We start from the raw sequence: 70,741 nt of genomic DNA, 5'->3' as shown, positions 1-70,741 counted from the left end.
CTTGCAGCGTAAGATCCATCTGTACCCAGCATGCAATTTCAAGTAGATTTTTCAAGAATGCTTAGAGTTCACATACGATATTATTATGGATTAATTTGTGCTTCATCATTTTGTAGAAAACATGTTGCAATATAATTTCAGACTTTTGATGTACCAAGAGAGGCGAAAAGAATCCCGGGTAAAAATACCTTAGGTACTGCTATAGTTGTTACGAAGACAAATACATTATTCGATTTATCAAGCCAATTCTTTCGAGTTAATAAAGATCTAATCTTTAATGAAACTAACAAGGGAAGAAGACACAAAATTCAAGTTATGGATAATTTGGTGATTATCTATTTATTAAAATGTTTTATCTCGACGGGAATAACTGCATGTCATGTATTGTTTGCATTGTAGTCGGAGTATACAACTACTCCAAAGTAAAAGGGATAAAGGTGTCAAAACATTTTGTACCATAACCTTGCTCTGATTGCTGAAACCCTAATATCTAAACCAGATATGAAGACGAGGAAATTCGGCAAAGAAGAGAAGGAAATAAAGTTGTAGGGAAGAAAATTGATTATTGATTCTCCTTGGTAGAAAATGTTGGCGTCATGCGTTCCTTCGTATTACCTGGAGATTAATCTTCCAATGCAGGTCAGTTTCAAAACAATGTCATTCAATTGTTTCAAATATAATTTTCATCACTCGTTGGATGAAAATTAATAATTTCAATCACGCACAAAAATTATTTATGTACTAATCAATCTCTCTGTAAACGATTATGTTGCAACTTCATCACGAAATATTTTACTCATAATTCTTCATATCTGTTGTGTTTTTTTTTTTAGATTTTAATACTTGAAAATACATCCAGATAAGTTATACTTTAGCAGCTTCAAACAATAGTTTAGTTTTATTGATGCATGAGCATTTTATATTTTTTTAGGAATGTTTTTTAATCTAGGAATGTCCTACAAAATAGGGACGTTTTGATAGTTGTTTCCATATTTACTTTAGAGTTTCTTTGTTTAGATTTATCTTTCTAGTATAAATAGGTGACTAGGTATTCTTTAGAGGGTAGACTTTATTATGATATTTTATTAAACTTTAATCTAAGGATTATAGAAGAGTAATGGTTTTTAACCTAGACTCAATTATCTAACGTTCTATTGTTATCAATCCTATGTTCTACTCGTTTATCTTTGTTATATTGCCCTAGGTTAGTGTTCTGATTTCTAGTTCTGCATTAATTGGCGCTAGAACAAAACACACCAACAAACCCTAGTTTCTACAATGGTAGGTAGGAATAGAGGTGGTGGTAGAGGTGATGGAAACACTGATGTTCTTGAGTTACGAACCTTGGTTGAGGACATGTTGCAACAACAACAGGGACGCGCGGAAGCCCTTATGGAGATACCGGAAGGCCGACGCAAACCTTTAGATTCCCCGGAAGGAGTTTTTGAAGAATATGAACACAAAAAACTCGATGAGAATCGTCGTTATGTTGTTCATGAGAATCCAATATTCTCACAACGCAACCCTTGTTTTCCACCGGAAGGAGGATCAGAGGATGATGAATACACGTTTAATGGAAATCCTTTTCATCACCGTGTTGTTCATGAATCACATCACGGAAGCTCATGAAACAAGTTAATCAAATCCCTTGACTTGAACACCAGATGGGTGAAAGTTGAAGTAGATGATATGGCTGGAAGAAAACATGCTGAAGATTTCCTAGATTGGGAAGCTATCATAGAGAATTACTTCGAATGGAAGCCTATGGTGAAGCTCGTAAAGTGTTGTTCGTGAAGTAAAAATTTAAGGGGTCAGCTCTACAATGATGGAAACGGCTACAAGAACGACGTATGAGGTAAGGAAAGAAGAAAATCAACACTTGGGATCACATGAAACAGAAGTTGCACAAACAATTTCTGCCACCAGATTACATGGTGATGATGCATAAGAAGTTTCAGTTGCGCCAACGTGACTTTAGTAAGAGCACAAAGGTAACCAGAACATCAACAACAGCTGCTCGGATTACAAGTGGACTGTGCGAGAAACGAGTCAGTTGCACTGAAGATGTTACTGATGAAAACATGTTGGGGGAGCTGGAATATGATGAACTTATCAGCGAAGAGCTGGAATATGATGAATTTGTCGGTGAAGAGCTGAAATATGATGATTTTGTCAGTGGAGAGCCAACATATGATGAACTTGAGAGTGATGACAAAGTCGTGGTTGATTGGGATTTGCCACCAGTATACGACTGTGTTAGTTACTCTGAAGTTGAAGAAGAAGTTTTGTTTACTTCTGCTGGTATTGTTACTTTTTCTCAAGAAGAAAATCCAGAAGAGGAAGTTTTGCTTGCCGAAGGTCCTGTTGATACTCTTATTAGCGAAGAGACAAGAATCGTAACTATTCCAGTAAACCGAACTCATTTAGTTTACAAGAATCAAGATACATATGTGGTAGATGATCGCAGTTTGAAATCTCAAGTTCTATATACAGTACAAACTTTATGTATTGTTGACGATCTTGAATTGTGTAGATGGTGGATTTTTGACAAAGGCTAAAATCGTAAAACCATAATTGTAGTACCCTGATCCAGCAATCAAATGAGTATTGAGGCTCATGTCTCTTATTGAAGCATGAAAGCTCGTGCCGTGAAATATCTGACTGAGAATACCGTCTCTCAGAGTATATGTAGATGCGTAGTCTCTCAGCTGAGGCAACAACACATCTCATGAATACTGATCGATTTCAGTAATTACTTCTATATAGAATCGAAAGATTGGACGGCTCCTAGACAGCTTGCCTGCTAGTATAGAGCAATAACGTCTTCAGGGTGCAACAAGGTTTTCCCTGACTATATAAAGGAGATATGACGTTTCGACAAGCTCATATTTCTCAGTTCTCATATAATTAATGCTTCTAGACAGCATGCCTGCTAGTATAGAGCCATCAATTAATTATCTCTAATCGTTAACTGAATATTCAGCAATATTCTACGATTCTTCGTAATATTTCGTCACTTCAATTCGTGGTTCTTCCCAGCAAAATTCCAAGGGTTAGTGATAAATATTCAACGTGCGGGCATCTGAGCAGCTCTTGAGTAAGCCCCAACCAAAATGGTGCAAGTGTACTCAGCAATAATGTACAAACGAGCATCTTAATGCACAAACGAGCATTCCAAAACACGAAGGAAAGATGGACCTATGCAAAATAGGAAGAAAATAATAAATAATAAAATATTAATCGAGGCGCTGAGAGACTGGGCCCACCGGCCGGCCGGTCGTGCCATGGCCAGTCCCACGCCCAATTTTATATTTTATCATATTTTTATTATTTTCCCTGATCTCATGAAAATCCCTTCATTTGAGCAAATCTCCTTCGTCTCAAGGAAACTCCCCAGTCTCATGGTGTTTCCTCGTATCAAAGAAATAATAATAAATTAGGAAAGATATCATGGGACCGGACTCACTAGCCGGTAATCCATGCCCTAGCCGTGGCCGGTCCCACACCTCATGACTCCTTATTATTTTATTATTATTTCCCTCATCCCATGAAAATTCCTTGAATTCATGAAATTTCCCTCAAGTCATGAAAATAATGTAAAAATTAGGGAAACTCGTGGGACCGGGCCCTAGCCAGCCCCACACGCCCCTTATTTTATTATTATTATTTTTTATGTTTCCATCATCTTAAGGAAACTCCCTGATTTCAATAAATTCCTTGGTTTCAACAAACTTCTTGATTTTATGATATTTCCCTAAAATCATGAAAAATATAATAAAATTGGGAAAAGTGCCTTGGGACGGGCTCTTTAGCCGGCCAACCATGCCTTGGCCATAGCCGACCCCACACTTCATGACTCCCTATTTTATTATTATTATTTCCATAATCTCATGGAAATTCCTTAACTTCAGGAAATTCCCCAGTTTCATGATATTTCCCTCACATGAGGGAAAATACATAAAACTACATAAAATTGGGAAAGGTGCAGCGGGACCGATCTTGCTAGCTGGCGGGTCCCACACCTTGCAATTCCCTACTTTATTAATTATTTTTCATCATCTCATGAAGATTCTCCAGTTTCAGCAAAACTCTGAATCCTTCATATTTTCTCAAAATGTTGCTCAAACGCGCACCAGAAAATATCGAAACTCTCAGGAATGAGACACAGACATTATGGTGACACGGGCATGTCTCCTTGACCGACCAAGGCTGGCCCTGAGGCTTGCAAAGAGCCGGTCCCAGGCGTTTTAACAATTTTGATCTAATTTGCTCAATTGCTCATATTGAGTCCAAACTCTTCCTAAAAAACTTGGAGTTTTCTCAAACAACCATAAGCTAGTCCCATGATCACCAAGGGCCGGTCTCATGCCCCCTTGGTCGGTCCCTCATCTTTCCATAATCAGGTTTTACTACCTGACGCTCACACGAGCACTATTTTGATAAATGATTAAACCAGCATTTAATCTTTTTTTCACCAACTGGTGTTCAGGAGACTTTGGTATTTTGCTCACTTGAACATCTGAGAGCTACACGGTCGATTCATCATCCCATGTAGCCGGTCCCTCATTCATATCATGAACGGTTTTCAATAAATCACCATTCATCAATTAATCATCAATTCAGCAATTGATCAAAATTAGGGTTTAGAATCCAGAGCTCTGCAAAAAACATAAATCTGAGCAGATTAAAACACTAACAAATTTACGTTGATCCCGTGGTCAACACTTTAATAATTATGCTCGGCTCATATGCCAGCATCTTAAATCAACATTTTCTCAGACGAGCAACATTTGGTAAAATAAGCAACATCTGCTCACACCAAAGAATATTGGTTCAATTATTAATATTCAACAATTCATCAAATGAGCAACATATGCTCAGATGAGCAATATTTGCTCAGATCAAGGGATATTGGTTCAACTATCAATATTCAACGACTCAGAACAATATTTTTCATTTTAGCTATCAACATTTATTCGACAATGTACTTTTGTCTCAGCAGGCATGTTTAATTCATGAGTCTCAGAACAACTGCAAATCACGTTCGACTCAGCAATACAAGGACTCATCATCCCATAAAGTCAACAACTAACTCCACGAGATGTCAATCATGTCACATAGAGGGATATTAACTAGGGTTTTGGTCTGGCGGTCTACGCCACGTATGTTCATGCAAACGATAAGAATGTGAGAAAGTCGTGCAATCAGTTGAAGGAGTTAGCAAAGTAGTGGATGGAAAATCAACCAAGTCTCCGCACGATGAGCAACTGGTTTTGACACGATTTCCCACTTCCCCACTCTTTGACTTCAACAACTGTCACACTTCATGGGATCAAGGTGTTCAAAATTCCAGCAATATAAATAAGTCTCTGAATTCTGATTGAAACAGACAATAATTTCTCGACAAGTTCACACATACAATCTTTCGTCTACACGAACTCATCGTCTGACCAATCACTCTCAACTGAGTAAAATTCAATCATCCAGAAATTTCTTACGCATAATACACAACACACCTAAAATCTCGATCACCATTGATCTCACACGTTTCTCAGCTTCCCTCCTACAGATCATCCCATCCTCTCTTGTGACCTAATTGACTCTGAAACGACCATTGTCTTGGTTTAGGCCGGAGTCCTATAGATTGATCTCTCGAACTTAAAGCACTCGCTTCTTGCAGTGCATCTGTGTGAGGTTAATCATTTGCTCGGTTCAAGGAGTCTCCTCCGCACGGTCATCTCCTCAATTCCGTAAAAACCAGCAAATCGTTTTCCCCCATCTACAGATTGCCTGCCACAGTGGGAGATTAATCTCTCCGTTGCAATCTCAAACTTTCACAAGATGGTTGGTCTTAGGACTAATTCAACTACTCCAAACCCAATCCAGAATTCTTCAAATGGCAACGCTCCTCCTTCTAACGCTACATCTGACAACACGGAAGGTGGAGAAATCCCGACCCTGACTGAGTTGGCACGAGTCTTGGATATCCACACCAGAAACATGGATCTGATGAAAAATACAATGAGCCACATACTCGATTTTCTCGTCAAACTAACATCCGAGTTAGGCAGTATCTCCGCTTTAGAAGTCCCAGCATTGGGGACTGACTCGTCACATGGTAACCCTCAAACCAACAGTTTCACTACTTATGAGAAGCCGGTGGACCAGGAGGTTGCACAGTTGGTCGAAATCTTGTGTGATCTCTTACACTTTTCCAGAGAACAGCGTACAGATACGTTTGCCGCACTCAAACGGATATCATATGATATGCAAGTAGCTTCGTTGTCTCCAGTAGTCGAGGAAATGTCCATGATGTCTGAACACTCGATCAACAATATCACCTTTGGAGAAGAAGACCGCATGGCATATGAAGGCCATAACTGAGCCTTGTATGCGACATGTTTTATCAAAGCCTCTGAATTCAAGAGGGCTCTCGTTGATACAGGCGCTTCTACAAATATTATTACCATGAAGACCCTCAAAGAAGCCAAATTCCCACAGAGTAAAATTGTTCGCCATCCCATCTTGATGACGGGCTTTGAAGGAATTCAGATCCACACATATGGATATGCATACGCAGACCTGAGGGTAGGGCCTATTCAATCGGAGGCAAAATTTCACGTGATCGAGCAAGAGCATGATTACCACATGATACTTGGAAGACCGTGGCTTCATGATAATAAAGTGGTTCCTTCAACATACCATCAATGCATGAAGGCTCTGCTCAATAACAAAATTATTCGTATTGCGGCTTCATCATCTCCTTATGCTCCGGTCTATGATGCTGAATTCCTTGAATCTCAGATGGACATCCCTGAACCTCCCACGAAGATCTACAGTACTCCACTCCCCAATTGGGAATTCATTGAGAAAGCTGCTGACAAACCATCATCCTCAGAGCGGAGGGGAGGATCATTTACCGACGACGCAAGGATTAGCAATTAATAGGGGAAAAAAATGAAAAGTCTCCCCGCCCTGAAGAATCATGTCAGAATGAACAATCACCTGATGAAGAGATTCAAGACGCTCCACGAAAATTGCAAGATGGTACTGATTCCACTACTGATGACCTCGAAACGATCAACATCGGGACGGAGGATGACCCAAGGCCAATCTTAGTTAGTTTTGCACTATCACCAGAAGAGCGGGTGGGACTGATAAGTCTGTTAAAAGAATATCAGAATATCTTTGCTTGGACATACGAGGAGATTCCTGGTCTCGACGAAAAATTGGTCACTCATCATTTGCACATCACTCCTGGCTCCACGGCTGTCAAGCAGTCGCCTAGGTAGTTTAGACACAAAGTTGAGGAGCAAATTAAGGTCGAAATTCAGAAACTACTGGCAGCAGGATTTATCATACCCATTCAGCATCCAACATGGCTGGCTAATGTTGTTCCTGTCAAGAAGAAAAATGGTCAAATCAGATGCTGTGTTGATTTCAGGAATCTGAATAAATGTTGTCCGAAGGATGATTTTCCCCTACCCAATATTGATTTGCTCGTTGATGCAACCAGTGGTCACGGCATGTTCTCATTCATGGATGGTTACATCGGATACAACCAGATTAAGATGTATGAACATGACGCCAACACGACCGCCTTCCGTACTCCTATTGGGAACTTTCACTACACTGTGATTCCCTTTGGATTAAAGAATGCCGGTGCTACCTATCAACGAGCCATGACTGCCATATTCCACGACATGATGCACAAGCAAGTGGAAGACTACGTCGATGATGTGGTGGTGAAGTTGAAGACTCGAGAATCCCACCTTGAAGTTTTGAGACAAGTTTTTGAAAGATGAATCCTTTGAAGTGTGCTTTTGGTGTTTCCTCCGGAAAGTTTCTAGGGTTCCTGGTCACAGCAGAAGGAATCAAAGTCGATCCAGACAAGACGCAAGCTATCACCACCATGCCTCCTCCACGCACTGTTAAGGAACTCCAGAGTTTTATGGGAAAGGTAAACTATATTCGACGCTTCATTCCTGGATTGCCTCAACTCCTTACTTCGTTCACCCCTCTATTGAAGAAAGGAGCAAGTTTTACATGGACATCCATCCTACAAGAAGTATTCCAGAAAATACAGCAGATACTATTATAACCTGATGTCATGAAATCTCCGGTGCAAGGACGACAACTGATAATTTACACAGCTTCCAGCGATGTCGCAATCGGAGCACTTCTCGCTCAAGAATATGAAGAAGGTATCGAATGACCGATCTACTACTTCAGCCGTACAATAAGAGACGCCCAACTCCGATACCCAAAAGCCGAGAGAGCATGTCTAGCATTGGTGCATGCAATCCAGAAATTCAGGCACTACTTGCTATCCAACAGAGTCGTGCTTGTTTCCAAAGCCGATCCTATAAAGTTTTTACTATCAAAGCCAGCATTTATGGGAAGACCAGCAAAGTGGCTACTTCATATGTCAGAATTTGACATAACTTGTGTACCACCCAAACCAATCAAGGGTCAAGCAGTTGCAGACTTTCTCGCTGCTTTTCCAGAGGAAGATGCAACAATGTTACATGAAGATGTGCCCGGTGAGTTTCTAGAGGTCTTGATTATCAAGGAAGAAACGTGGCTCTTATACTTTGAAGGATCTGCCACCCCTAGCAATGACACTGGAGGAGCAGGCGTGGTGCTAGTATCTCCATCTGACGAAGTCTTCTCACATTCGTTCAAGCTGCATTTCCATTTGTTGATGGTGGTTTTTAGCTTAGGGTTAAAATCATAAAACCTTAGTCTGACGTGACGTCACTCTGTAAGGAAACGGAGCCATGAGTACCAATATCTCCACTAGCACATTTATTGAGCCTTTCAATACGTCTACGAGAAATTTACCAAGATACCTTTTTTTATATGTACATGCTATGTTCCACGAAAGAACCGTGCCAACGGCATGCCATGCCAGCCACATCTCCATGCCAAAGGCATGCCAACCATGCCAGCCGTACCACCGTGCCAACGACATACCATGCCGACCACATCTCCGCGCCAAAGGCATGCCAACCCTGCCAACCGCACCATTGTGCCAAGGGCATGCCATGCCAGCCACATCTGCGAGCCAAAGGCATGCCAACCCTGCCAGCCATGCCGGCCAAACCCTAATTTGGATGTGCCAAAAACATTTCCAAAGCCATGCCAGCCATGCCTCCACGCCGCTGGCTGCCAAACGAAGGGTTGCAACAATCAACGACCACCCTTCCTTCTGATATGCAAATCTTAGCCGTACAAGTTCGCTACCAAACGCGTGGCAACTTTAGGCCCAATGCCAAACCCTAATTTTGCCACGCCAAATCCATGCCTTCCATGCCACCATGCCGCTGGCTGCCAACATCCCTCCTGAATTCTTCCTGAGTTTTACTTTTGGGCAGTTTTCACCTACCGAACGAGCTCAAAACCTAAATATTCCCTCATAGAGAGATAGGAAATTGTTTTATGTGCAGAATGGAGGGGCGGACCATCAAAATCCGAGTCCGTACGAGAATTCTACAGAGATTCTATTAAAGGGCGCTAATTAGGGTTTTAACATACCAAACCCTAATTTAGACAAAGCCGCACGCTGCCAGCGGCTCCCTTTTCAAGCCGCAAGTGATTCCCTTACAAGCCGCAAGCACTTCCCTTCCAAGCCGCAAGCGACTCTCTTCCAAGCCGCACACTGCCAGCGGCTCCACTTCACGCCAAATCCATGCTGGCCATGCAACCATGCTGCTGGCTGCCAAACGGAAGGTAGCCACGATCAACGGCTACCCTTCCTCCTGAGATGCAGATCTCAGCCGTACAAACTTGCCACCAAACGACTTGTGGAAATCTCTTGGCTACGGTGCCAACTCTTGGGCACGGTGCCAAAACCCTAATTTAGCCACGCCGAAGCCATGCAGGCGGCGCCTCCATGCCGCTGGATGCCAAACGGAAAGTTGCAACAATCAACGACTACCCTTTCTTCTGAGATGCAAATCTCAGCCGTACAAGTTCGTCACCGGACCGACAAGCCTCTCAATTTTAACTTGCCAAACAATAACAACATGCTACACGTTTTCCACGAAAACACTCGAGACATCAAAACATGTCACAAACTAGGGGATGCTCATCAGGGTATTGGTCTGGTGGTTTACAGCATGCGGTGTGCAATACGCCCGTTACAGGAAAGTGTCATAAGAGTGAGGCGGTTAGTAAATACAAGAAGTAATGGTGAAAAGTTTCCTTCATTATGGAAACATCAATTCCAGGCGTTACCCGTTACCGCTTTCTTCCATAACTCAACTGTTTCCACTTCTTACGAGGCCAGGGTACTTTTCGTTGCGACTTGTATAAATATGTCTCACCTATTTCCACCAAAGCAAGTTTTTGGTCAGGAGAATACAACACTCAGAAATCACTTGTTAGCTTCCCAATCTGCTAGCGTTCCACTTTCTGATACAAGTCGTCAAACAACTACTCTTCCAGAATCAACTATTCTGGTCTCAACACTCTCTTCGCTTCCCTCCCTATCCATATTTCCGTCATATCAATATGCCCGTACCTACTCCAAATTTTAGTGTACAGAGGTGCGTGACATTTGGGAATGACGAATCCACCGACGACCTCATTATTTGGGCTAGTATTAATCATGGGAGCTTTACAGGGGAGTCCAGCTGTTGGATATTCATGAAAATGAGCTCTAATAACATCCTACATGGAATCAGTTGAGTCTTCGTCAACACGGTTGCTGCTGTCGTCAACCACGACCACGGACTCCCCATTTCTCCTCTTTCCAGTATCAACAACAACGTGTACATCAACCTGTGGTAAAGAAGTTTGCAATTTCAACTGAAGATTGGATAAACCATTGAGTAGAAATTCAACCAAGAAGTCATAGAATCACTCACATATGTGCCGGCTTCAGTATGAGCTGATCTATACCGAGCAGGGGCTCTAAGAGTCCGCTTGGGTCTCGAATTATGAGAAGAAGATGAATTCTTCTGATTATCCTGCAACAAATCATTTTCCTATGATTAATAACTCTGATCAAATGGAGACGGAGAAAATATACAACTTACTGAGACGGACGCTTCTACCTCATGCTTTGATTGAGGTTCGTTTCGAGAAGAAATGCTACTGCTGGACATGGCGGCGAGAGGTATGATTGTGATCAAAATTACTTCTGATAATGCACAAGGCAGGAGACGAGATGTTGTTTAAATAGAGAAAACCTAGACATTGAAAGTCTTGATGCTTATCCTATGGTCAAATATGTTACGGTTTTTATTGAAAACCTAACTTTTGAATCAGAGTGTATCCGGTAATGCAGAAGAAGTGCGACAATACTGGGGACTGATACTTCAGATGTAATCAACGTTGCAACGTGAATTAATGATCTGGCTGGCCGCGTGTCTCCTAGCCGGTTCGTATAATCATGCTTCATGTATAATTATTGTTTACATGGATATTGGTCCGTCCTATTCAGATGTGAAGAAGATTTGGAAAAAGATACGACAAAGGATTATGGTTCAAAAAATAATCTCTAAAGAAATATCTCTACAGCAAGACTGCTCAAGTAATCAGAAAATGTATACTTCGACAAAAACAAATAATCTTAGAGAAATTCATGAGCAATGCTACTCGTCAGATTCATTAGAGTCATCATATTTGCCAAGATTGTCAGATTCATCATCATCATCTTTCTCGGAGTCCTCTTCAAATTCTACATCGGAATCACTATTAGGGCCATTGACGAAGTCTGGACGAATCTCAGGATCGATGTACAAGGAATCCCAGTACTCTTCCTTTTCACGCTCAGCTTCAAGGTCAGCTTTGACCAATTTCTCGATTTCCCTCGTACGCCGGTCTGGCTTAATCTTCAGATCCTGTGGTACCCACACGGGTTCATCTTCCGAAGCATCAGAGTCCGAGGGTACACCGTCATCTCGAGATCGAAGTTTCTCCTCAGCTGCTAGCACCCTGCGCTGGACTCGGTCTCTTCTTCGTCGAAAATCATCCATCCTGTCATCCCCGGCTTTTCTCTTCATGAGCTCAGCATAAGTGACTCTATGGTTATTAAGAGGCGGACTAGGCTTTGATTCCTCAGTACGATTCTTCTTAGCACGCGTTTTAGCCACAGGGATTCTGGAATCCTCCTCAGAAGAGCTAGAAGAATAGTCGCTGCTGGAAGACACCATTGTCTAGAACCAAGAACACAGAATCATGAATATGCCGATGTCAATTTCACAATGAAACGGTAATTCTTAACTCTTACCTTTTTGCAATTCCGCTAATAATAGTGATGGAAATGCAAGAGTTAGCACTTCAAAACTTGCTCCTTTCTTCGAATCTGCAAAAAAACGAGCAAAGCTCAGGTTTTCATAAAATCATGAACACTTACATCATACGAGCATTGATCACTAGATTATGAAAACTAAACAAATATTTCATCATAAATAATTGTTTGCTGATTAATTTTGCTCAAAGTCAAGTTTTGATTTTCAAAAATATATATATGCATATATATATATATATATATATATATATATATATTGATAAATAAAACGTGATTAACTCACGTAAAAAATTTAAAAAAAAAATTAATTTTTTTTTGACGACAGCTCAGGCTCACATGGTTTTGTCAAAGAAAAAAAAGTTTTGTGGATGCTCCACGGTTGATAAAAAAAAAGTCTCTTTTCCTTCGTACTATCATCCGTCTTTGAAACGAGGGTTTATTTCGATTTTGTGAAATCTCATATCTTTCAAGATAAAGTTTTGATTTTCATGAAAGCTCATAAACAAAAGTTTACCACTAGACACAGGTCTATAAAAAAATCTCTCCTAAGTCAAGGATTATTGCTAGTTTCTTAAACTAATGATCGAACGAACATACGTTTTCTAAAAATAAGGTTTTTCTACAAAACTCACACTCATATATACACATGTATAAAATTTTAACATGATCAAAACATGAACAACTCATGAAATCAGCAAAAATAAAATAATTGTGTCACGTACCTGGCCGGAATTGGCCGGACGGACGGCGACAGCAACGGCCGGCGGTGAGAGCTCCGACAAGATTTTTTTTTCTCTCCCTGCTAATGGCGTGAAGATGAGGAGTTGATGAAGGTGGTGTCCGGTTATGGGAAGGTGAAGTAAAAAAAAAAGGGATTAATTCATTTTATATCAAATTTTATTTCCAAAACCTAATTTCACAAGGATTTCCTTTTCGGGCTGGGCCCGTGAATCCTAATGCGATCAAGGATCCATCACCAAGTCGGCGGTTCAACATCAATTTATGCCCACTAGACGATGCTCTGTCATGCCACTGGGATCTTTGTTCAAGCCGTGGTCCCCTGCAATCGAAAATACGGTAACGTCTTATCTTACGGCTAAGTTCAATTACTTATTTCGTTCATAACAGGAAAATCACCATTCAGTGCTGACTGAGGAACATGACTGTCCCTTACTAAGCAGGGGACTTAATGTAGATGGTGGATTTTCGACAAAGGCTAAAATCGTAAAACCATAATTGTAGTACCCTGATCCAACAATCAGATGAGTATTGTATTGAGGCTCATGTCTCTTATTGAAGCATGACAGCTCGTGCCATGAAATCTCTGACTGAGAATACTATCTCTCAGAGTATATGTAGATGTGTAGTCTCTCAGCTGAGGCAACGACACATCTCATGAATACTGATCGATTTCAATAATTACTTCTATATAGAATCGAAAGATTGGACAACTTCTAGACAGCTTGCCTGCTAGTATAGAGCAATAACGTCTTCAGGATGCAACAAGGTTTTCCCTGACTATATAAAGGAGATATGATGTTTCAACAAGCTCATATTTCTCAGTTCTCATATAATTAATGCTCCTAGACAGCATGCCTGCTAGTATAGAGCCATCAATTAATTATCTCTAATCGTTAACTGAATATTCAGCAATATTCTTCGATTCTTCGTAATATTTCGTCACTTCAATTCGTGGTTCTTCCCAGCAGAATTCCACGGGTTAGTGATAAATATTCATCGTGCGGGCATCTGAGCAGCTCTCGAGTAAGCCCCGACCAAAATGGTGCAAGTGTACTCAGCAATAATGCACAAACGAGCATATGAATGCACAAACGAGCATTCCAAAACACGAAGGAATGATGAACCTATGCAAAATAGGAAGAAAATAATAAATAATAAAATATTAATCGAGGCGCTGGGAGACTGGGCCCACCGGCCGGCCGGTCGTGCCATGGCGAGTCCCACGCCCAATTTTATATTTATCATATTTTTATATTTTCCCTGATCTCATGAAAATCCCTTCATTTGAGCAAATCTCCTTCGTCTCAATGAAACTCCCCAGTCTCATGGTGTTTCCTCGTATCAAAGAAATAATAATAAATTAGAAAAGATGTCGTGGGACCGGACTCACTAGCCGGCCAGCCATGCCCTAACCGTGGACGGTCCCACACCTCATGACTCCTTATTATTTTATTATTATTTCCCTCATCCCATAAAAATTCCTTGAATTCATGAAATTTCCCTCAAGTCATGAAAATAATGTAAAAATTAGGGAAACTCGTGGGATCGGGCCCTAGCCGGCCGGTCATGCCCTAGCCGGTCCCACACACCCCTTATTTTTTTATTATTATTTTTTATGTTTCCCTCATCGTATGGAAACTCCCTGATTTCAACAAATTCTTTGGTTTCAACAAACCTCTTTATTTTATGATATTTCCCTAAAATCATGAAAAATATAATAAAATTGGGAAAAGTTCCTTGGGAGGGGCTCTTTGGCCGGCCGTCCATGCTTTGGCCATAGCCGATCCCACACTTCATGACTCCCGATTTTATTATTATTATTTCCATAATCTCATGGAAATTCCTTAACTTCATGAAATTCCTAAGTTTCATGATATTTCCCTCACATCAGAGAAAATACATAAAATTGGGAAAGGTGCTGCGGGATCGATCTTGCTAGCTGGCCGGTCATGCCGTAGCCGTGGCAGGTCCCACACCTTGCAATTCCCTATTTTATTAATTATTTTTCATCATCTCATGAAGATTCCCCAGTTTCAGCAAAACCCTGAATCCTTCATATTTTCTCAAAATGTTGCTCAAACGCGCACTAGAAAATATCGAAACTTCAGGACTGAGACGCGGACATTATGGTGACATGGGCATGTCTCCTTGACCGACCAAGGCTGGACCCGAGGATTGCAAAGATCCGGTCCCACGTGTTTTAACAATTTTGACTTAATTTGCTGAATTGCTCATATTGGGTCTAAACTCTTCCCAAACAACTTGGAGTTTACTCAAACGACCATCAGCTGGTCCCATGATCACCAAGGGCTGGTCTCATGCCCCTTTGGTCGGTCCCTCATCTCTCCATAATCAGGTTTTACTACCTGACGCTCACACGAGCACTATTTTAATAAATGAATAAACCAGCATTTAATCTTCTTTTCACCAACTGGTCTTCAGGAGACTTTGGTATTTTGCTCACTTGAGCATCTGGGAGATACACGGTCGATTTATCATCCCATGTAGCCGGTCCCTCCTTCATATCATGAACGGTTTTCAATAAATCAACAATTAATCATCAATTGATCAAAATTAGGGTTTCGAATCCAGAGCTCTGCAAAAAACATAAATCTGAGCAGATTAAAACACTAACAATTTTACGTTAATCCCGTGGTCAACACTTTAATAATTATGCTCGGCTCAGATGCCATCATCTTAAATCAACATTTTCTCAGACGAGCAACATTTGTTCAAATGAACAACATCTGCTCACACCAAAGAATATTGGTTCAATTATTAATATTCAACAATTCGTCAAATGAGCAACATATGCTCAGATGAGAAATATTTGCTCAGATCAAGGGACATTGGTTCAACTATCAATATTCAACGACTCAGAACAATATTTGTTCATTTTAGCTATCAACATTTATTCGACAATATAATTTTGTCTCAGCAGACATGTTCAATTCATGAGTCTCAGAACAACTGCAAATCACGTTCGACTCAGCAATACAAGGACTCATCGTCCCATAAAGTCAGCAACTGACTCCACGAGATGTCAATCATGTTACATGAGGGATATTAACTAGGGTTTTGGTCTGGAGGACTACGACACGTGTGTTCATGCACACGATGAGAATGTGAGCAAGTCGTGCAATCAGTTGAAGGAGTTAGCAAAGTAGTGGATAGAAAATCAACCAAGTCTCCGCATGATGAGCAACTGGTTTTGACACGATTTCCCACTTCCCCACTCTTTGACTTCAACAACTGTCACACTAATGGGATCAAGGTGTTCACAGTTCCAGCAATATAAATAAGTCTCTGAATTCTGATTAAAACAGACAAGAATTTCTCGACAAGTTCACACAGACAATATTTCGTCTACACGAACTCATCGTCTGAGCAATCACTCTCAACTGAGTAAAATTCAATCATCCAAAACTTTCTTACGCAGAATACACAACACACCTACAATCTCGATCACCATTGATCTCACACGTTTCTCAGCTTCCCTCCTACAGATCATCCCATCCTCTCTTGTGACCGAATTGACTCTGGAACGGCCATTGTCTTGGTTTAGGCCGGAGTCCTATAGATTGATCTCTCGAACTTAAAGAACTCCCTTATTGCATGTGTGAGGTTGAGAATTTTCTCGGTTCAAGGAGTCTCCTCCGCACGGTCATCTCCTCAATTCCGTAAAACCAGCAAATCGTTTTTCCCCATCTACAATTTGAAATCGGACTATCACAAGGGAGAGGTTAGACGGAAAGAAACCTGTGGAGAACATTATCTCAGTAGAATTCGTGGGCGAATCCTCTCTAATACGGGGAGAGAAGCTATAGCTGAAAATCTTTCCGGAAATTTGGGAAGTTTCGTGTGTTATTCCAGCACATCCTATACCGATAATGATATTCAGGTTGAAGAAATTTTTGTGCAATGGCCTACACCAACAAGAAGTCTAACACCTGTTATTGCAAATTTTTGTTCTGATATTCATGCTAGTTTTGTTTTTGAGAGACTAAGTTGCTGGAGTATGTCAATTGATTTGTGCGTGCGTTATTGTGCAACTCAAGTTTTAAATGAAACAGTCGAGAATTATAGTTCACTAGGTTGTGTTACTGTCAACAATGGTCAAGGAAAGCTAGTTATTGATCTACTAGCACTCTCTTTGGACAAGCAAGCTGGGGAGGAAGGAGAAACTTATGGTGATGTTATAAGACGTATCCTTCACAAGGAATGTGCAACCTTAAACAAGAAGAAAATAGTGGTGGAGGAAGTGCTTTCAACTGCAGGTAGAGATATGACCATTGAGGGAGCAGAAGCACTAAATAGTACCTCGCTTTCAGGTGAATATGTGAGATCACTGCCATGAGATGTTGGATGGTTGGGATTTGATGACTCTTTTGGTAATGAAGATGGGTGATCTTAAAATCAAATCAGAACTTAGTTACGCCATGCCGTGTTGCTGCCTAGCGGAGTGGGTTGATAAGGTTTTTAGTCAATACCTGACAGGTCTCGTAGAAAACCTAATTGTGCCAAGTTTTGGCCTAAATCTGGAACTGCATTGCAGTAGGAAGCTGGGTCAGTTAACTGTCATGAAGGCAACCATTAGAAAGACTACTGCGAAGTACACAAGGGCAGGAAGTACTAACGTATGGCAGAAAGGATTACGAAGATCTGTAGGAGTAGCTGATGCTGATAATTTAAGACTTACTCATAAGGAGGTTGATGCAATCATCAACAAGAACAAAACAACAACAGTGGAGGAAGTATATTCAGTTGTACATTGCAGTAAGAACATGGAAAGGGATAAGGGAGCCGCTGAACTTCAGAGTTTAAGTGTTGTTGAAAGCTCATATCTTCAAAGAGACAATTCAACTATGCAACCTAAGACGAGTTGAGTTAACGTCGAGAACGGACTGCTAAAGAACCTAAAAGAGCATGACGTTCAACCAAGGTGCAACCAAGTTGAACTCTCTGAAAGTTTGGAAAGTCTACATCAAAGGTTAGAATTTACAGGGACTAACTTGGTCTACCGTGTATGGTGGTTATGGGTAGTTTCTATCTTCTTGGAGATAATGTTTACCTTTTGGCAAGAATATTTGGTTACATCTCTAAGGAATTCATTAGTGGATATTATTCTTAAGGTAACAGGCGCGAAAATGCGACTAGTGACTAGCAGTACTATCAAGCTGGATCATTTATTTGTTACCGCAGACAAAAGTGATATGCATGATACAAATATAGCTACTGGTTATCTAAAGAACAAGAAGTTTCAAGAAGCAAGAGCTACGCTGTTCCCTAATGGTATAATTAGTTTTCTTTTCGATCGCGGGAAAACAAAACATACCTTGTTTGGTGCCTTAGACGTTCCACTTAACCGAACAATGTCTGAGACCTCGTTTGGTGCCTCGTTTCATCCACAACAAGTTGTTGATATTGTGCCACTTCATATCAGTAATGAAGGCGAGGCTTATGCTGGTGTAGGGAGTATACAACAAGGAGTGAGAAAAACCACTAGTAAGATTAATAGGAAGTACATAGGAGAATCAAATTCTTATAGTAAGTACAAAGAATTACGAGGAAAACCAGGGATAACTTCGTTGCTTGCTTGCCGTGATTCTAAGACTAGCGCGGACCAGAAATTAGCATGTTTTGAATATCAAGATGTAGTAGTGGAGTTAATGATTGTTTCTGGGATCAACATTGACGATTCGAGTTTCGTGTTTGATCGTGGAAAATCAGCAAGGAACTCATATGGTGCACCGAAATTCGATAACATTTCTTGTTCATTATCTTTTAGGCTCTCTAAGGCTATGGGTTTTGTTTTCGATCGTGGGAAGGTCTAAGTGACAACAGAGATATATGCAGAATTATATAACATCTCATCGGAGCTGAGATTTCTTTCAACCCAAAGTGGTTGATGCAGGAGCATTTTATGTTTCTTTAGGAATGTTTTTTAATCTAGGAATTTCCTACAAAATAGGGACGTTTTGATAGTTGTTTCCATATTTACTTTAGAGTTTCTTTGTTTAGATTTATCTTTCTAGTATAAATAGGTGACTAGGTATTCTTTAGAAGGTAGACTTTATTATGATATTTTATTAAACTTTAATCTAAGGATTATAGAAGAGTAATGGTTTTTAACCTAGACTCAATTATCTAACGTTCTATTATTATCAATCCTATATTCTACTCGTTTATCTTTGTTATATTGCCCTAGGTTAGTGTTCTGAATTCTAGTTTTGCATTATTTATGTTTTCAATAACTAAACAATTTAATACCAAATGATGTATATGTTATCGGCTTTTGAAGAAATCAATTTTGTTACCCAACCCACTTAATTCTAACTCTAAGGTTTTACTCTTTCGAGTTTGATTTTTTGTTTCGTCTAGTGGGAAAAAAATATCAAGTACACTTTCGAATTTGGATAAATAGATTTCTTATAAAGTTTTGTAAACTGGGTTAATATGCTAAAATGATTATAAAATAGAAATCTTATGAGATCCTTGTATTGGACCGAAAAAATGGGAATAAAATTGTAGCTCTTGACATCAAAAACAATATTGAAGATATTGGTGACATTTGAAATCGTATGTGGGGTGATTATGTTGCAAGGGGATATATGTTCAACTTGCAGGTGATGAAAAATGTCTTGCAAAGTTCAATGGATCTATTTCTTGTATTTTTTGTGATAAAAGTCAGTTAAGTATTTGGGTACTGCAAAATAGTGATACTAATAAAGATGTGGATTTCTCGTTTCTGTTATACACAACTTGAGTTATAGGTCATTCCGACAATATTTTTTGGTCTTTAGATTTTGATTATATAACTTAATGTGTTGTGACCTTGGAAATCTACACTTGTATTTTCCTACAGTATATAAATTTTTTAAGGTCAATACACTTTAAGTTATAGAATCAAAATCTAAAAGTCGAAAAGCATAGTCATGACTATAATTGTAAGGCTGCTTAGGCAAATCTTTATGTTATTAATATAATCATTTTGCAGTATCTAAATATTTAACCGACTTTCTTTACAATGGATACAAGCAATATACCCATTGAACTCTGCAAGACATTTTTCACCAAATATAGGTTGAACTTTCTCTGGCAACACAATCACCCAAAATTGACAACTGTAACTGCCACTTGTATCTTTAATGTCTCTTTTGATGGGAAAGATATACAATTCTATTACCTTGTCCTTCACTCCAATACAAGGATATATCATGTCCAATCATATTATTTCTTTGTTGTAAGCATTTTGGCATAGTAATACCCCGAGCACAGAAAACTTTATAAAAACTCCATTTATAGAAATCAGAAGAGTATATCTCGATATTGATTTCTTTTTATTCTTTTTGAAAAATTATACAATACGAGTCACTTTTTAATTGATTCCAAACAAATCATAAATAAAACCCGAAAATACAATACTCTAAGATCAAGTGGCTTTGTAACAAAACCAATTTCTTCAAAAGAAGATTACATACATAGTATTTAGTATGTCAATTGTTGAACATAAAAGTAAACCATCGTTTGAAGATGTTAAAATATATATCTTATACTGTATTTATTTGGGAAGAAATAAAATATAAATAAAAAATATCAGATATGAGGAATTTTGAGTAAATATTTGTTAATGAAGTGTGACCTAATTGTTTATGGAGCGATTATTATCAAAAATAATTGATGTCCATGGATTAAAATTATTGATTTTCATCTAAGTAGTAATGAAGATTGGATTTGAAAGAATTGAATACGATTGTTTAAAACTGACTGCATCGGAAGATTAATCTCCAGGTAATACGAAGGAAAATCTCAAACATAACATCAATATTTTCTATGGGAGAAGAATCAGCAATCATGGTTTCTTCCACATAACTTTCTCCAATCCTCTTATTTGCTAAATCGTCTCATGTTTATCTCTAGTTTGAATATCAAAGTTTCAGCAATCAAAACAAGGGTTACAAGATATCATGTTTTCACACCTGTATCTCTTTTACTTTGGAGTAGTTGATGGGAGGTATAGGTACTACATGCTCTGACTATAATGGAAATAATAAATATACTTTATCTTGTACAAATGACATTCTGCTATTCCTGGAAAGATAAAACATTTTCATAAATACTTAATAATTAGTTATTACCTAATTACTAAATTATCCATAAATCATATAATAAAAATAATACATATACTATGTCTTGTGTTAGTTTCATCAAAAGATGGATTTTTATTTACTCTAAAAAAACTAGCCAGATCAATTGAATATTGTGTTTTTCTTCATAAAGATTATAGTAGTACCTAAGGTATTTTTACACAAGATTCTCTTCGCCTCTCATGGTACATTAAAAGTCTGCAAGTGCAACATGTTTTCTATAAAACGATGAAGCACTAGTTATTCCATAACATTCTTATATATGGAACTCTAAGCATTCTCGAAAATTTACTTGAATTTGTATGCTGAGTATATAATTGGATCTTACTCTGCAAGTTATACGAGGTTCCAGAGTGGAATGAGCAATGATGCGTTTGGTGTAACAAAGCCTCCCCCTACTGACCTCAGGCGTTGAAATCGGGGTTGCGGGCCTCTGCCTCAACCCAAGTTGCATCTTCTGTTGGAAGGACAACCCACTTAACAAGCCACCTAGTCACTGGTATAGTTTCCAAATTAACAGACCAAAAGGAAAAGAAGTATGTTGGATCAAATCAAATCTCTCCAATATTCAAGGGATTAAAGAAATTTGTGTTGTAGGGCCTTGAGGTATGTGCGGCCCATATAGGTGTAACTAGGGTTTACCTCATAGACTATTTATAGAGGCTTAAACATATTTCACATGTAACTTATCTCTAATTAATAAGAGTTCTCCTTCTTTTGTTCTTTCATATTATATTCCTACTTCAACACGTTATCAAGCACGACTCTACCAACTAATGCAATTTTTTTTCTTCGTTCAAGATTGGTCATGGATATTTATTGAAGATTAACGTGGTTCTGGTCCTATTTTTTTTATCATCATGTATGCGTTACCAGGTATTTCTTTTGAACAAATAAATATCGTTTTCGTAGTATATATTAAGGTTCCACGAATATATGATTATCAAACATAGAGATTTCACCGATATATATATATATTAAACTTTAGTATGTTCAACCCAATTAGGCATGATTTACTCCATTAAAATTTCAATCAAATCCGAATATGATGTAATCTTCAAATTTTGATTTTACTAGAACTGTCTTCGTTCAGAAAACCCTAATTATAACAACGTCGAAAAACCCAAGTGTTTTAGAATTTCAACCGTTGGATTATTCTGTGATATTTATATGTTATATATATTATTTTCACTGAGATACTGTAAAAATTTCATAAAGATCCAACCATGGAAAGTACTCCAAAGTACGTGATATTTCCTGCTGTGTCCATATAAACATTAATTGGAATAGTCATACTGCGTCATGGATATCTTTTTATCTAGCAGTTGGATGACTTTGAAATTTTATTAGGTTTGTCTAAACATTATGATGAATGTACTGTAGAAATTTCATCATCAGAAGACATGTCTACAATTGATTTCCGATCAGTAGAGTTGGATAATGAAATTTCCAATTTTAGGGTTAACAATATGATAATATTTTCAAGTATATTATCAATGGGCTTGAGTACTTCATATATAATAGACCATATATATGAACTTTTGTTAACCATGACCTAGTCAAACCAATGGAATGAGCTTTGACCAATCCATTGATCGGGTTTTGATTAAACCAACTCGGTTAAAATTTGACCTTTTGGACTCAGAAGTACTTGAGCGTCATTAAAGAGCCTCTGATACAGAAGTCAATTATATCTACAAGGGATATAATTCCATCATGAAATGTATTTACTAAGCATGAGACATAGATGTAGTTCTGACTCATTTGAATGAGAGTTGGACACTTGGTATAAACATTTATTGGGTATGGTACAAGCGATGGAATGCAGGTATCATATAGTAGCAACAAGTAAGGTATTTTTCCCTGCGTACTCACAAAGAAACACTACACCATTTTAAGGGATTCGCAACTCAGATTAGCAACAGCACTAGCACCACTAATATATGTTGCTAAGGTTTCGCAACGGCGAGCTTTCCGTCGCAAATTCTGCAACAGCGGACACTCTGTTGCGCATCGCAACGGCGGGTATTTCATGCGTGTCAGTCGTCTGCTTGCCAAGTAACATTAGTTGTTGTTTTTCTGCCCAACTCAAGTTCAACAATCTTGGGCATGAAAATTATTCCACCCCTTTGACCTAACTCCTTATCTCTTCTTTAACCCCCATTCCTTATTCTCTCCCTCTCGCTCAACCTCAGTCCTCCGAGAATCAGACCCTCTCTTCAGCCCCCATTCCTGCTTCTTTCTCTCTCGCTTAATCATTCCTCCGAAAGAACCAAACCCTCTACATATTAGCTTCTGAAATGTTCTCTTCTAATCTTAGCTTCTGCTTTTTTTCCCTTAGCCATCCATGATCTGAGAAAAGCAAAGAACAAAACCTAACCATCTACAAAATCCAGTAGAGGTTCGCCGCTTCACCTAAAATTTCCATTAGGGTTTCCAATTTTCTGTAATTTCGAGCTTTTTGAACCCACAGATATGAGTATGAATCAACTAAGGATACTATTTTTAAGTGGATCGATTAGTTTTTTTTTTGGTATAATTTTGGTTGTACTTATGATATTTGTAGGAAGGAGAATAAGAGGAGGTTGAAAATAACAGTGAAGATGTTGCTGCTGAGGATGTGATTGTAGAAGGTAAGGAGGAATTAACAAAAAAAAAGCAACCTAATTTCCGTTTACTTGAATTCTTAGTGTTTATTTAATCAAATGAACTCATTCCGTTAAGATTTTCATGGAAAGCTATGAAATAAATGAACCCATCTTTGTTTAGAATTCAGTTGTGGATTATTCAAAGCAAGTATGTATTAGTCAAAGCAAGAAGAGGTCTGGGGATTTCTTCTTCTCAATTTTAGCTCTGATTTCATCTTGCCCTAAATACTTGTATATTATTGATGTTGTTTTTCTTTGATTTCGGGTAGTTCGTAATCATCTTGTTAATAAGTTTAGAGATGTGATTTCTTTGCACATGATTTGGAATTGATGAGCTCTTCAATTTAGGGTTTCATATGTGATTTCTTTGCACATGATTTGGAATTGATGAGAAAGAAAAATAAGGCATACCAGCTTGTTATTTAGTTTGGTCATCAAACTTGAAACTAGTGAAGTCATGGGGCATCTTGTGTAAGTGACATAACATTACATTGAAATGCATTAGACCCTGGCAAAAAGTTGAAGCCCTGGTGTAAGTTTGAGTATTGCGTCTGTGGTGATATTATTCTCTGAGTGTAGTAACTGCGAGGCTAATTTGAGTGTACTAGTTTGTCGTTATTCAGTTCTGCAGTGGCATCCTGCTGCTGCTACTCAGCTCATGTTAGCGTCAGATGATGATTCATCGCCTTCTTTAAAGGTATGGCTGAAAATGTTTGAAGGAGTTTGTTGGTCACACTAGAGGTCTGGATAAGCGAGGTCCTCCTTATCTGTTAATCAAATGACCGTAATAATTGTTTTTTCGTAGTTCAACATTTTTATTTTTGTTTATGGAGTTTGGAGTAGTTATAGATGTCCCATTATTTTTAAGATTTCTTGATTTCTGCCGAACTTCACTGTTTCGTATTTGCCAACTATCTTCATGTTCACCCTAGCATTTGGTTTCAAACATGCATCGTCTCATATGCAGTAGAATTTTGACTTTGTACTGTAGTAACATGCAAGTTAGGATATGACTAAGTGGAGCTAAAATTTCTACCTTGGTTTAAATTATGTGCATATTTCCTTAAGATACTGTGTGATGCACGCGGCACATGAATGCTCTTTTTTTTTTCACAAGCTGGTTAACAACATTATCACCTGGTACTTTTCAAGTATTTGATTCTTATGTGTTATATGGATCTGATTTTTTCTCCCTCTCACAGGTGTGATTGCAATGAAATGGTGTCCAACGGATAGCCGTTACTTGCTAACCTTTGGAAAAGACAGTCGGACTCTTTCTTGGGATACAGTTAGTGGAGAGGCAGAAATGTTTTTAATTTGATGTTCGGCATTTGTTTTTCTGATTTGTTTCAGTTGTCCCATTATTTATTTGGTCACTACTAACTGCAACATTCCTGCCTTTCGTAACTTGTTGCAGATTGTGAGTGAATTACGAGCTGGAATGAACTTTGACCTTCACTGGTATCCTAAGATCCCAGGATTGGTATCAGCTTCTTCTTTTGAAGGAAATGTTGGCTTCTAAAACATTGAGGTATTTCTCTAACCACAATGCTACAAACGCAGCAGTAGAACCCTAATGATCTGTAGCCACTCATTAAAGCCTTACCTAAATTCTGGCAATGTTTATATACGGCGCTGCTGCGTCATTTTGAGGCAGCTACAATACAGTTAAAGTATCTAGCATCTCTAACAGCCTTGTTCTCAATCCTTGGATCAGTATGTTTTTCTTTTGTAAAAGAAAGTATCTCGCCACTCACTAGTTTTAATTCTAAACATTAAATCCTACGCAAAAGTGCAAATTGAACACCCAATAAACCAATCTCGAGTCTGAATCACTAATCTATTAAACAAAATCCTAGACCCTTAATACTAATCCACAAATCTTAAACCATTACTCTTGACAACTAAAATTGATAATGTACTTCATTTCCCTACTTACTTTCAAAATTATGGCAACCAAAGATGCTAAACTCGTAGTAGTGGTGCTGCTATGTGTCAGATGATGTAGCAGCTCAATACCAATTTTCTTTCTCTGAGTATTATACATACTACGCACTTGATGATATCCTGCCTCCTGACAGTCTTAATTTTATTGATTTATTCTGATGCTTTAGTTGATATTTGTCTGTGTTGTATTGGTCCTGAGCAGTGCTCAAGTTGATATGTCTCATCAGTTAAATTTTCAACGAAATATGCATGTTTCCGTTGCTATGTTACTTTTATATGGGATTATCTCTTATTTCCTACAGCAGTAACAGCAATGTATGTCTTAGAATCTGAAGATACCCACAATATATTAATAAAGATTTTCATGCAGGGACATAAAGATTTTCATGCAGGGACATAGAAGATTAAATGCAGGGGAGGCCATCGTAAACTCAGGTAATGGTTTTGATTTGGTTGAGTTTCGTGTGGTTATGACTTAGTTAAGATATAAACCTTAAGCTTGATTCTTTACTCTAACTTGAGCATAGCCTGGTATCCTTCGATTTATTGTTCTGTAGGTTTCAGCTTCCGTAAATTGCTTAAAGTGTGCTTGGTTGTACATTAATGTAACTCTAAAGCAACTTCTCTTTCGTTTTTACTTTTCTTTCATAGCTTTTTCTACATGGAATATCTGTCACTCGTTTTAGTGTTCGAATGTGAACTCTATTTCCTCTTTTTGGTGTCCGTAAGTTCTTTTTTAGCCTGTCTTCTTCTATCTTTATGAAATGTGAGCAACTATTTTGATTTCAGTTAGACCAAGAATCTATTACATAGCTGAACATCCAATTTTAATTATGGAGTTTCTTTCGAAGAGTTTAGTTATATTTATGCTATTTTAACGGAAAATATAAAAGAAACTGTTTATATTATTTTTATCTCGTCTCTACAACTTGTTACTATTGTTCAACAGTCCGTAAAACCTTTCATAGATAAAACAGGAAATGTTTTATTGCCCAAACCAGGTTCGTTTTTGAGAACCCTTATTTATTTCCAATCTTTACCGTCTTACCTTTTTGCTAGTATGTAGGTGCACTTTCCTTTTGTTAGTGAATATTCAAAGGGTAACTTGTGTATGAATATAGTGTTGTTTGTTTTTGAGACTTCAGTACTGAAACTTCAAATTGGTTATTATGTAGGTATTCGGGATAAAGTCAAAAGGCAGTAATCTGGTGATATTGTAGCAGCAGCTGAATCTACCTATGATTTGCTGAGGAAATTGGTTAAGCAAGCGGACTCTCGTGATACTTCTGGTGGAGTTCAATCTTCCTACTCATTGATTAGTCGTTATTTCCCTGTCTTTCAATGCCTCTTTCAGTTGACACAAACTAGGCCACCCATCCATTTATGAACCTCAACATAGAACACTGTATGTCAGCCACAAAATTTTGGGTCTTCCTATTTGCTGTGGTACTTGTATACATTTATATCTCCTACTCATACTTAAAGTTCACATAAATGGAAGAATCTCTCTTTATAATATGATAGAGTTTTCTATGTCTATTGAGTGACATTGTATTTTGTATATCTGTGGGTATGTTGAATATCGGGGCTGGTTAATTGCAGGGGGTAAATGAATTATGACCAGGTCAATGTAGACTTAGACCTTCAATTTTCTGTTGCAAAACAATAGCAACACCAGTGATTTGTTGCTAAATTAGAACCTGAACCAATTTCTGGTTAATATAGAGTTCCAGGTATAGGTTTTCATGTAATTAGCAACATTTTAGCAACGGCAGAACGCAATTGCGACTAACTATTTAGCAACGGCATTTCTCGTTGCGAATTTCAGTTGCTGACCGATATTCGCAACGGAGGACGGGCCGTTGCAAAAAATGCAAAAGGGTGTTTTGCAACAGTGATCCGCCGTTGCGACCCTAGTCAGCAACAGACAGAGTCCGTTGCTAATCCTTAAAAAATGGTGTAGTGAAAATTGTGGAATTGTAGATATCAAAGTCCGATGGTATAGACAAAGTATGCACTCTTAATGCAATAAGAGATTGTACAAGCTACTTGAAATTCAACTTTGAGATAAAAATCTGGCAAAAGCTCGGTCTGGCACCGAACTTGTGGTATATTATTCCACCAGTTTGCATGTGTCCAAAGTTGTCAGAAAATTTAACAAGGAAATGCATCCTGCTATCACTCCCATGATTAGTTAAGGTACAAATGTAAGTAAATGACCATTTCTTCTAAAGGAAGATGGCGAACATGTGTTGGGAGATGAAATTCCCATATCTAAGTGCAATAGACGCATTGTCGTACTTATCATAATGTACTCGACCAAATATTTCATCCTCAGTGAACTTGTTAATTAGCTAGATATAGCTTAGCGCCGACACAATGTCTTTGGAATGGTATAATGAATGTAACCATATACTTAAACGGAACCATTGACATGAGTTTGTTTTATCCCTACAAAGACATAAAGAGGACTGCTAATGGAAGTGCAACCCTAAATTTGTTGATTATAAAGGAATAATAATCTCTTCCCACATGAAAGTAATCAGGGGGAGACATGATTGAGTTATACTTACTAAGTCATTTCTATATTCGCTTTTGGAAAGTATATGACTAAAGGAACTGTCTGGAAACTCCTATGAATGGAATCAGGGGGAGATGCCGACATCAGGGGAGGATCCAAGGATATAATGTCAACATATTTAACTCTGAAATGTGAGGTTGTGTTGTACTCTTTCTCCCTTCGATCGAGATTAGTTTTTCCCACAGGGTTTTCATTACTCGGCAAGGTTTTTTTAGCGAGACAACCATACTACACCAACTACATGATAAATGATGAAGACCTGAAGATTGCATATAGGCATGTCAATGGAAGAATATCCGTCAGATATTCAGAAATCCGATATCCGATAGGTTAAGCACTATCGGATATTCGATATCCGATAATATCATATAGGATATCAAAATCAGATATCGATTCCGATAGGCTAAGCTGTCGGATATCGGATACTTATCCGATAATTCCGGTTCTGAAAAAAATGTTAAAAACCCTTTAAAACATGTTCATAATTGAAATTTAAGTTCAATTTTTCAAACATTTCATATCGAATATTGGATATATGTATCGGATATCGGATATTAGGGTAAATCACAAATAAATCATAAATATGGTTAGGGTAAATCATAAATAAATCCATGTTCTATCGGATATCAGATATTAACCAAACGGATAGAGCCTAATCCGATTCTGATAGGTTAAGGAAGAAATATCCGATAAATATCCGTATCCGATATCCGATAAAACGGATAAAATCCTATAGGATCCCGAATACTCGGAAACGGATTCCGGATATCAGACATATATTGACAGCCCTAATTGCATATACATAATTGCTTGAAAATATCAGAATCAAAATCAAAGAAATGTAACTCGATAGTTTGTGAAGTGAAACCACTGTCAGAACCAGCACAACAAAGCAAGGAGGCACAAGTCAACTAATAGTATTGATACTACTATTGCGTATCAATACTAGGTGTTTATCAATATTATGTATAGGTAATCAGCAAAGGCATACTCTCGGACTTATCGCCTTGTACTCTTTTCCCTTCCTTAAGGTTCCATCCCACCGGGTTTTCCCTTGTCAAGGTTTTAATGAGGAAACATATGCGAGTCAGCTCTGTTCTAAGTTTTCTTGATATTGTACTCTTTTTCCTTAGTTAGGGTTTTGTCCCTCTGGGTTTTCCTGGCGAGGTTTTAATGAGACAATAGACTTAGATAGGATGGTCGTCGAGGAGAGAACAATATTTGAAGAACTACGTCTGAAGCACTATATGTGAAACACTACATATGAAGCATTAACATTGGACCGTACAAGAGGGAGTGTTGTAGGGCCTTGAGCCCATGTATGTGCGGACCATATAGGTGTAACTAGGGTTTACCTAATAACTTATATATGGAGGCTTAAACCCATATAACATGTAACTTATCTCTAATCAATAAGAGTTCTCCTTCTTCTTTCTTTCATATTATATTCCTACTTCAACAATTTGATTTTTGTTATTCTATTTTATTTTATTTTTGAAGCAGAAAGCTTAAGTGATTTTTCTTCTATCAAAGGAGTGAAAGACCAAAAGTTAATATAATAGTATTATTTGGATGAATAATTTAAAATATTATATTACATCTACAATTAATAAATTAACAAGCATGATCAACATAAACAATTCAAAGAATTAATATACTGATAGCTATAACATTTAGTGATTAATTATTGTTCCTCAAATTCCCTATGACCTTGTAAATCAATGTCATGTGTCATTAAATGTTGTAAAGCTGAGGTTCTAACGCCTGACACAGAATCATTATCACGTGGTGTAGAATTTTCAAAATCTGTATCACTTTCTGATGTTGCTGTAAAATATCCAATATCATAGTCAGCGTTTAATGTTGTAGAGTTTCTTCTAGCTGTATTGAAGTTGCCATTCTGCGGGGTAACAATTCCGAAACTTGCTATTGATGGAGAATTGTCAATCCTTGGAGGTGAATCTCCAGTATCTACAGTTTCTGCTGCATGCTGATCTCCATTGACGATGACTTTATTTTGCTCGTTGCATGCAGGATTGCATTCGAAATATGTGATCATGCGATTCTCGTCATATTCGTAGAACTTTTTAAGCAAATCGATGATTTTATCCCTAGTTGTAGAATTTGAATCATTCAAGATATCTCTGTTTTCGCGTAAGAAAACAATTAAGAACACGATTATGGAAAATGCTGCACAGAGTCCTGTAATGAGGAAAAGGACCCAAAAACTACTAAGAGTAAGACTATTTGATGAAGCGAAGGCGTCCTTGTTAGAACATGATATTTTGCTCTTGAACGAAGCTTGTTTAAGCTTTTGCGTTTTACCTTCTTCTCTTATGCTCAAGATTTTTCTTGAGATATCAGGACCTAAGGGAGAACCTTTTGGGAAAACCTGGGAATAAAAAGAGTTCATGTAAGTTCCAAACTATAAATTCCAGGCCATGATTAATTAATGGCATTAGGTGCATGCTGACGATTTTTAAACACTTCGGCAGTGTACTACAATGACACCTGCGATAAATTAATAGGAATAAGAGACGCATTTGAGAATAGATACTTACAAAACCAAGTCCATCATTTTGATAGATTTCTCCAACCATCATGTATTTATCACAATATGTTGCAAGGAGGAGTTCGATGTATGGGAGCTCCTCGAAAGCAGCATCAATACCACCTTTACTTGTTCCTTTCGAGAAGGCTTCGTCAAATTCTTCAGGAGACCTGTAGATATTCAGATTGGATCGTTGAACTGTTAACATGGATGTCAAATTCTTCAGGAGACCTGTAGATATTCAGATTGGACTCAGCAAAACCCTTCTGCTTTAACATTCCAAACACAAACGAACCTTCCTGATAACCCACATTGTACCCATATTTGATCAGTTCATTAATATTACTGTAGGTTGGATCGGATCGTTGAACTGTTAACATGGATGTTAAATTTGCTGTATAACTTTGTGTGAGAATTAGCACAACAAAAAACCAAATTCCAATTACAAATCTACCCAAAGTGCTTAGCACTCTCTCCTCTGCAAGATAAACAAGTGTAGAAACTATTAGAGCTATACCTATACACAACCATATATGTAGCTAGGAAAAGTGAAGTATAACTTTACTCTGTGCGAAGACAAGCGTTGAGAAGGAGAAAGAAAGCATGGTGCCCCACTGATACAATGGATGAGGCCCTCCTCTGAACTCCCTATTTACTCTGTGCTCGAGAATCCAAATTACAGCGCCAATGATTAAAAAGAAAGCCCCAGTTGTTACCCAGAGCTTCCACTCTAATGGCTCGAGGAATATCCAAGTATCCTTGCTCATATCTTTTTTCACCCGCACAACCATTGATACCCCTCCTTCGGCATAGGGTAACGTAAAATCCACGATCTCCGATCGATTGGCTGTAATAGTAACATCTCCAACTACGGCATCAAACTTCTGTTAAGATTACATGATAAAACAAATATTAATTGCTGAGTAAGATAACTTCATCGCAATATTTGGGAACATTGGTCTATTTGGATTATACATTTGTGGTACTAACCTGAACATTCACTTGGTACACAAGATCATCGTAACTTCCAGCTTTGCCATCATTATTCTGAAAAGGAATGAGATCATAGAGAACTGCATATGTCAACTTATCTAATGCAGCATCAAACACCTCTATGCAATAACCAGTGACTTCATATCCCGAATAACTACCCAAATTCTTTTCTACCTTCACAAATTCATTGAAACCCTTTTTTAATGGAACTACAATTCTTAACTTTTTATGATTTGTTGGAATTTCCCAACCTTTAAGAATGTTCGTAGTATCTCCAGGCCATATGATGGGGCGTAAGTTGTCTTTGTTTGATGTCAAGTATGTGCTTTTGGAAGTCTCAACTAAGCTTATATCCTTTATGATTCCATTAGAAAGTGTCCAAATTCCAACTTCTCTTGCCCCAGTTCCAACGACATTGAGTATTTGAAAGGTTTTGGATTGCAGTTGCCTATCGACGAGCTGAAAGTCCCCACTTAGGCCTTTAAATTTCATGTTGGAAATTCCTTGCAAAAGTTCAGGACCTATTTGAGAAACACCTAGTTTTGCAACATCGCTTGAGTTTAAAGAGGCTGCGGTTCCCTTACTGAATCGAAGATTGGCGCTTTTAAGTTTCTCAACTGCTCTTGCCAGTGCCCAAACTGTATCATACGCCCATATACCTAAAATATCCAAATTCCTTTCAACATCTGGGTTCTCTTTCTGAAACTTTCTTTTCCATTTCACCCCAAATGAGCTAAGCTCTTTGGACATAGGAATATATGGCCTTACAGCTACTACTCCTTGCATTGAATCAATAACCGAAGAATTGAACGAACTCAAATGAGAGCCTAAGCCTTCCGTAACTATCCAAGAGTACCCTTCGCTAATCATACCAATTTGTTTAGCTTTCTCGAAAATACGTAATCCTAGTGGTGAGACCATGTGCAGAATGAATACCTTGTTTGTATTGTTCTTAAGTTGTGAAGTTCTTGGACAATTCGATCGTCAGAAGCTGAATTGGGGAATACACTCCTATAAGGAACTCTAGTATTGATATTTTGAAGCGCATCAACTAAATATGGAACAATACCATGTCCATATTCGGTGTCTTCATAAAGAGGTACAACTTGTTCTCCATCCAAAAGCCTTCACAATGGCAGCAATGGCATTTACTTGAGCTGAATCTTCTAGTGATGTACGAATGAAATAAGGATTTTGAGAAAGAGAAATAGAAGGACTTGTTGCACTGAAAGAAATAATCGGAACTTGAGATCGGCTTCCAAGAAGAACCATGTGAATAGCTTGTGCTGATGACATGGGACCTATAATCGCTTGGACTTCAACATTTTTTATCAAATCTATAGCTGTCATATGCAAGCGATAAAAATAAATAAGCAGTAGTTGTCATATGCATCAAGCCAAAATTAAAAAAATTATTAGGTGCTTGGCATCTATAGTATACCAACTGAATTGAAAGCATCTTGCTTCAAAAAAAAAAAAAAAAACTGAAAGTATCTTATATTAGCACCTATGATGCTAAAATGAAGAGCATTATATGAGATGTTAAAATAAAGAGCTAGAAGAAGAGTCGTGCTACTACGTACGCTCTCGAGTGCATAACAATACAACGAGATTCACAACCATTTATGTGCATCTCTATAATAGTATATCAGAAGATTTAAAGGGCATGCTCATGAACTCCGTGTTAATTAGGTTATATAAATTTTGTATATATATATGGAACTCTAAGAGCAATCCAGCCGAACAACAAAATATAGAAATATGGAAATGCGGACTAGTAAAGTATTCCAGGTGGTAAACGGCATCTTCACCCACCCGTTCTTCTTCTTCACTTCATGAGAATTGTCAGAGACAGCCTATTAATTTTTAACTCTACATATATTCTAATGTTGTATTATCTATGTAGCCTGAGAAAAAGAAAATTAAGGAAGAGGTATTCATAATTATCTACAAAGCTAGGGAGAGTGAATTTACCTGCAGAGGAAGCATCAAGGACATCCCTGTTAGAATCCCTTAAATGGAAAACCAACCTTCTCTTATGAGGAGCAGTTGCATAAAAGTCGGAGAGAGCCATGTTCATGGAAGTCAACCACACCTTTGATACAGACATGTTCAGATCAAGAACCACACCAACTTTAAACTCCTCAACTACTACTTGTTTTGTATTTTGACCCATTACCACTAATTCATGATCTCCTCCTAACAAATGAATAACAACGAACAACAAGATTAGTTGATAATAATTATGACTTATTAGTTCCTTCATACCTCCCCATCCATCAGCAAAAATCACTAATCTAATGATGACTCCGATCACCAATTCGCAGATGATAATCTCATGGGTTGCCGAAGTACAGACGCTATCTCAAAACAAATAGATAGGCATAATTTTGATTTAGACTTGAGATTTTTCCACTTTTCCACTTCTTGTCGACGATGATGTATATTTATAGAAGGATAATAACTATCAGTGTCTCGTACTTTGGACGCGTTTATATATGACTAGGTGAACACTCAACATGGTTGATCTGGGTTGACATCTTCAAGCTCATATAATTAGTGGTTAGGTGAGGTAACGAAGATTGGAAAATGCTTGAATAAGGATTTGGGTTGACATCTTCAATCCCGTAAAAATAAGTGCTGTCCGTATCATTGAATATCGACTTAACAGCATGATTTAGAGCATTTTCCTTAATCTTACATCATTTAGTGGCGTTTAGTTGTTTCTTTCTTGATCTCACTGGATTCTCTCCCGTTAAAATCCATGCTACTAATGCAATGCTCTGGACTTTAGTCGCTCACCGCCTCACTCCTCGTTTGCTTTTTCTGGTTCACTAGTCAAGCCCCCACTAGCATAATATTCTGTTGGGCCTTTTATTCACCTAAACTAAAGAACGGTTTTTTTTTTGGGGAGCAGCGTTTTTTGGGACCATTGTTTTATTTTGGGTAAGACATTAGAAGTAATTCTAGGTTACCCCTTATCTAAATATTTATATTAATACTAAAATTACCCTCCTGATTATTTTTGTATAATGATTAATTAGTGTGATTAATCATTGATTAAGGTTAAATTAATAGATTTTTTTTTTTTTTAAGAAGTAGAATTATTGAGTGACTAAGTGATAGAAGAAGAAGAAGATGGAGAAAAAAAATTATTTTGAGATGGGTGAATATGGAGAAAAAACATCATCTGGGTACCGAAGTATGCTGGTAACTTAGTGAATGTTGCTATAAATGGCCTAAAATATCTTCAAAATCAAAATTGTAACAAAAAAATTTCAACCAGGTCAACAAAGTTCGGTTATATTATATGAAGAACATGTATCCAAACTTTCTGTAAATGTAGTTTGGTTAATAAATCCAAAATCACAGGCAACCGAACCAGAGCTTTAATGGAGTTTTTGTTTGTTCGGCTAGCTGATGAAAAATTAAATGTAACCGAACTGCTATGCTTGAGTTTATAGAGTTTTGTTCGGTTCAGTCGACTCGACCATGTTGTAACCGAACTTTAAACAATAGAGTTTGGTACGTTCGCAAAAAAAAAATTGCGATTAAACTGAACTCAACATTTGGCTATAGAGAGAAGGGTTCGGTTTGAAATTATTTTTGCGAGTTAACCGAACTCATTATATAGGTTTCCAGAGTAAACTTCGGTTAGGATTTTTTTTTTTTTTTGTGATTAAACCGAACTCAACATTTGGCTATATAGAGAAGAGTTCGGTTTTGAAATTATTTTTGCGACTCAACCGAACTCAGTTGTTCGGTTAGGAAAAAAAATTCTTAACCGAAGTGTTCTTCGTGTTCTTTATTTTTAAAAGTTCGGTTATAAAACTAGGGTTTTTTTCAAAATTATCCTAACCAAACTTACTACTGTAACCTCCAAATTCAACATATTTTGATGACTACGACTCAAAATTTCAATCAAAAACGAATTATAAGTTATGGGTTTGTGGGAAAATACTTATGGACAGTTTGTTTTATAAAAGATTGATTAATCGACGACGCAAATTCAATGAATCGACGATGATGAAAATTTGATGATTTTGATTAGATTTGTATATGATCAGGTTTAGATGATCATAAATTGATGAAGAAGAGAAGAAGAAAAATTATAGAATAGAGGAAGAAGAAGTTGTAGGTTAGTTATATATAATTTTAATTAGGTAAAAAGGGTAAACTAGTCATCTCCAACTTTTAGGACACCCCTTATAATTATAGGGAAGGTGGCCTAATCAAATCATGGTCCCATCGAAAAACCCATGATCCCCAAAAAATGGTTCAAACTAAACTAGGTTCATTTTTTTCTTCTTTTTCTGACGAACAGTTTGCACGACTCTAATGGGAAATTGGGTCAATTGCCCAAATATTTTTAAAACATGATTTTAATGGACGAGTAAAATTAGTATGGGTGAAATTGACACCAAAAAATAGCAAGAATGAATCTGGATTCATCCTGACTTAAACTTAAAAAATAGCGAGGGTGAAAATAAGAAAAAGTATTTGAAAATGGGTAGGATGAAAATGTTGACATCCCAGCTATTTTTACATTCTCGTCCATTTAAACAGTATCAAATTTTAGATGTCTTTTTCACCCAGAAATTGTCGTTATTGGGTCACTTGACCAATTTTGTGATTTGGTAATCTGTTACTACGAAGACAATTTTGGTCGAGTGGGATGCTAACGGTGAAGCTTTAGCAACCACGGGGTACCCATGGGCACACCAAAATAAAAACTACTTCTATTGAACCCAACTCAAAGTAGAAAGGTCCACGAGAATGAAAGGTGACTAGCCAAGTAAGTAAGATATTATTTGAAGCAAATGTCGTTCTTGAGCAGTTGAGCAGCTATGATATATCCTTACGTACGTCTTTCTCTTCATTAGTACAGTTGAGACCTTTCAATTTTGCCGCTTTTTGCACACTTTTTAGGGGTTTATCTCGATTATTTCTGCCCCTAGAAATGAATGTTAGTGGTTGCCGTGAAAACAATGGTGGTGGTTGTGGTGCTCAAGCACTTTCAAGTCGCTACCCTAAGTCAATGGTAATGCTCTTGTTTTGGTGGATGTGTGTATACTATTCTTCTCGGGGATCAGTCATATTATAAGACCCAACTAAGTTGAGATTTTTTTATATACACTTTGAAGAAAAAAGTAATCGGAATTGCAAATTCAAAGCACTCAATATCCGTTCATGTTATGGAGATGAAATTGTTACACCAACACCTATATCTCAACTTCAGTATAGTAGTCTTATTACGCAGCCTTATTCTCATCATCTCGTGCATGTCCGTTTCTGTTAATTGCCTAATTGTCATCAATCGTGCCAAATCAAATGACCGGCTGGCGCTAGTTGCATTTAAGAACGGAATAACTGAAGATCCACTCGGAGCACTGAGTTCGTGGAACAACAACAATGATTCTCTTCATTTTTGCAAGTGGAAAGGAGTTACATGCAGTCATCGTCATCCTAATAGAGTCACTAGATTAGACCTTGAATCCAAAAGTTTGGCAGGTTCCATATCTCCTCACATAGGAAACCTTAGCTTTCTTACTGATCTCATCCTTAGCAACAACAGTTTGAACAAAGATATCCCACAACAAATTGGTCGTCTTTTTCGGTTAAAACACTTGAATCTTTCGCGTAATATCTTGGATGGAGAAATTCCGAGCAATATTTCTCGTTGCTCCAATCGCATACACCTAGATATTTCTCAGAACAATCTTGTGGGTAGCATTCCAGATGAACTAGGGTACTTGTCTAATGTCAAAGTGTTGTGGCTCCAGCATAATAATTTTTCTGGAGAGATTCCGACTTCATTGGGTAACATTTCAACATCTCTTACTCATCTTGGTCTTGGTTATAATAATTTGGATAGAATAATTCCAAACACTCTAAGCCAACTAACAAGATTAAAATTTCTTGATATTACTTCCAACAAGTTGTCAGGTATTGTCCCTTCTTCACTCTACAATATCTCATCACTTGAAGTTTTTTCATTGATGTTCAATCAACTCCATGGGACTATTCCTTTTGATATTGGTCTCACCCTGCCAAATATAACCTCTTTCTCAGTTTCAGGAAACAGTTTCACTGGAATCATTTGCCAATTCATCCAGCCTTAAGGTTTTACAGTTGTATCGAAACAATTTTGTTGGATCGGTACCTTATAACCTTGGCCATTTTAATAATCTTATAAGGTTAAATTTAGGAGAAAATGATCTTGGAAGTGGCCAAGCTAATGATCTCGACTTCTTAAATTCTCTGATCAATTGTACTAGTTTGAAAAAGTTATATTTCTTTCGGTAACTTAACAAGACTGATCCAACTCACTTTATCATTTAATAGCTTAACAGATTCAATTCCTCCTAGTATAGGAAATTGTGAATCTCTGCAGAGCTTGGTCCTCTCGAGCAATAGATTAACTGGTAGTATCCCAAAACAAGTTCTTCAACTTTCCTCTTTATCAAGGTTTCTCACTCACTGGTCCACTGCCAGTGGAAGTTGGCAACTTGAAAAACCTTGGGATATTGGACCTTTCTGAAAACAAATTATCAGGTCAAATTCCAAGTAGCATAGGCGACTGTTTAAGCTTAACAGGTCTTTTCTTGGATGGTAACTACTTTCAAGGAAACATTCCACCGGCTATTACTTTCAGAATTATCATAATAATAGTTATTGTGGTTTTATTTCTAATTTCAGTCATGTTTTTGCTCACTCTTTATTGGAGAAACAAGTCAGAAACAAAACCACCTTTGACGGCTTTAGATGTCGGTAATCAGTACATGGGAGTTTCTTACAACGAGCTTCTTAAGGCTACCAATGGATTTAATCGTTCTACCAATTTGCTTGGTGTGGGAAGTTTTGGGACTGTATATAAGGGAATTCTTAGTCTGGATGAATCAAAACCTGTTGCAGTTAAGGTTATACAACTTCAGCAAAAAGGTGCAACCAAGAGTTTCATGGCCGAATGTGATGCCCTTAGAGAGATTCGACATAGAAATTTACTGAAGATTGTAACTTGTTGCTCGAGTATTGATTTTCAAGGTATTCCTTTCAAAGCTCTGGTTTTTGAGTTCATGGCTAACGGGAATCTAGAGAATTGGTTGCATCCATATGCAAGTAGCGTAGACCAACTGCAACAGAAGAATTTGACCCTGGAAGGAAGATTGAACATTGCAGTTGACGTTGCTTCTGCACTAAATTATCTTCACCGTGAGTGTCAATCCCCCATTATTCATTGTGATCTGAAGCCAAGCAATGTCCTTCTCGATGATGATTTAGTTGCCCATGTGGGCGACTTTGGCTTGTCTAAGTTCCTTTCTAATCCTTCCAGTTATTCTTGGCAGCTGAATGAACAAGACGCAAGTTCAATTGCAATAAAGGGATCCATAGGTTATATTTCTCCTGGTAAGAAAACCAAACTTATCAACTATCAACAGATATTGTTATGTGCATACATAGTTCAATTACTTGATGTGTTCTGTTGTGCAGAATATGGAATGGGTGGTGCAGCGTCTACAGAAGGTGACGTGTATAGTTATGGGATCCTTTTGCTAGAAATGTTTACGGGAAAACGACCAACTGATGAGATGTTCAAAGATGGTTTAGACATCCATAACTTCTCCAAGATGCATATGTTGCCAGAGCGCATTGAAGAGATTGTTGATTCGCTTTTGCCGTCTGAATTAGGAGAAGTTCATAATGATGATGAAACTATAAGTTACGATGTGTCGGCAAACGAAAGAAGAAATATAGCAAGAGATAAAATGCGACAAACCTTGATTTCGATAATTCGAATTGGAGTTGAATGTTCTTCCAAGTTACCTTCAGATAGGATCAACATGAGTAAGGTTATTTTGGATGTACAAGCAGTAAAGAATCTGTTTCTTGGTGGTGAAATGTAGTAAAAAGTTAGAACTTTTCTGATAACACATAATTTGTAGTTGGGCTCCTTTTCGATTGTCTTTGTCAATTCCTCTTCAGTGAACTTTGTGATAAAAGCTAAGGAGTCCAACGCAGTACACAGAAATATTTTCCAAGGTCACTTGTTTTTATTGTTTTGCTGTTTTTTTTTCTTTTCTTACCAAGTTATACTCTCTCAGAAAACCCATTCTCTAGGCAGGGGACTGGTCTATCAGTGCTGCTTATTTTGATTTTTTTTTCCTAGCATTTTTAGGGGCCACTCAAAAGGATTTAGGGGCCAACAATAAAACAAAAAAGATCGCTCAAACGTAAAATGTAGCCATTCCTTATCTCGTGTAATTCGTAATGGCAAAATTGTCCTTACATAATCGGAAGATATTATAACATTTTTATCCTCCGAATACATACGGTAGACAAAATATTGCCCAGCCTTCCGATTGTAGTCGGTGCAGTATTAGAATGATTTCTTTTTCATTTTTTTCATTTTTTTTCATTTTTGGGAAAAACAGAGATTTTTCTGGTTTTGAACTTGCAATAATCGGAAGATACGTCATAAACCTAAACCTTCGAATGAGTGTTGGCTAACCTTCTATAATGGCCCTTGGTTTTGAACAGAGACTAATTTTCGGGAAAGACAGAGATTAATTTTTCTGGTTTTGAACTTGCAATAATCGGAAGTAAATTTACTTCCGAATGTAGAGTGGCTCAACACCCAGGCCAAACTTGCCAAAATCCTTAGGTTTTGGCATTTTGGAACGACCATAATCCTTGGAATTTCGAAATGCTCAACAACTATATATTCCTTCGGTAGTAATTTCAATTTTATGGTTCCCGAATATATTATTTTCCACATTCGGAAGATATTTAAATTAATAAGCCTCCCGACTGTGCTTCAAAATTCAGAAACCATTGATAAATTCATACACCATTCATAATCAATAAAACTAACCATTCATAATCCATCAAACTAACCATTCACAAACCATAACGTGATTTAAGAACTTAAAATCCGATCCAAACCTTAAAAACGACATAATCCAACACAAACTATAAATACAATAAAACGGAAGTTTGTCATTCATTTATTCTTTGATTTGACTTTACGACCGTGACTACCTCCAAGTCCTGCACGATCACGAGTTTGAGCATCTTCAGTTGGAGCGCTCGTAGAAGCTCGAGTTCTTTTACCTGTCTTTGATACTGCCATCTTATATGTATGCTTCTTCGTGGATTTCTCCCCAAATTCTGCTGCACAATCTTCATTATCCATATTATCAACTAGGTCTCTAGCTTTTTTTATCTTCTCAACTGGCACGGGATCTCCGCTCCTCATGCATGTAGTTAACATGTTGGAAACACGCTTGAACCTATTCACCTATTTTTATACATAATTACATAACATCAAACGGTTATCACATAAGATTTATAGACATAACATCAAAAGTTTTATAAGAATACGCACCAGTCTATCATAACCATTTGGTTTGTCTTTGATGATACAATTATAACTGGACCCCGCCGAAGTAGTCTTTGATTTAACTTCACGAATAATCAAAGGATGGGATACCTTCCTATACCAACTCATATAGCCTGGAGAATTTTCGTCACCTCTAGTGACAGGTCTACCAGTGTTGATAATGAACTCAGTCCTCTTATCCCAGTTATCAAGAACAGTAGGTGGGCCTGAGTGAACTATCGTGAGATTCTCACCAATAGAAGAGCACAACTCCAACTCCAATTTGTAGTAATCCCAGAATATACATAATCAAGTATTAGTAAATAGATTTTAAATAATCGGAAGTCAAAGTACATAAATTGCAACCGAATATACATAATCAGAAGATGGTGACAACCGAATACAGAATATTCAGATGTTAATAATAGGTAATTCCTTACGAATATGCAACATTGGGAGTTCAGTAAACTCTAATTTTTTGGCCTATATATTCGGTAGTAACTTCATGGAGATGATCCAAAAGTTGTAGAAGGTTGGCGTCGATCCGGTTTCCAGTAGTATTGGGGAAAATGACACATCCCAATATACAAAGGAGATAGGCGATGGCCGCTTGGTTAACCTGCTCATCAGTTAACGTTCCTTTCTTCTATTTATCCAGGGTGCCACGGAACATATTCATAAAAATGGTAGTGTTGATCTGTCTTGTTCTTTAACTTGCATGCCTCATGAACTCACTCTTGATGTCTCTTCATCCCAACCTAAGCACTTCTTAGTTAGAGCATAAAGTTGTGCCCAACTTAACTGCTTTGTGTAGTTCAACTTCACAGTTGTGCCTTGGTCAGGGAGGTTAAGAATCTACACAACATCATCCGGCGTAATCTTCATCTCCCCAAACTGCGTATGAAAGATGTCGGTCTCAGGATACAATCTCTCTACGAACGCCGATATAGCCACACGATCATGTTCCAACATTGATTTCTCGGCAGCAGTAGCTAAACTCGAGTTGGCTATAATTTTCTTGAACATTTCACATTCATCGGATAAAGGCCAATCAAGTATTTTTGTTGGTGCGGCAGTGGGTTTGAGTAGACCAACCGCATCTTGATGATACTATTAAACACACGACAAATGTTTATAGTAAATACAAAAACCTTTAATACAACTATTACGATAGAACACATAGACAATACGTTATTATTACCTCAGTCTTATATATTTATTTGGCCCAAGAGTCTTTGTATCCAAATAACAATTTTCCTCCATCCGCCGGTAGCCCAAGGATTTTTCCTTTTGAAATATTCTGCACCTTCAAGTGTTCAGGGACAAGGTGTGATGTTTTCTTAGCAATATCCTTCTTTCCACCTTCTCCTCATTTGTTTCCTTTTTTGGCTTTTTTGGGACCACTTGGTTGTCCTTCTTGTTCTACTGTTGGAACTGGATCAATTGGTTCAATTTCATGTTGGCATGTAACTTGTGGAGCACTTTGTTCTACACCACCTTGTTCAGTGCCTTGAGGAGAAGTTGGTTCTAAACCTTGTTGAATGGCTTGTTGAGCACTTGGTTGCGCACCTTGTTCAGTGCCTTGTGGAGCAATTGGTTCTGCACCTTGTTGAGAACTTGAATTTCCCTTGGCACTCCTTTCTCTCCTAGCACTAGATGATACTTTCTTACTCCCTCTCGACGAGGCCCTAAGTCGCATGTTTTGGGGGCTTGCTTAGCTCGACTTTTCCTAAACAAAAAAATAAGAAATGTTACAAACTGTACAATCGGAAGGAAAAATACACAAACAAAACCCGAATGTAGACAACCAGAAGTAAAAGGAAATATTTTGTTCCGGAATATACAACATTCGGAGAATAAGATAAATTTTTTGCTACCGAATACTCATCAATTGGAGTTCAGGAAGCTCTTAATTTGTCAGCCTATATAATAGGAAGTCATTCAAAAAAAATTCTACCGAATAAATACTGGCCCCAAAATGGGATATTCCTAAATCACAATTTTGAGAATTTTTCAAAATATATATATTCGGTAGTAAGTTTACTTCCGAATACTATGTCTCTACTTAAATATATTCGGAAGCCAACAAATTCATTAAACTACCGATTATTACTAGTTTGTACACAGGAAGATATGGCCAACAATATTCGGCAGATAACCAACAAATCTTTCTCCCGAATACTGTCGATGTTCTTGAGAAATGAAGAACACAACTACATTCAGAAGTAAATTAGCATGAATATCTCTCGAATCCGGGTAAATAACCGAAAACTCTAGTATTTTTGCTTCTCGATTCGTCGAATTAAAGCGAAATAAACCCAAAAAATGATATAGTCTTACCTAATTGGGTCCATTTGAAGTTGTCGGAGTTTTTGACTATCATAATCGCCACCACCAACTACATTCGCGTCTTCATGTTCTTCGCGTTCTTCGTTATTTTCAGCAACAATCTCTTTATTTCTTGTTAAAATTCCAATATTTGGATCGATACCGCGAGGAACGTTTTTAGTTTTAGGTATGTGGGGTTCATTACCCTTACCCATTGTTTTATAAACGAATCAACGATGTTTTACTTTGGCGATTCACGACGAAGACGATGAATTGAAAAAAGAGGAAAAAAAAATTTCCTCCACAATCGGGAGTGAAGGGGAAGAGCTGAAGAAGAAGAGTTGAAATGTGAAGAAAGGATTTTGATTTGGTTTTTATTTTCCTTTTACTGCAAGGTCATTTAGGTAACTTCAATGTGTTATAGGGTATCCCTTAACTAGTGCCCTTGGTTGGTTATAAATTGTTGTCCCCTAAATCCTTTTGAGTGGCCCCTAAAAATGCAAGTTTTTTTTTTCAAAAGAAAATTTGTTTATTTTATAATCAGTACCTAGGCGAGCGGGACCACCACGGAACTGGAAAACACTTGGGGACAAAAAGTTGGAGGTACCTATTTGGAGAAATGCATCCCGAAAGGAACTGGTAAGAGATTAAGGATAACCCCTATGGGCTAGATATCTAGCAGCTAAATTGGTCATCCACGTCAGCTAGGACAACTTATTGAGTCCTATGGTGTGGTGAATATAGGAACGAAACACTGAAAAGTATAGCGTCAAACGCTGAACCGTACAACGTCCAGGTAAACGCTGAACCAAATAGCGTTTGACTTGGTCAGCAGGGTTGACAACGCTGAACCGTTCAACGTCTTAAAATCGGGTTTTCCCCAATGCATAAGCTCCTTCTTCCTCAATGCTTCCATTATATTTTCCTTCTCAAACACACCCGCAAATGGATTTCGTAGATCGGTGATTCTAGACGTTTATTTCTCAATTCCTTCTGTGGGTTTGTACTCAATCGATTTCTTGATTTTTTGAGAGTATTTTCATTCAATTCCATCCACAAAATTCATTGAGGTAAGGATTTAAAATTTTAGGGTTTTTCTTCTTGATTTTTGATTATGATGAAAATTTGATGAAATTGATGATTCATAGTTGATACAATGCATGATTTAGATGATATTTTTACGTGATTTAAATGACATGTGATTGAAATTGATTTTTAGAATTTTTAGGGTTTAATTTGATTATTTGTGATGAACAAAAAATGAAATTGTTGATAATTTGATTATTTGTATGATGAATTGATAATGATAATTTAGTCTGTATGGATGAAAATGAATGATAATGATAATTTAGTTTGTATGGTTGAATTGATAATGATCATTTAGTTTGTATGGATGAAAATGAATGACAATGATAATGATATTTTTTCATGTTTGTTATTGATTTTAGTATGAGTATGAGTATGGATGAAATGGATGAAATGCTAGATCGGTTGGATATAGTTTCATCAAAGAATTGTGATAGACATGTATGTCACGATGTTACGAAAGACTCTCGCAAAGTAAGCTTTAGAGGTATTTTGAATGAAATTGAAGTGTGTTATAATATTGTAGTGCAAGATAATCCGGTAGCAAAACGATATTGTGACAATTGTGGCTTTTCTTCTGTTTTCGAGTTTAATTTCGCCAATGGGGATAGAGCCTTAGTTGAATCCGTAGCTGAGAGATGGTGGTCAAAAACGAAGAGCTTTCATTTTAGGGAGTTTGAAATTGGCCTCATTCCTTTAGATTGGTACATGTTAACGGGAATTCCCACTGGTGACCCTAGTAAACGACCAGTATTTATGCCGCAGTTGGGTAGTGATCTAACATATCCTGCTCTAGATGATTTATATTTTTTGGATATCAAAAATTATGGTACATGGGACTCTAAGAAAAATTCATTTTCCTTAGCAGTCTTGAGAGAGTACATTAAAAGTAAAAAAGGCCAGGATAATACTGGGTGTGCAGATACATTGACACGAGCATTCTTTATGTGGTGTTTTGGTCATTTTCTTCTAGCGCATTCTACTGGAAAAGTAGATAAACGTTGGGTTTTGTTGTTGGCCGACTTAGATAGCTAGAGTTGGGGAGTATGATTGGGGTCTAGCTTCGTTAGGTAATACCTATAAAAATATCAATGTTTGGTCAACCAAGGGTACAAATATAGCTGGCATGGCTATGGTACTTGAGTATTGGTACTATTACAACTTCCGCAACATGCAACCCTTGCTTTTTCAGACACCTGGAGAACATTTTGATGTTTTCCCAAATATTTGTCTCTTCAAGAAGATTAGGATTGAATCAAGGAAGAGAGGACATCAAGAAGGCCAAAGGGATACTTTGAAACACTCAGTAAAAAGTGCAAGAATACAGATTGACACTAGAACAAAGGAATCATGTATTTGGCAACCATGGGCGGATAGTTTGTATTCCGTAGGAGACCAATATGAGTATGCACTAAATGTATCCAAAAAGATAATTCTGTTTTTTTACTTTGAAAAACACACAAGAGTTAGTTGTTACTTGGCAGAGAGATTCCAGAGGCAGATTAAAGGTGAGATTGTAGTCCCAACAAATCCTCCAAATTTGGAACAGATTGATGATAGGGATATCGTAGAGGGCACTGGCTAGTATGTAGTCATTGAGGATCAATACAACACTTGGTGGAAGAAGAAGAGTGATGGAGCTTATGCCACTGAGTCATACCATGCACAAAACATCGATGAGATATCATTGGGTAGCTTAGTTGTTCCTCGCTGTTTGTTTCCTAGTCATCCGCCTCCTGACATGATGTCCCAAACATATACCTATGACACATAGAATTAGCCCCCATCACAACTGTCGGAGATAGATTGGAGTTTACCATCTTCCAATGAAGCCGGCGTAGCACGTCAATTACAAGTTCCAAGGGTTCCTTGTCCGTATAACTTTCGGGATATGAATTTGACATTGGTAAGTACATTTACATTTTTACTCATTTTCAGTTTAAGTTTCTTGAAAATTTGACTAAATTCTCTAATTTATACTTGTAGGATGATTGCATTGGGTTTATGGAAAAACAATGTTTATACCAGCTTGGAGCTCGTCAAATCGTATGGGAGGAGACATACAAAATGGCTATAACTTCGTGTTCCTCATCTGGCAGATCTACATCTTCTTCAGTACCATCTACTACATCAAAAATACCAAAAAATCCAAATGAAGCTTCTACATCACAAGACCTCACATTAGGTGGTTATGAATGGGATACAGGTCAACAATTTTACACCCCTACGATCAAAGAATGAGCTACTTCATCACAGTATCAACAACAAAGAAATGAATTTACTGCGTTGTTGACGGAAAGCGAGCCTAACATTGTTTATGATACTCAGTTCGCGCAACAACAATCCCTTAATTTGTTTGAACTGAATTAAATTACTTTTGTAGTGTTTATGAAACCATATGGAGTGTTATTTGTGTTTTTATTTATTTATTTATTTTTATTGCGTGTTTTAAGTTTTTTTGCTTTATGGGGTGTTATAAGAGCTTTATGTTTTCGTTGTATTAGGTACATTATGCAGGGAGCTTTGAGAAGAATTTTTTTCGGCCTTCCGGATTATGAAGATGATATTGAGACGAATGTTATAGCATTGGATACGCTTTTGGAGACGCAGAGGAGGCAGGGAATACGGCAACCCATTCAGAATGTAGTCAAGACCCATCAGACGGTGTACCGAAAAAGTGTAGATGCGGATGCTCGTATGATGCATCAATACTTCAACTTCAATTGTATGTATGGGCCAAAGAAGTTCAAAGGTCGGTTTGCTCTGCCCCGTCCACTTTTTCTGAGAATTTTAGAGCAAGTTTGTGATTATGATTATGATTTTCGTCAAAAAACGGATGCTTGCGATATTCCTGGTCATACTCCATATATGAAAATGCTTTCCGTCATGAAATATTTAGCCAAAGGCATTGCACCGGAAAGTCATATCATCTTCACGATTACCATTTGATGCCCTTAATAAAATGACAAAAAACTTGTAATAACGTTTGATGTTTGCTAACCGACATTGTAGTTGTTTTTTGCATCTTCCATTAGCATTACCATTAATTCTCACAAATTCTTCAACTACTTGTTCCCAAAAGATGGTTCTTTGAGACATGTCGAAAGGATTTGTGTTGTTAATTTGGTGAAAACTTCTTACCAAATCATTGTCTTCGGCAATTGAGAATGCAACCATGCTTGAATTTTGGATTGAGAATTTAGGAGAAGAAGAAGAGATTGACACTTCACAAGTTTGGGGTAGGGATTTTGAGTTCATGTGTTGAGTTTATATAGAGAGAAGAAATGATCCAAGTTTGGGTTGGAAATGTATTCGTTAGACAAAACGCTAAACCAAACAACGTTCAGGCGCTGAATAGAACATCGCTTTACTTATCAGCCGCAAGATCAAAAACTAGCCGTTATTTTCAACGGCAGGGAAGGTAGCTTTGTACCATTCAGCGCTTTTCTTCATAGACATCAGATCAAGATGACCGTTGCATTTTACTCAGATTTAATAGTCGTTTGAAACCTCAACAGCTATATTTTCAGGCTTCCCTATAAATAGAAGAGTACTTATCCTTCATCCTTCACACCAAAATCAATTGATTATCTTCTTTATTGATTTTCTTCTTCTTCTTCTGTTAGAGTATATAAATATTATATGGAAAGTTTTAGTATTTAGGGTTATATTTAGTGTTTGATATATTTAGTATGAATTGATTTACAAGTATTAATCTTGCATACCAAGTTATGGTGTCGTTATATATACCCTATGGGTTCTCAATGTAAATCATCTCATTCAATAATAATAATTATGTTTTATCTATATTTCTTAGTTCTGATTTGGTATCAGAGGGTTCGATCCGGACCTGTTGCCCACCTTGTTTTCTTTTCTAACCGGCGGCGGTAGCCTCCGATGTTACCGTCCGCCGGATCTTTCTTCCTTTGCAATGTGATTTGTTTTTCTTATTAGGTTTTTATATTTTAGGTTTATCATCCATATTTTCCAAATCCTAAACCCAACCACGTAATTCAAGTTTTTCAGATTTTGTTGAAGATGTCTGCCACGCCACCTCTCTCTTTCCAGAAGTTTTATTATTTATCTGACGGTTCTGTTACGCTCCGTTGATTCTTTTAAAGAATATGGATCCAGTTATCATTGTTTCTCCTAATCAATTATCTCTTTTCTCTACGGCAGCGCGATTCTTCGTAAACTTTTCTAATCCCAATTTTGCAGGGTATTTCTTCTTCTTATCGATGGTTCTTATATGCTCCATCAACGATTCTGTGAATTTCGCTACTTTGGAGGTTCTCCTAATAGGTATTCTTTTTAATGGCGAAGCGCTTCTTCTTATGCTTCTCGGACGTTTATTGGCATCGCACTTCATCAACAACTTTCATGGCCAATCTCATGCGGTTTTTTCAATCCCCATGAGATTGAGGGAGGGTGTTAGAGTATACAAATATTATATGGAAAGTTTTAGTATTTAGGGTTATATTTAGTATTTGATATATTTTGTATGAATTGATTTACAAGTATTAATCTTGCATACCAAGTTATGGTGTCACTATATATATCCTATGGGTTCTCAATGTAAATCATCTCATTCAATAATAATAATTCTGTTTTATCTATATATCTCAGTTCTGATTTCTTCACATAATTTTTTTCATACAAAATTATGGCACACTTTACTACAAGGAAAGAAGAGGCACTAATTTATGGTTGGGTTATATCAAGCAATGATCCGATTTGTGGAAAAGATAAAAAAGGTGCAGTATTTTGGGGGAAGATTATTGAAGATTACAATAAAATAAAAGGCCCTAATGGTGTCGAAAGAGATAAAAAGTCATTGCAAACAAAGTGCAACACATTGAGAGGCGAAGCGAAAAGATATGTTTCACATGTTAGGCCCTACTTCCGAAACAGACCTACGGGGATGACGGAGGCGGATTATGTAAGTACCTCAAAAAAAGTTTAATGTTTTTTTTCTTCCATTTTGATCTCTTTCTTTCTTTCTCTAAATTTTTCCTTTCATTTTTTTTCCTCGTATTATCATGGACAAAAGAATTATGAAGCAGAGGTTGGAAGACTTTGGAAGCACGAATCGATTTTTCAGATCCCGAAGACATATTAACCCGATTACAACCCAACAGTGAATAATGATGATGGAGCCGGCACTTCCACTCAACCTACTCAACAGACTCAAGCTACTCAAGAAAATGAAGCTAATGTGGATGAAGATTTGGAAAACATGGCAAGGTTTGGTAGAACTTCATCTACTCATAATTCTGAAACCTCAGACATATAAAAGAGAAGACGCTATTTCGAACAAACAGACGACGTTAGAAGTGAAGGGAGAGATCAAGCAAAGAAAAGGGCTCGTGAGGCTAAAGCATCGCAGAAATCAGATGAAAAAATGGATAAAATCATCGAACTTCTTGAAAACGCACAAGCACAAAGAGTGTCCAAGTATGAAACAGAGGAAGAGTATCTGAAGAAGAACATGGAAACCTCTTCAATCTTGGCACAAACACAGCAAAGAGAATCGGACATGAAGATCCTACGACAACCCTTGGATGAATTACAGGAATGGGACAAACACGTCTACAAAATATGGAAGAATGAGATTTTGGCCCGTTATGGATTGGACCTTATCCCCTAAATTAAAGTGATATATTAGTAATAATTTAAGTTATTTAGAAGTAGGATTTCAATTTCAATGTACTTTTTTATGTTTTAAGTTATTTAGAAGTAGGATTTCAATTTCAATATAGTTTTTTATGTTTTAAGTTATTTGGAAGTAGGATTTCAATTTCAATGTACTTTTTTATGTTTTAAGTTATTTAGAAGTAGGATTTCAATTTCAATATAGTTTTTTATGTTTTAAGTTATTTTAATTTAATGTATTTTTTTAATTTCTTCAAAAAACATTGTAACCTTGTTTTGCAATGTAATGGAAGATTTCCCTTTGGTAAATTCTCAAATTTTGAAACAAACAACCATTGGAATAAAATGCCAAAATTTAGAAAATGAAATTTTGTAAAAAAAATAGTCGTTAGTGGGAAAAAAGGTCAAGCGCTGAATGGTGCAGCGTCCACGTCCAACGCTGAATGGAACAGCGTCCAGATGAGCGCTGAACAATTCAGCGTTGATGCCCTGGAATATTCGCAAAACGTTGAAATGTTCGGCGTTCGGACCACTTTTTGAGCGCTGAATTATTCGGCGTTTCAATCTCGTTGCTACTTGGACTGCGATCAGTTGCTATGAGAGAGAAGTATCCAGAAGTAATGTTAACTTTTTTCCAACACTTTTTTCTTGATTTGCAATACTTTTTGGCCTATCTAGCAGTTCAATCTAGCCCATAGGGGTTAGCCTAAGGGGAATTCAGACAGTATCTTATCTATTTTTTTTTGTAAATTTTCGGTAAATATTCTACTACTACTTATCAAAGTATCCACATTTTGGGTTAAAACTTTAGGTTTCACCTATTTGACACCTCCACTTATCCTATTTTCCACCCTCACTAATTTCCATTCCACATATCCTATTTTCCACCCATATAATTTTGAATAAATCCTAAATACTACCTCTTGAAAGCCCAACAACTAAACACAAAAAGCTCTAAGTTGTAAATATATTTTTATCCATCTCCACCGCTGACCACTTTCTTCTACTCTATATCCACTACCAACCACCATATCTTCTACTTCATTTTCCCTATCGACCACCATTTGTATTCGTATTTTTTTGCTTCTCCTTCTTACAAAACAAATTAGCTTATACCTTTGATTTGATTTTAATTGTGTCCTAAATGATTTAAAAGTTTTTAGATTTAGATTATACCATCTCCTCTTTTTTTTTAACTCGGAACCCCCTATTTAGAGGGGAACCTTATTTGATTGATAAACTATAGTATTACAGTACGTACAATGCGGGCAAATTTCACCCCATTTTTATCATCGTTTACAATATTGGAAATAAATGATGGGAAATTGGTGTCCCAAATTCTTGTTGCCGATGTAGTAGGATGTTGCTTTTGGCATTCGACCGCCTCATTTGCTAGCTTGTCCGCCACCTGATTAACTTCTCAATAGTCATGTGTGAATTTTACCTACGGTATTTCCCCCATCATCGTCTTAATCTTTTGTAGCAGTACTGTTAAGTACCAAGGTGTATCCTCACTGTCGTTGTTTATCATTTGTACTAGAGACAGTGAGTCTGCTTCGAACCAAACTTTGTGCCACATTTGTTGCTTTGCTATCCTTGTTGCTAGTAGTAATCCCCATGTCTCTGCCATTAATGATTTTGTGTTCCCTAGAGCTGTTGCCATTGATCGAGGCTGTATGGTTATATGTTGTTGATCCCATTCATACTCTGCAAAATAGGTGAAAACTATAACCTTTATTTGATTAGTGGTGAGTTTCTTCCGTTGATAGTGTTAGAGCATTGCTCGGTCGAACTCGCATGTGTTGCTATCTCAAGCATTTTTGTCAATGTTAGTGATCAAAACTATAAGTCTTGATTTATAGTCTAATATAGCTAAGTCTCGGACTAGGATAGAAAGTGTAGTTGAGCTCAAGGACTTCATGGAAATTCATCATACAAGAAGAAGAACTACTCAAGGAACCGGTGGAACTTCTCGACAAAAAGGTATGTGAAGACTTGAACTTATCTGTCACTCAAAAGTCTATCTACTCTATCTCCTACTTCTTGAGACAAAAAGTCGTATGCTATATATAGACTTAGATTATACACATTTGTTATTTCGAGCCGAGTATACCTCTCCTATCTATATCTCGAAATATGTGTTGGTAAGCGTTTCGCTTCGATCATTTTTATCTTTACCTAGTGATGAAAGTCATGATATGTTTCAATCACTTTGAAAATTGCTTTGACAAGAAATGGTGTAACAACTGTATAACGTCCTCTAAGAATGTTTCAATGGTTGGAATGAGAGTTTAGATTAAATAACCAATGATGGACATAAGTATTGTTGTGGAAATACATATATGCATAAGTCATATTCCTTGAACCAAAGTTTGCGAACTTTGTTGATCAAGAGAAACCGAAAGAATGGCTTGTTGCCAAGTCCGCGAACTGCCGAACTTCTCATCCCGAGAAATTCGGATGGAGTTGACAAACTTGTTACGTGAGTACCAGTACGCGAACCGACGGAAAGTCTTTGCCGATATTTTCTGCTGGAGTTTGTAAACTCTGCCCGGTTGCTTAAGTCAGCGAACCTAGTGTGCGAACTTAAGAAGGTTATATATCTGAAGATGATTTCTGAACTTAAACTTATAAAGACTAAGGAATGCAAATTGCAAACCGTGGCTATAAATTTCTTGAACCAATTCAAGTGAATCAAATCATCTTTGCTTCAATTATGTCTTGTGTAGTATATAAGATTTCCTTGCAATTGAACAACTCTCTAACTAGTTCATTTGAGTCAGTTGAACTAGTTATGGTGAAGAAAAATATGGTTGGTATGAAATGCTCATATGGCTAACCTTTTGGTTAACTATTGTTGAACCAACAATGTACACGTTTGGGTACGGTTAACAAACCTAGAAGCGTACATTTCATTTGTGTATAACAAGCTAAGTTTTTCATCTTACGGTTGAGAAATATTAGCTTGAATCTAAATCAGGTTTTCATCTAACGGTGAATATTGTTTGCTTTGTGACCAAGGCGAAACCCTTATTTGAAAGAATATATAAGGGGACATCTAGCAACTCTTCAAAACTAATGCCCACACTTCACGTGTGATACTAGTTTGCGTGCTAGAGTTGTTTCTCCTTTAACCTTTAGTTTTCTTCTTCCAAAACCAGGTTAACGACTTAAAGACTTCATTGGGATTGTGAAGCCAGACTGATACTAATTTTATCGTAGTTGTGTGATCTGATCTTGCATTTTCTGTCGTACGAGTACAATCAGATTGATTGTCTTGAGATTAATATCTCCGATAGGAAAGATATAAAAAGTAGTCACAAACATCTTCGTCTCATTGTTTGTGATTCCGCAACATCTTGTTTCGCTACCATACGATTAAGATTGTTATGAGGTGATTGATTTATCTAGGATGTTTTTCGGGAATATAAGACCGTATTATCAATTGGTTCTTGTTCACCTTGATTATTATCAAAAGACGGAACAAAAACTTTAGGGTGTTTCTGTGGGAGACAGATTGACCCTTTGACAGACTTGTATGTGTGAGACATATTTGTTTATTGTTAAAGCCTGTGATTTTGGGTCATAACAACTCTTAGTTGTGGGTGAGATCAGCCGAGGGAATCAAGTGCGCAGTATCCTGCTGGGATCAGAGGCGTAGGGAGTAGAACTGTATCTTGGATCAGTGGGAGACTGATTGGGGTTCAACTACAGTCCAGTCCGAAGTTAGCTTGGAGTAGGTTAGTGTCTGTATCGTCTTAATACAGTGTGTGTTCAATCTGTACTAGGTCCCGGGGTTTTCTGCATTTGCGGTTTCCTCGTCAACAAAATTTCTGGTGTCTCTGTTATTTCAGTTTCCGCATTATATTGTTTTATCTTTATAATTGAAATAATACAGGTTGTGCATTAGATCATCAATTAGAGTAATCCAACCTTTGGTTGTTGATTGTCATTGATTGATCCTTGGATATTGGTCTTTGGTACCATCCAAGTTATTCCTTGTGTTTGATTAAAGACTCGCTGATTTCTATTAGCTCGAGTAAATCAAAAAAAGAGAGAGATACTAACTCCTTGAGATACTTTTACATAGATTGAGTCTGACTGTCTAGTTGATTCTCTAGAAAGTATTTCGGAGTTAGTCCATACAGATTGCTAAGCGAAATATTGGGCGGTGTTGTTAGACCCCCGCTTTTTCAATTGGTATCAGAGCAGGCAAACACGTTCAAGACCTTACAAGTCTGTGTTTGTAGCGATCTGACTCTATGGAAAATAGTGTTATCTCAATGAATGCACCACCAGATACATGGATTTCATAATTCTCTTCCATGACCGATTTATTAAAATCTGTAGAAGAAATTCTCTCTAACCTCCACCAGGTACAAAATCCCTTGAAATCTTTTCTGAAATTGAAAAGAAACTTGAAAGAATGTCTTCTGATGTTGATTTGATTCTACAGAATTAGCAAGAATCTCTTGAAAGGCTAAACCAAGCTCTGACAAATAATATTTATGTAGAGGTTGACATTGATTCAATTATCAATGAGAGTCGTGCTCCTCTTCTGGGATCTTCTATCAATAACCTGCAAGTCCTGGTTCAAGAGGAGTTTAAATCTCAGTCAAATGAATAACTTGTTACGAATAAATTTTGTCATTACCCAATTCCTGATAATTGTTTTGAAGATAGTTTCAGAAAAAACTACTGTAAAGAACAATTTCTGATAGGATGGAAAACGAGAAATCAGATCGTCAAATTAATTCTGATAATACTCTTTGATATTTCTATAATAATTATGTTCTGGGATGGTCTCAGTACTTCAAGGTGTAAGAGCTGTTGGAAATAATCTCTCTCATGGTGTCATGATATGCAAACATTTTAGGTTAATGGTCCTTGTTGTACCAAACACGTCCTCACGCCTTGGTTCACGAACCGTCTCATGTACGAGTCTAGCACCCGAACGTGTCAAACTGTTTGCTTGACATCTTAAAAGTTTTTTCTCTCTTCTTTTTCCTTCTCGTTCTCTTCACCTTCTTCTCCAGTACGAGAACTCAAAGAGAAAAACCAATAGTTCGCATACTTTTGTCCCTATCGATTCCTCCTCTCAATCTTCTTACCAATAGATTGTACCATTTGAATCAGAAGAAGACACTTCTTCTTGGGTCAAAAGTTGTTTGTTCATCTAAGTTCGTGTTTGTATTTCACCATTAGTACCAGTTCACAAACCAAGTAAGTACCTTTACTTTCTCTTGAAGTTCTACTGCCATGGAATATAGAAGAAATAGACGTGTAGGTAGCTCTAGCCAACAACCTAGAAACGAATCTTTTTTTGACCCAACCATTGGTGCTAGTTTTGTTAACCCCACGGCTCGTGAACTTTATTTAGAATTCATGAACAAAACACCCATTCGTGAGCGGTTTTTTGACCCTTCAAAAATTAGTGTTCCTGAGTTGAACAATTTCTTCAATCATCACCACTGGGGAATCATCAACTGACCCTTAGGTAATGTTCACTCTGAAACAGTTGCTCAGTTTTATGCAAACATTCACTGGGAAAATACTGATGACTACTCCTTCGAAATCATGGTAGGAGGTAATGTTATTACTGTGAACAGGTCAACCATCTCATACTTTCTTAATGTACCTATTGGAGATGCTAGGTTCCCTTCACCTGAGTATGGGAGATTGTCGTTAGAAAATCTGTCCAACATGTTGTTTGATCAAAACCTTGTTCGAAATGATGGTAAGGTTTATATAAGAAGAGCCAGCCTGCATCTCGAAGTTGTTGCAAAACTCATTGTGGAAAATATGATGCCAAGTACCTGTGACAGCAATCATTGGACCAGGGATCTTACTGAGTTCATTTATCTTATTGTTGAAAGAAGACAACTTGATTTTTTTGGAATTATTATTAACTCTATGATTGGTGTTAGACACAGTGGTAGGAAACCTGGATTACCTTGTCTTATTTCAAGGATTTGTGCTAACTCCAATCTTCAGATGATTGGGTACAATCTTGGAGGACCAGCTGTGCTGAAGATGTCTAGTATTGAAAAGATGGGGCCTTCTACTGTCAGAAACATCCCAAGAAATCCAAGTGTCTCAGCTGTTGACGAAATTGCTCGTCTCCAAGAAGAACTTGCCCAAGCAAGAGAATAAAATGTTGTTATTCGGGAGAAAGTTGAATATGCTGGAGATGCTTTTCCAGAACTCTTGGAAAAATTCTATGAGATTGAAAGAGATCACTATGGTTTGAGTGATTAGTACCTGAACTTATTTTGTTGTTTACTGTTTTCTCTTCTCTTGCCGGTTTGAACTTATCTTAATACTTTATGGGATGTAATAACTCTTATGTTTACCTTTTGAATGTCTATTTTTCAAATTAAAACTTTCTACATAAAATTCCCATATGTTGTTTAATGTTAACTCTTTCACCTGTCGATATGAAAATATTGATACAAGATCGATGAACTCTTGACAACATATAAAAAAGTTAAGCCTATATTGTCAATTCTTTGATGGAAGATAGGATAAAATCTTTTGTGTTCAAGGATTATGTTTATTAAAAATCATTATGCAAATAGTGATGGAAGATAGAATGAATCCTTGTGTATTCCACATTATTGATCTTCACTGTCCATATTTTATGTAATACTGTGAGGCTCCGTAATGTGTTTTATATTGAGCACGATACAACCAAGTTGATTATTTTTTATTAGCTCTGTTGGTTGTTCTGTAAGGTACTTTATGTATAGCATTCTTGAACTAAATTAATCATCTTGTTTGGTTATTTAGTTATTGCTCCATAAGTCTTTTTATGTCGAGCAAAACAAATGACAATTAAATTGATTACTTTTGTAATTAGTTTGATTGTGTATTCCAATTAGATTAATTATGGGTTCTCTTGTAATTAATCTAGTTGAGTATTTTCATACACCGTAAGATTCCTCTTATGTTGAGTATATGAACGACTATACTATTCATTTTTTGATGGGTATGTTAGTCGTATGCTCCGTAAGTTCTCTTATGTCGATCATAATCAATTAAGTTGATCACTTTTGTGTTTAATTTGATTTAATATTCCGATTAAATCAATCATGGGTTTACTTATGATTAATTTGATTGAGTTTTTGGATATAAAAAATCATTCTCATGGTTTTTGGTGTCCAATAAAAATCCTTCTTTTCCTTTGAAATTAAGGTCGCTCTTGTTGTTCCCTTGGGAATGACATCAAATGAGAGAGAGTTCTTTTGAACTTGTGCTTAATGGTCATATCTTGAGGGGTGTGCCGCTGTGGAATTTTAAAGGGGTTATCTTGTATCTTTTAAACTCCTTGATGAATGCTAAATTAGATGGTATGTATTTTTTTTTTAGTCATTAAATGTCTCTTACGGAAATTTCATTATGATCCCGTTCTTGTACCTTTGCCAATTTTATTGACAAAAAATGGGAGAATTAATATGTAGTTCACACTAAAAATACATATGGTTTTCGGATCATTGTGTAAGAGGAAGTGGTTTCCATGTGAGATGGAGTATTGACTAAGGGGGAGTGATACGTATCACCATAGTATTATTGTTGAAGTTTTGATACAATTGGACTTTGATACTATGTAATAATACTATGACACTGTATAACAATGATCGAGACCGATGCTTTCTCATAGTTATAGCTACGGATCTTCAACAACGGTGATGCTAAACTTACAACCTTTGGGATCATTAGAGTACTTGGAAGTGAAGAAGATTTCGAGGAATGTTGAAGATTAGACATGTGGAATAGGAGCTACTAAAGTTTCTTTATCGTTTTTGTATTTCATATGTATTGATAGTTTTGTCACTAAAATTGACAAAGGGGGAGATTGTTAGAGCATTGCTCGGTCGAACTCGCATGCGTTGCTATCTCAAGTATGTTTGTCAATGTTAGTGATCAAAACTATAAGTCTTGATTTCTAGTCTACTATAGATAAGTCTCGGACTAAGATAGAAAGTGTAGTTGAGCTCAAGGACTTCATGGAAATTCATTATACAAGAAGAAGAACTACTCAAGGAACCGGTGGAACTTCTCGACAAAAAGGTATGTGAAGACTTGAACTTATCTATCACTCAAAAGTCTATCTACTCTATCTACTACTTCTTGAGACAAAATGTCGTATGCTATATATAGATTTAGATTATACACATTTGGTATTTCGAGACGAGTATACCTTACCTATCTATATCTCGAAATATGTGTTGGTTAGCGTTTCGCTTCGACCATGTTTATCTTTACCTAGTGATAAAAGTCGTGATATGTTTCAATCACTTTGAAAATTGCTTTGACGAGAAATAGTGTAAAAAACTGTATAACGTCCTCTAAGAATGTTTCAATGGTTGAAATGAGAGTTTAGATTACATAACCAATGATGGACATAAGTATTTTTGTGGAAACACATATGTGCATAAGTCATATTCCTTGAACCAAAGTTTGCGAACTTTGTTGATCAAGAGGAACCGGAAAAATGGCTTGTTGCCAAGTCCGCGAACTGCCGAACTTCTCATCCCGAGAAATTAAGCTGGAGTTGACAAACTTGTTACATGAGTACCAGTCCGTGAACCGGCGTAAAGTCTTTGCCGAGATTTTCTGCTGGAGTTTGTAAACTCTGCCCGGTTGCTTAAGTCCGCGAACCTAGTGTGCGAACTTAAGAAGGTTATATATCTGAAGATGATTTCTGAACTTCAACTTATAAAGACTAAGGAATGCAAATTGCAAACTGTGGCTATAAAGTTCATGAACCGATTCAAGTGAATCAAATCATCTTTGCTTCAATTATGTCTTGTGTAGTACATAAGATTTCCTTGCAATTGAACAACTCTCTAACTAGTTCATTTGAGTCAGTTGAACTAGTTATGGTGAAGAAGAAAATGGTTGGTATGAAATGCTCATATGGCTAACCTTTTGGTTAACTATTGTTGAACCAACAATGTACACGTTTGGGTACGGTTAACAAACCTATAAGCGTACATTTCATTTGTGTATAACAATCTAAGTTTTCGATCCAGCGGTTGAGAAATATTATCTTGAATCTAAATCAGGTTTTCATCTAACAGTGGATATTGTTTGCTTTGTGACCAAGGTGAAACCCTGATTTGAAAGACTATATAAGGGGACATATAGCAACTCTGCAAAACTAATCCCCACACTTCACGTGTGATACTAGTTTGCATGCTAGAGTCGTTTCTCCTTTAACCGTTGGTTTTCTTCTTCTAAAACCAGGTTAACGACTAAGACTTCATTGGGATTGTGAAGCCAGGCCGATACTACTTTTATCGTACGAGTATAATCAGATTGATTGGCTTGAGATTAATATTTTCGATATGAAAAATATAAAAAGTAGTCACAAACATCTTCGTCTAATTGATTGTGATTCCGTAACATCTTGTTTCGCTACCATACGATTAAGATTGTACTGAGGTAATTGATTTATCTAGGCTGTTCTTCGGGAATATAAGACCGGATTATCAATTGGTTCATGTTCACCTTGATTATTATCAAAAGACGGAACAAAAACTTTAAGGTTTTTCTGTGGGAGACAGATTGATCCTTTGATAGACTTGTCTGTGTGAGACATATTTGTTTATTGTTAAAGGCTGTGATTTTGGGTCATGACAAATCTTAGTTGTGGGTGAGATCAGCCGAGGGAATCAAGTGCGCAGTATCCTGCTGGGATCATAGGCGTAGGGAGTAAAACTTTACCTTGGATTAGTGGGAGACTGATTGGGGTTCAACTACAGTCCAGTCCGAAGTTAGCTTGGAGTAGGTTAGTGTCTGTAGTGGCTTAATACAGTGTGTTTTCAACCTGGACTAGGTCCCGTGGTTTTTCTGCATTTGCGGTTTCCTCGTTAACAAAATTTCTGGTGCCTGTGTTATTTCAGTTTACGCATTATATTGTTTTATCTTTATAATTGAAATAATACAGGTTGTATGTTAGATCATCAATTAGAGTAATCCAATCTTTGGTTGTTGATTGATCCTTGATATTGGTCTTTGGTACCTATAAGAACCCTCAAGATCGTCAACTCTATTAGACTAGTCAAGAGATGTATTAGCCGATAATAATTCGATTAGTTTAACACGAATGTTAATTAATAGGAATTAATCTAACAACGATCTAGATACGAAGTTAGTACCACTCGATAGATCTCGAAAATTTATGCGGAATGGACTACTCGAAGGTGTCAATCGGATAGCAGACGAATAAGTAATCATTATATATGTATGGAGGGAAAAATGGTCATTTTGATGTAAACCAACCCGGGCTCCCCTTATCAAGGAAAGCCGGCGAATTATTATTTCCCCATTGTTCTTATCTAGCAGAAACTAGATCGCACTTCTTCTTATCTTCTTTTCTATTCTTCTTTTGTCTTCTTTTTTCAGTTCTTCTCTTCTCCCGTTCTTCTTCCTCTGCGGGTGATGAGAGTTGGTTTTAGAGAGAGATGCAATTCATGAGTTAGAGCATGTGTACTAGAAGATGTTTCTGATGTTAATGAAGAGATAAGAGTGGTGTTGATTATTGATTATCGATTAATAAAGTTAGGGTCTCTCAGAGAATTGAAATAAATTTCAAATTAATGATGTATAAGAGGAATTAAAGATTGGGTTTGGATGATTGAGGAAAGGTTGGTGTTTAATTTATGAAGTGAAGTTGTTCTGAAGTTGAACTGAAAGGAAAAGATAATTAGGGTTTCTGTTCTTCAAGAAATAAAAATTAGTGTATTGGCGGTACTGGTTTGGTGAATTAGCAATTCAAAGCAAGTTAGTGAATGGGTAAGTCTCTTTGTTGTTTAAATTCCGTTTTAGAGTTGAATCGGTAGGTTGTTGGTGTTCTGAGAATCAATACAAGTGAAGAAGAATTCAATTCCAACTGCTTGGGTAAGATTATCATAAGGTGTTGATCAATTGAGCGAGTTAGTGTTAAGGTTGAAGATTAAGCAGATGGTGAATCATCTAATTCAGTTTAGAATTTAATCTTAGGTAATAATCCTTTTATATCCTAAGTAAATTAGTTCATATTTGAAGATTGGTAATTATTGTTGAATAAGATGTGTTATAGATTGAATCCAGAATCTGTTAGATGAATATTAGGTTAATCGTTTGAGCTGAAGGGGTATGTGAGTTGGAACTGGTGATATTATGAAATGGAGATGGAATTGTAGTTTCTGAATTTAATTCTGAGTTCTTGAAAAACTGATTTAATTCAGTTCTTTGTTGATGGCTTTATTTGGGTGGAGATTGAATTACAGTTGGAGAGTGAAGTATAATTTATATGGGTGTTGCAGATGAGGTTTGAGATCGTATTGCAGTTGAGTTTGGATGTAGTGTTGCTGTCAGTGATTCTGTTATGCAGCTGAGATGAGTTTAGTTCTAGTGGTGTTGAATATGGTTGTAAGTGCAAAGATTTTGAGTTGCAATCATAACTTAGAGATGTTGGTGGTAGAGACGATGGTGTGTATGAGACAAGAAATGCAGAATGGGTATTATAAGTGGTGATGGTGATGTTGCTTGGCTGGTTGTATTGGATTGAGTCTAATGAATTATAATTACAAGGATATGAACTTAGAAGTACTGTTGGTGCTGAGATGGAGATGCAAGTGACGATTCTGTAGTTTCTAGTAAGTTACAGGGATTTGTTAAATGTTGAATGGAGTTACAGTTGTAGCTAATGAACATAATGGGGAGAGCTGCCGTCATGTTGAAATGTAGATGAATTGAATTTGAGGCTGATAATATATGATGCAGGGATTGATCTTTAAGAACTGGAAGTTGTCGAGAAGGGTATATGTGTGTTTGAATTGATAAAATGAAGAAAGGATTGCTAATGGGGGTTGTAGTATTGGTTAGTATTTGTTGTGAAAAGCTTAAAGCTGCAATTGCAGGTAAACCTAGTTTATATTTGTAAATGAAGTTTGAAGTTGTTTAAGAATGAATGAATGAATTTATGTATTGTTTAGTTTGAAGTTGAACTGGGTAAGAATTATATCTGTATGAGAACCTTTAGTCTATCTGACTGAACTTATTCAGTCTGACTCAGTTTTGCCCTTAGCTGACTCAGTTAATATGACTGAATTAAATCGGTGCTAACTCACTGAATTTCTCTTTTGACCTGAGTTGACCAGTTCACCTGACCTTGACCGAGTTGGATCGGTTGACTAGACATGACTTTGACTGTTGACTTGACCTTTGACTGACGTTTACCGTTAGTTGACTCAGGTGGACTAGACCTTAGTTAGTGGGCCTGTTTAGTGGACTTTGGTTTAGGACTAGTTATCCTATGTTGATAATTTGGACCTTTTGTGGTCGAATTGACCTTTGGTTTCTTCTACAAGTTGTAGATATTCATAAGACTTAGCTAATGGACTATAAAACCAACCTAATCGTATTAGTAAACCTTAGATTTGTTAAAGATAGATAATAAAAAGGTGTAAAGTCATAAATGGGCTTAGAACCATTAGATAGACTTGTATGAGCCTTGTATGATCCTTTTGGATAAATTCTTAGAGTTCTTGTGTGATTAACAGTTAGTCTATATTAACAACGACCGATTCAAAGGACGAACCAGTGGATTGTGGATCTCGAGGTAGGCGTGGCTGGTCATCAAAAGAGGTGGGAATACATTTGACTCTTTTGTAACTATCTTTGTTGCTTTTACAAAAGTTTATGCTTAACAAACTCATGCATTGTCTGTCCGTGCATTCTACGCTTTGTTTAAATTGCATTATGATAATTCTGTTGATTATGTGAATCTTTCCACGATTTTGGAAAGGACTTGTAACGTTTTGTTTGTCATTATGGTTTGTTATGGGAAATGAGAATTTCCACTTGTGGTATATATGATACGCTCCTTCACAATTATTTCTACATGAATTCTGTTTTTATGCTTAGAGTGGGTCATCATGGTCTTGGTGATATCAATAGCTATTGAGTGTGGTTAGCACGAATATTATACATTGTTTGAAGAAGGAGTTTGTCCATATACATGTTTGTTTATTTCAGTGACTTGGTCATTTTTTAATGTTCGGGAAAACCTTATTGTTTTCCAAATCTTGCCTTGATTACTTGAAAGCTAAATGTTATTCATGCTGGGCACCCCTTTTAGGGATGATGTGCTCACCCATTCTCACTTTCAGTTTCAGAGACAGATTAGAGTTGCGCAGCGAAAGCTTCAACTGTTGATTTTGTTAGTTGGTTAACTTTTAATACGTTTATTTCATTGCAAATTGTATTGTAAACCAAATGACTATTGTATATGTATCATTTGAGAGGAGTTCTTGTATATATATGTTTCTGAGCGGGGCTAGTTTTGGGTTAATTTTTGTAAGATTTCGTAATTGAATGTTTAAGTAAATGATTAAGTTTTTAGTGCCTCTTATTTAGTCAGCTGCTAGCTTAGGGGGCGCTACAGTACCATCCAAGTTATTCCTTGTGTTTGATTAAAGACTCGCTGATTTCTATTAGCTCGAGTAAATCAAAACAAGAGAGAGATATTAACTCCTTGAGATACTTTTACCTTGATTGAGTCTGACTGTTTAGTTGATTATCTAGAAAGTATTTGGGAGTTAGTCCATACAAATTCCTAAGAGAAATATTGGGTGGTGTTGTTAGACCCCCGCTTTTTCAGATAGACTTGTGAATTTCTTGCGAGCCAGAGATGCCATAGTGTAAAGCTGTAGATTCCTTTTGTTGTTGCTGGTAGCCTTGTATCGAGTACTTGATTGATGTTATTTGATTTTTGGGGTATTGTTGTTGAAAAATTTGGACTTCTTGGGAGGTGATGTATGATGAGGTTCCACAGTTGTGCAGCTTGGGTACATTTGAATAAAAGGTGTTGTTCGGTTTCTCTTTGATTGTTGCAAACTGGGAATAAGTTTGTAGATGTGAGGTTGATGTGATGGAGTTTGTCAAATGTTGGCAATCCTCCTAAAGAAACTTTCCATAAGAAAAGTCTTATACCACCTTCATAATGCAAAATTTCTCTGTCTAATTTCAGGTACCCTCACCTAATTTCTTTGTCTCTCTTTGAATTGCAAATGTACAACACAAAGCTTGAATCCACGACCATCTCTAAGAGTAGTTATTTGTTAAAAAAAAATTGCTATTGTTCTCTTTTGGGTGCATATCAGCATTTGTTAAATTACATAGATTCTTGAAACATAAATTTGAACTCTACATTCCTATTCCTCACAATATTAACAAATTAACGATAACGGTTGGTTTCAAATATCAAAATTTGAATAGGTGTGTAAATCATCATGGTGTAAATTGAATGTGATAAAAATCTAATGAAAATACTGAACTGAAACGTGAGGGGTTCCTGAAGATTCCAGTTCCCACGTCTCTTAAATTTTATTTTTACTGATTAATATGTATTGTTTTTCACTGTGTGCGTTTTAAGGGTTTTCAAGTGTTAAGTGGAAGGAAAAACTACCCGTTATGATCTGCTGGAGTGAGTACAGAAACTTGGAAGAGTCAATACATATTTTTTGTTGCTTTGGCAATTTGGATGATCATAGGGTATTTGTTTTGATAAATGGGTTGCAGTTGTGGCTATACCTAGGTAAACAAAGTTTTGTATTTGTTTTAAAATAGTTTTGGGTAAATACTTAGACCTGTTAAGTTGTTCGATGATTTGATAATATCTGTTTGCTTAATGTGTGAGAATTGTGGAATCGTTGAGGGAATTTTATAAAGAATCAGTAGTTTGATAAATGTGTCTAATTTTTGATATTTTTTTTTGGGAAATTGGAGGCACTTTGGATAAATGAAAGAAAGGTACTGTATCATTTATGGAGGCTATTTTGGAGACAAAAATAGGCAAATGACGTCTTTTATCTTTAGGGGTGTATTGACACGGTTTGATAGTTGTTTCTTTTTTTGTTTATTTTGGCATACAACTTCATCATAACAACATCAACAATTTTTTATTCAGCACCGACGAATAGCGACATTATGCAAATTGTTGCTGATGCAGTCCAAATTTGGCTACGAAGATGCATCCAGGACTGTTATCAAGTTGTCCACAGTGAGTTTGGTATCTTTGGATTCCACTGGGATAATATACACATCATTACGCAGGGAACTTTCTGAAGTTCACACTTCTGACTAAAATGGTTTAGTCTTTATGCACATGATCTACTTACTGCGCCAGTAGTACTTTTGATTAGCTGCATCAATACTAAGCAAATTTTGCTTAGAAAAATTACAATTTTTTTACGATAACCACTTTCTACTCTCCAACTCGCGTAGAATTATGGTAAGCATATATCCTTCATTTCACTATGTTGTTTGCTATATATTGTGGTTAGATGTTTTTATGAGCAGATTCTGGGTGCATATTCCGAGAAAAGCGTCCAGTACAGCTTGGACCAATATGATCCGGCCCATATAGTGTCAGATGGGTAATCTTTAACAACCAAGTCTGGTGGTGACAGTGGAGAGAAGCATCTACAATTCATATGTCATTAGTGTTAATGATGAAACTTGAATATTTATACCTGCAGAATGCCGATGTCGCACCATAATATTATATCTTGCTCTCACAGGAGTAAGCACGGACGACAATGGAATTATGAGTTAGCTTGGTTATCAAGGTTTCCAAAATATCTCTAATATGTTGTTATATATTGGAGAAAAAAGCATGGTAAGATTGATATTAAAACGATGCTATCACCAAGAAGCTGAGGAAAGTAAAACAACATTTACCTTTGCACAGACCTGATCATATCCTTTACTTGTACTTAATACTTAGTAGTCAATCCAAGGTTCATTATTTGGTCAATGCACACATTCTTGAGCGAAGATTTTCCTCGTAGCTAAATTCAAGTGATTGTGGTTAGTTTCCATGAAAGTGAAAATATAAGTTTTGCAAGCCTAAGAAAGGTAGATGCAGCTGAAATATGAAGGGTTGTGTAGGTGTGGTACTTCACTCTAAGCTGCCAGAAAAGTCTATCCTTCTGTAAAAATGAAATGAGTTGACGAAAAGTCTAAGCTTAATGCAAAAAACTACATTAGTTAATGAATCTTATAAAAGACCCAAATGCAGTAAAGAACAAATAGATGAAGCATAATACAATTAGTGTGTTTATCAATACCTTTAGGATAATGGGTTCCTGACCATCTCCACCTCCTTTGATTTATTTCAAGCATCTACACAGATACTGCAACCATTGCTCTTAAAAAATGATAAACATTGTGTTGGTCGAAGCACCATCTCCTGCAAAAAGCCATTAATGGATTAGTATCCTTTAATGGAAAAGATAATGACTCAGTGCAAATATATATTTCAATATCGTTGAGCACAAACAATACTTTTTCAAGGTCTCCCTTAATCAAAAATGTGGAAGGCTAAGGAGATTAGTAGTTAAATATAAGGTATGGTCAACCAAATCAAAATTATGGGAAAACAAAACCATTAAAACCAATCAACACAACTATTGAAGACTTTCCAAATAGAAAACTGATTGAAATACCTAATCCTAAGATTCTAGGGCTTACTTATGATACCGGAAAATAAAAATCCAATATTAAGAGAGAGAGAACTAAGAACCATGAATTGAAATACCTCAAAGAGTCATACTGTTCTTCTTCGATCTGTTGGGAAGATTTCTAGATGCATCTGAGTTTATAAGTAATAAATCTCATGAAAAGAAACGTATGTGGGTGAGTTAATGAGGTTCAAAAAAGATTCTATCTGATTGCCTCCACATTGATTTCAAAGAATAAACAAATATTCAACATAAATCTCATCGATTGCCAAGGTTTTGAAACGGACGGGTCTTAGTTCTTCTGTTCTATGCGTTTTGTTTTCATTTTTCATCAAGGGATTAATTAGACGTGTTGAATGAGAAACAGGCTGTGTACGTGAGACACTCCTAGACGTTGGATGAAGGCTTAAAATAGGGATGCATTCTAAGCCAAAATTTATCTTTTAAACTTTTCTCCACTTTTAAAGCAATGGAAGCCGTTGGTTGGAGAAAAAATCTTATTCACGTCCGTCGGATCAGCAAAAACACATAGGTATGTTATCAGAAAAAATCTTATACAAGGTAGATAGGTATGTTATGTTGGTGGCCCCACCAACCCTGGGGCCGATTAAAGTCATTTCATTCTCTCTATTTTGTAACGCCCAGATCAAAACCATGTTCAGTATATCAGATTCAGTCCTTCCGCAATCTTTCTTCAATCTCTAAGAAAACCCTACGTATAGCATTCTCTCAATTATTCCCCAGTACTTCCACCTTTTCATTATGATTTCATGGTCGCTCCAAATTCCCATTCAATTTCAGAATTTCTGAAATCAGTAACGGTTCCAGGTTTGCGCTAATGATGAGATTTCCGCTCAGATTGATTTATTAGTGAAATTACACCAGAAGAAACGGACGTCATGGATTCAATTGACTGCTGACTCTATAAATTGTCTCCAAAAATCATAGAACAGCATCAGTCTCACCAGTTCGACATGTAAGTTTTGCCTTCTCTCCTCCTCCTGTTTACATTTTCTATCAAAATCTGTTGCCTCTCGATTTATTCTTTTGTTGATGAACAAAAACACTTTTTTCCCTTTTTGCATTTGGGTTTCACTTTCTATCAGTTAACAATTTATTTTTCTATTAGCTATACGTCCCGCCTCTAAAAATCCCTGTCAATTGCTATGTTTAGTTTAGGTTTTAACTCCCAATTTTTGAGTTATGTCTTGATTCGACATACAGTATCAAAATTTTTCTGTAGAAAACATTCGATACTACGTCTAATATCAGACGACCAATTAAATCGGTTTCGAGGTCACATGCTTCTTCTTTTTCATTGCAAATTTAAGAAAAGTGGGTGTTTCAGTTGTCTTAGAGTTTCACTAAATTATTGTTCAGTAAATTTTGATCAATCATCTTTTTTAATTGGTCTCCTGATATTTGATTTAAATCCCTGTAGCTGCCCAAACAAAGAAAGCAATGGCATCACAAGTTACCTGCAAACTTCAAAAGGTAGGATCGTCAGCCACACATGGCACACTCAAGAGCTTACGATCGCTTGATGAAGGAAAAACAAGAATCATTTCCGTCCGTGTTACCAGGAAATGGGAAGAGTTGGATTTCATGTCGACCAACGATGTTACCAGCGTTGATATGATTATCTCTGACGAGCAGTTAACAATCAAGATTAAATGCACACCTAAATTTAAATACATCAATAAAAAAGTTAGAATGTGCTAAAACATTCATTGGTACAGGGAGAAAAGTTGCATGCCATCATACCCAAAAATCTTAATTGGAAGTTTGATAAGCAGATTCCGGAGGGTGTCTGTACTCTATGCAGAAACTGCACTTGACCACTGCTAAACCCAAATCCGTCCTGCACATAATGAGAAGCGGGGCTTCTTCCGGTGCACCACCTCCGTCACCGCTTTGGATGCCTATTCTGTGGCCATTATTCCCCAGAAATTCTGTTTCACTGAGTTTGAAGCATAGAATCAAACCTTCAGAACATACATCTTACAGGTAATATGAAACTGAATACTACCCGTATGTTGTTTCCTATGTTTTAACCATTTGTAGGTTACTTTTTATTTTGGTAGCTTGCACAACATTAAAACCATACGTAGTATTTGGCCTATTATCCCTTTTGTTTTCTTTGTGAATTACATCTAATGTTTTATTAATAGGTTGGATTTTACTAGCTATCTTAAAACGAAATAGAAGTGGATTGGGAAATGAATATGAAACATAATATTTAAGCCTTCCCTCTTCGTGTTGACGCATGTATTCATAAGAATATTGATCCATAACATCATCAGCATCATAAACAACATTTTTAAGTCTTCTCAACCAAAGGCCGGTGGCTTCATTACGTTGCCCAAATTTTTTTCGACTTCTGTGATACATCCATTTTGGGTTTACTGACCTTTGCAAACTTTCTGATGCAGATGTGGTTGGTTTCTTATAGACAGCCACCAGCATCCAGTTGCTTCAAAGGTTTGGTGGGCAATCAAGCCAAATGTGTGAGATCACAATTGAAAATTTCAGGTGAGCGCACTAATTTTACCATCACTGAATCCATTAGTGCATATGCATAATCAAATTCTTTTTTCCTGCAACAGGTGGCACAACTATGAAAATTGCTCTATGGGGATCTGCCGCCAACCAAGTAGGAAATGACACAATGGATTGCGACTCCATCCCCCGTCCTGTGTTGGTTGTCGTGTGCTCCACTTTTGTCAAGAACTACCAAGGTATCCAAAGGGACATGTAAATTAATTATTCAGTATTTTTCCACGTCGTTTACCTGCTGCATCTTAAACAAAATCTCTGACTCTGAAGAATCTAATTCAGGGAGAATCACCCTATCTTCCACAAATGCCACCAAAGTGTATGCGGATGCAGACATACCCGAAGTTGTTGAAATGCGAGAAAGGTTAGTATATACCTCCTTAATGTCATCTCCAGTTTCTAGGAATCCCACTCCATTTTCACTTAATATTTTTTGAGGCTCAAAGAACAATCATTGGATGATATGCATGTGCCCTTATGCTAGACCACCTCGCGATATTACGGTACCAATTAAGAAAGGAAAAATACCAGTACATATCTATCCTGACAACAGGAAAACAATATCTCAGCTGCTCTCTGCCAAATGGGATCTAACCTGCCAGGTAGTATTTTCATTACTGTATGAAATACATAATATCTATGATGTTTTAATCATTTGTTTGTTACTGCTATTTCGCAGTTGGAAATAGATCTCAGCCAGTAGTGTTTGTATAGCAATGCAATTGGTATTATTATGGGGTTTTCCTGTTGTCAAGCGAAAAGGTGACCAAGTAGTACTTGGTTGGTCATTTGAAAATATTAAGTTATCTGGACTTACAATTTCTTTTTAAAACCTTTGATAATTCTTAGTTCAATTTTGGACTCTATCATAGTAACCTAGGGAGTGACATCAATAGTTTCACACTACTCTCATGCGATATAGATCTTAGCCTAGGGGTTTATGCTAACTCATTTCACGTATAAATTGAACCGGCATTGTACTCATAATTTTTTTTTGCCCTGCTCTGTTGTTTAAAACTAATATTTTTCTGGACTTGAAGTTTCACATTCTGCTAGGTAGCTTTTAATATAAGTAAATGAAATTTGAATCTCTCAAATTGAGTTACTACTCCGATGTTGTACTCATAACATTTGTTTGCCCTGCTCCATTGTTTAAAACTAATATTTTTCTGGACTTGCAGTTTCACAATCTACTTGGTAGCTTTTAAACTTTCGCAGCGTAGTCCAGTGGGGTTGTTCTTTATGCTAAAAACTAAGTTGCATAACATTCCCTCTGTGATAAAAATTTGTCCAAAGGACCAAAATTACGTAGGTTATTCAATTTAAAGTTTGAAATGGGACCATTTTTGTGGTATTTGG

General features: G+C 37.0%; 5 protein-coding genes and 1 long non-coding RNA gene across 10 annotated transcripts in view; 4 read left to right on the top strand and 2 right to left on the bottom strand.

The window, feature by feature from the left end:
- Positions 1–11,600: 11,600 nt before the first annotated feature.
- LOC113306415 lies at positions 11,601–12,161 on the bottom strand. Its single transcript, XM_026555356.1, has one exon. The coding sequence runs from the start codon at positions 12,159–12,161 to the stop codon at positions 11,601–11,603; it is 561 nt and encodes a 186-aa protein (XP_026411141.1).
- Positions 12,162–24,995: 12,834 nt separating this feature from the next.
- LOC113303205 lies at positions 24,996–27,140 on the top strand. The gene is made up of 4 exons (XR_003337351.1): positions 24,996–25,083; positions 25,213–25,326; positions 26,113–26,177; positions 26,918–27,140. It is a non-coding gene; the product is annotated as an uncharacterized LOC113303205 (long non-coding RNA).
- Positions 27,141–29,932: 2,792 nt separating this feature from the next.
- On the bottom strand, positions 29,933–34,291 carry LOC113301201 (glutamate receptor 2.8-like). The gene is made up of 5 exons (XM_026549951.1): positions 33,842–34,291; positions 31,865–33,210; positions 31,440–31,758; positions 30,885–31,352; positions 29,933–30,715 (listed from the first exon to the last, which is right to left on the bottom strand). The coding sequence occupies exons 2-4, from the start codon at positions 32,786–32,788 to the stop codon at positions 31,036–31,038; spliced, it is 1,560 nt and encodes a 519-aa protein (XP_026405736.1). The 5' UTR covers positions 32,789–33,210; positions 33,842–34,291; the 3' UTR covers positions 29,933–30,715; positions 30,885–31,035.
- A 2,569-nt stretch (positions 34,292–36,860) lies between these two features.
- On the top strand, positions 36,861–38,005 carry LOC113303898 (probable LRR receptor-like serine/threonine-protein kinase At3g47570). The gene has a single exon (XM_026552982.1). It carries the CDS (start codon positions 37,063–37,065, stop codon positions 37,987–37,989), a length of 927 nt encoding a protein of 308 aa, XP_026408767.1. The 5' UTR covers positions 36,861–37,062; the 3' UTR covers positions 37,990–38,005.
- A 539-nt stretch (positions 38,006–38,544) lies between these two features.
- On the top strand, positions 38,545–39,960 carry LOC113303896 (probable LRR receptor-like serine/threonine-protein kinase At3g47570). The gene is made up of 2 exons (XM_026552981.1): positions 38,545–39,274; positions 39,359–39,960. Exons 1-2 carry the CDS (start codon positions 38,569–38,571, stop codon positions 39,769–39,771), a joined length of 1,119 nt encoding a protein of 372 aa, XP_026408766.1. The 5' UTR covers positions 38,545–38,568; the 3' UTR covers positions 39,772–39,960.
- Positions 39,961–67,429: 27,469 nt separating this feature from the next.
- The window catches only part of LOC113303895 (replication protein A 70 kDa DNA-binding subunit C-like), a 4,483-nt gene continuing 1,171 nt past the window's right edge, over positions 67,430–70,741 (top strand). For all 5 annotated transcript variants that reach the window (XR_003337875.1, XR_003337874.1, XM_026552980.1 and 2 more), the window contains exons 1-6: positions 67,430–67,802; positions 68,268–68,833; positions 69,259–69,358; positions 69,433–69,564; positions 69,665–69,746; positions 69,867–69,984. Coding sequence is in view for 3 of the 5 variants with exons in the window: in XM_026552980.1 (XP_026408765.1) it covers positions 69,259–69,358; positions 69,433–69,564; positions 69,665–69,746; positions 69,867–69,984 (432 nt within the window). In the remaining 2 variants the exon portion in view is untranslated. The remainder of the gene's footprint in view (positions 67,803–68,267; positions 68,834–69,258; positions 69,359–69,432; positions 69,565–69,664; positions 69,747–69,866; positions 69,985–70,741) is intronic.

The sequence above is a fragment of the Papaver somniferum genome, chromosome 8 (assembly GCF_003573695.1).
Source record: "Papaver somniferum cultivar HN1 chromosome 8, ASM357369v1, whole genome shotgun sequence".
NCBI classification, from domain to species: Eukaryota; Viridiplantae; Streptophyta; class Magnoliopsida; order Ranunculales; family Papaveraceae; genus Papaver; species Papaver somniferum.
The sequence above is the reverse complement of the archived record's forward strand: the minus strand, read 5'-3'. Positions and strand labels throughout refer to the sequence as shown.

What these genes read in the sequence shown, in the direction of transcription:
- LOC113303896 (XM_026552981.1), top strand. Translation starts at nt 38,569, where the DNA reads ATGTTTTTGCTCACTCTTTATTGGAGAAACAAGTCAGAAACAAAACCA. An exon ending in CATAGGTTATATTTCTCCTG is followed by an intron (nt 39,275 to 39,358) that starts GTAAGAAAACCA and finishes TCTGTTGTGCAG; the next exon opens with AATATGGAATGGGTGGTGCA.
- LOC113301201 (XM_026549951.1), bottom strand. Translation starts at nt 32,788, where the DNA reads ATGGTCTCACCACTAGGATTACGTATTTTCGAGAAAGCTAAACAAATT. An exon ending in TGTACCAAGTGAATGTTCAG is followed by an intron (nt 31,759 to 31,864) that starts GTTAGTACCACA and finishes TAATCTTAACAG; the next exon opens with AAGTTTGATGCCGTAGTTGG. An exon ending in AACGCTTGTCTTCGCACAGA is followed by an intron (nt 31,353 to 31,439) that starts GTAAAGTTATAC and finishes TTTATCTTGCAG; the next exon opens with AGGAGAGAGTGCTAAGCACT.
- LOC113303898 (XM_026552982.1), top strand. Translation starts at nt 37,063, where the DNA reads ATGGAGATGAAATTGTTACACCAACACCTATATCTCAACTTCAGTATA.
- LOC113306415 (XM_026555356.1), bottom strand. Translation starts at nt 12,161, where the DNA reads ATGGTGTCTTCCAGCAGCGACTATTCTTCTAGCTCTTCTGAGGAGGAT.